The sequence below is a fragment of the Rattus norvegicus genome, chromosome 16 (assembly GCF_036323735.1).
Source record: "Rattus norvegicus strain BN/NHsdMcwi chromosome 16, GRCr8, whole genome shotgun sequence".
In the NCBI taxonomy this organism is placed as follows: Eukaryota; Metazoa; Chordata; class Mammalia; order Rodentia; family Muridae; genus Rattus; species Rattus norvegicus.
The window spans coordinates 82,369,802-82,441,250 of NC_086034.1; the positions used below are offsets into that span (position 1 = coordinate 82,369,802).

The following is a 71,449-nucleotide window of genomic DNA, read 5'->3' on the forward strand; positions in this document are numbered from 1 at the left end:
TGGTTTTAAGAAATGCTGACTTTAGTGTGCTGAGGAGGCTGGGTATCTGCACTGTGCCAGAGAGACTCGGTTGGCAATTACAAATGTTGTTCTTGGCTGTTTTGTCAGCTGAGGACAGAGGATATGACTGGAAAGTGAATTTTTTGATCTGTGTAGCCATGCAGTTATGATTTTGATGTGCTTAGGAAGTTTAAAGAGAGGATGAGTTTGGGGCTCCTGACTCCATCGAAGACAGAGTGCACAGCCATCTGCTGCTGCCACCACGGCTGGGCGGCAATGCTGAACATCCTTTTAGCAAGCATGGTTAGCTGTTCAGAAGAATTATGTAACTTTCACGTATCTTTATTTTCAAAAAGTTCTAAAGTGCACATGCATTATTTTTAAAATAAAACAGCACATTTTAAAGACGATACCATTCGGTTAGGTGTGAATTTGATGACACTGATCAGTAGATAAACATGGTTTATTACTTTACCCATGAAAGTCACGTCTACGTGTGGCGTTCAGCCTCCCTAGGTTGTTTCCGGCTCCTTGGCAGAGGCTCTGGTCTGGTTCGGAGCCCACATCCCAAGTCTGGATCTATGAAGGCCTCATGGCCGGGGTTCCCAGAAACACAGGGACAGTGCTGCTGGCTATGGATGGTACAACCAGCTTGCAGCCCCACCCAGCAGTGTGGCCCGGGCATACCACACATGTTCCTGGGTTCATCTTGTATTCAATGAGGACTCATCTGGGCACAGCCACTGGGGTCGTGAAAATACCTTTTAAGAAAAATAAATATTCTGCATGAAGTATTTACAAGGATCAAGTGTTTTGTTCTTCATCCCAGTTACGGTAAGACGGAAACGATTGCTTGACAGCCAAGAAGCTCACTCTCGGTTGTTCATGTCAGTTCAGCACGGAATACGGGGCTGAAAACCCAAAACTCCTTTTGATCCATATTTAGAAATACACAACACTGCAGATTTTATAGGCTGAGAAGAGTCTGAGAAAGAAGTAGAAATGGCGTTGGGGGTCTCCTCCCCCTCACTGACGGTGCACAACTGCCCAGGCATCTTCTGCATCCTGTCAGGTTCTCCTGGAAGCGAGCGAGGGCCACACAGGTACAGGCAGCCACCGAGCCTGTCGTCACTTGTGTCACAGAATACTCACAGCAACCACACGACACAGAAAGCACAAGGGACAGCTGAGGGCAGGGGCGCAGGGCTGAGGACAGGGGTGCAGGGCTGAGGGCAGGGGCGCAGGGCTGAGGGCACCACTAGAATTTGAAGAGGTCAATGAAGTGCTCCGGGGACACAGGTGTGAAGCAGCTGTCTGGGTCAGCCGCCGTGCAGGGGTGTCCCGAGTCCTGAGGAGAGAGCGAGGGCATGGGTTAGAGCACATTCTTAAATGGCTACAGGAACACAATCTGTAGTTTGCTGAGTGGATCCCAACCCCTCCCACTGCCAAAAAAATGCCGGCTTCTCTGGGAATCCGCTCCTGGGTAGCCCCAGGCAGGACTACTAACAGGTGACATGGAGGCTGCTCCTCCTGGCCTACCACTCCACATCCTGCCTCCTGGGCCTTTCCTCCTGCTGCAGGCTTGGGGGTGGGGTGGGTAAGTAGTCTCCCTCCACACACAGAAATGGAGGCACCCGGCAAGCGCTGTCTCAACAGCAGGTGTGCAGAGTTGGTGTTGTCGAAAACCATGCAGCTGTGCTTGGTTTTGTAGACGTAACACGAGAAAAAGCTTGCACCATCTGGAAAGGCTCAGTGTGGCTGGGGCTGCTTCTCCGGCCTCCAGCAGACCACCCTGAGGTGCGTGCATGGTTCTTCAGTCAGCTTTCTGGGAGAAGTCTAGCTGGTTGACAGCAAGAGCTGCTATCACAGCCGTCACCTGACAGGGCAAGGACAGTGCACAAGATGGGACAGCACACAGGAAGTACCTTCAACAACCAAGCAAGGTGGTAGTCCTTGGACACCGTGGAGACAGTCAGCAAGGGAGCAGCAAAGGGAGGAAAAGGAAGGAGAAGTCAGGGTTAGACGGAGCTGGGTGAGCTCAGCGTGAGCTGTGAGGCTACGTCTGTGAGAACGACTAAGGCATTATGGGTCTAGATTCTGAGCACTATAAACATTATGAAAAGAGGGAGCACCGCTGGATACCACATATCTATACCCTTAAATACGTACTCTAGCCAGCTCTGGTAGCCAGGGCCGTTGACCCAGTGCCTCATGGCACTTGGAAGGCAGAATTACGAATCAGAGCCAGCTCGGCCTACTCAGAGAGTTTCAGGCCAGCTAGAGCCACATAATTAAAAAAAAAAAAAAAAACCTGTCTCAAGAAATAAAAATAAAAAAGGAAGAAAGCCCAGGGCAAGAGAAACAGTTCCACTTCCTTTTAAGGTTCCCAAACTAACCATCTGGAAGGCCATACACTCAATTATTTGTTGAAAATATATAAAACAGTCCTCATATTTCTATGGGGGGAAACCAGATTGTTTGGGGAAAGCCTGTCATCTTTTTCATTGTCCTGGGGGGTCTGCTCTGTGAATGACAATGCAGCTAACAATAAACTACATGCACCCCGAGGTGACAGCCACTTTGGATGCCCCATTTCCTGCAGCCCAGCACCGTCTGCTGTTGCTTCTGTACGGCTGGCAGCTCCGTGCTGGCTGCTGCTGCGTGCTCTAATGAGAGAGTCTGTCTTTCCCTGCTCCGCTGTGTGCGTCTCTTCACCTGTGCTCACAGGGGGCTGCTCATGAGGATGGCAGTGAGGACGGCAGTGAGGAGGTCTGCGGTGAGGAGGTCTGCGATCTCTGCCCTGCCCCTGCTCTGGTCAGGCTCGCTTCTCCTGCCTACAGAGACCTCAGCATCACTACAAGTGTCTAGCTACTGACATACCGAGACAAGAAAGGTATGCAGAGAGGCGAAGTCTCTACCCTAGCTCCCCTACCCCTTCTTGGCCTACAGTTTCTGACAGGCTTCACCGGATCGGGAAACTGAATAGGGACAGAGAGAGGTATGCACACCCTGACTGGCCACCTTAGTGTGCTCGTAAGCTGGGTTGGAAAAACGAAGAAACATCACCCCAGTGTGGTGGAAGCAGAGCAATGAGAAGCCGGCCTGGGAGAAGGCACAGGGTCCCCATAAGGACAGGTGGTCACTGTGGAACCTGCCAGGCACAAGACAAGGTGCAGCTCAGCCACAGTGTGAATCTTGACCATATTCAGGGCCAGGTGAGGACTTGTCACCCCTCTCCCACCCCTCTTAATAGACTTCAAGCCCCCTGTGTGCCTCAGTCAACGGTGTCCCCAGGAACCTAAGGCAGACCTAACAGCAGGCACCATTCAAAGCCGCAACACAGTTCCACCGGTCAGGCCGCGCCCTGCGGCACTCTAGCTCACTGGTCACCCGAGCCCACCTGACTGTGTCCCATGCTCTCCCAAGAAGGAAGCTGCTTCTGTTTAAGAAAGGTGGTCTTCCTTACATCTCACACCTAAGCTTAGAAAACGACCCTCAAAGCAGCAGGGCCTCTGGGTGGATGGGAGGTGGGAAAGCTGTGCTAACATTGACCCCTGCAGCCTCACACAGCCTGGTAGGCCTGGTACCTCCCTCCCTCCACTTGTCGGCCAGACCAACAGAGTCTGCTCTTTTTTTTTTTTTTTTTTTTTTTTTGATTCTTTTTTTCGGAACTGGGGACTGAACCCAGGGCTTTGCGCTTCCTAGGCAAGCGCTCTACCACTGAGCTAAATCCCCAACCCCCGTTTATCAAGCATCTTAAGGTATTGTTGTTGTCTGGGGAGGAGGGAACACTAGCAGGCTGTCTTTTGTGTGTGTATGACCTCAGCAAAGAACTGCGGCCAAACTGAGCGTAAGATGACCCTGTTCTCAAGAGAAAGTGTTCTAGAGACCAGTCTGCCTGCTGCAAAGACACTTCACACACACTTTTGGTTTTCAGAAAGAAAAGAACCAAGGCGGGGGGGGGGGGGGAGGGAGAAACCACCTCAGGAAGGACTAACTCCCCTTGGTGTCCTTGCCGGACATGACAGTGGCAACATCTTCAGCTTCACTCCTCTGCTCGGCTCTGGGCCACCACAATAAAGGCTATGTGGCTATAAATGGAGTTTGAGATGAAACCATTTAAAGTTGTCCTTTGCCAACAATTAAGAGCTTGCCTTGTATCCCAAATTTAGATAAAGGTAAAGCCAAGCCATCTGAGCTCATTACAGCCGCTACCAGGGAAGGAAGGGACACACAGCCTCTTCTCTGGGTATGGGAAACGCACTACTGTAACCAGAGACAAAATGGGTGGTGAGATTTCAATATAGCATGATGGGATGAAGGGCTCCTGACTCACTTATCAAAATCACTGACAGGGACACCTAAGCTTTTCACTACAGGATCAGTCTTTGGGTGTAAAAGTTAGTCTTGTTAGGTCTGCACATTCACTCTGAGCATGTGTGTCCCACGGCCCTACCGCCTACCAAAGAACCCGGCTTTGAGACAAGAGGCTAAGGCTGGCCCTGATGCCCTGCGGGCAGTCCTGAGAGAGCATGGGCACTGTAGCTAGGACAGGGTCTCCACTCAGAAGTGCACAGCACCCAGCTTTCCACACCGCTGGCCTTACAAGTGTCTTGTATGGACGCCCCACGTCCGCTCCCAGTATCCGGTGGAATGCTTCTCAGTAACGCTCCCATCACGGGTATTATTTCCTGTCTTCTCACCTTTCTGTTTAAGACACGGATGAACAGCTGGTCCTCACATCCCAAGTCCTTACCTTCCAGAAGAGAATGCTGCAATGTCGGCAGAAGTGCAAAGTGTCTCCGTACTGCTCTTTGGTCGGGTAATACTTCTGAAGCGTAAAATACATCAGCTTCCACTCGATATGGCCTTTTTCTGAAAGGATCAAATGTCTACAAAACTAGAAAAGACAATTCTGCTCAGAATTATTTGATGACTTTTCTAAAATATACACTAGGTATGTTTTTTTTAAGCAGAACAGTGCACGAAACATTTTAAGGTTGAAATTAAACTTACATGGATGAAATCAATGAGGAACAAGTCAAGCAAATCATGGTGTTCCTACAGTGACAGCAAGCAGCCATGAGGCAGACAGAAGGCAGCGCTGAGGGAGGTCTGTGACAGCTGAGGATGCCATGTATTTAATAAGAGATGTGGATGCAGGGTAAACAAAGAACTCACTTCTTAACAACAATGGATGATGGACTTGAAAGGGCATTTTCACTGCCAGGACCCACAAATGATCAATGTCCTCAATGAAGAGATGGCAATCCCCCGAAGGGGAAGGATATGCCACCTTGTATCGACTGGGATGGCGATAATTAGAAAGTCAGGCAATCCACAACCTGAGGACCCAGCTATACCTCTCTTGGGCATATACCCAAAAGATGCTCCAATATATAACAAAGACACGTGCTCCACTATGTTCATAGCAGCCTTATTTATAATAGCCAGAAGCTGGAAAGAACCCAGATGCCCTTCAACAGAGGAATGGATACAGAAAATGTGGTACATCTACACAATGGAATACTACTCAGTTATCAAAAACAATGACTTTATGAAGTTCATAGGCAAACGGAATGAGATAGAAAATATCATCCTGAGTGAGGTAACTCAATCACAGAAAAACACACTGGGTATGCATTCATTGATAAGAGGATACTAGCCAAAAAGCTCAAATTACCCAAGATGCAATCCACAGACCACAGGAAGCTCAAAAAGAAGGATGACCAAAATGCAGATGCTCCTACTCCTTTTTAAAAGGGGGAAAAATATCCACAGAAGGGGATATGGAAGCAAAGTTTAGAGCAGCGACTCGAGGAATGGCCATTCAGAGCCTGACACACATGTGGCCCATATATATACAGCCACCAAAACTAGATAAGATTGATGAAGCTAGAAAATGCATGCTGAAAGGAACCAGATATAGATCTCTCCTGAGAGACACATCCAGAGCATGTCTAATACAGAGGTCAATGCTAGCAGCAAACCACTGAACTGAGAACCGGACCCCCTTGGGGGGAATTAGAGGAAGGATTGAAAGAGTTGAAGGAGCTTGCAACCCCATAAAAACAACAATGCCAACCAACCAGATCTTCCAGGGACTAAACCACTACCCATGGACTGACCCAGGGCTCCAACTGCATATGTAGCAGAGAATAGCCTTGTTGGGGCACCAGTGGAAGGGGAAGCCCTTGGTCCTGCCAAGGTTGGACCCCCAGTGCAGGGGAATATAGGTGGCCATTAAGGGGGATGTATAGGGGGAATACCCGTGTGGGGGAGGGGGAGGGGAGGGAATGGGGGTTTGTGGACAGGAAACTGGGAAGGGAAATAATGTTTGAAATGTAAGTAAAGAAATATATCTAATAAAAAATTTAAAAAAAAAAAGAAAGAAAGAAAGTCAGGCAATAGCAAATGTTGAGGATGATGTAGGGAATCAAAAGCCTGGTATACTCTGGTAGGAATGCTAAATGGTGTGGCCACCATAGAACACTGCAATTTCTCCAGGGATTAAACACAGCAAGTGAATTGTATCACCACTGGGAAATTACTTCAGAGAAAGGAAAAACACGTCTGCACCCAAACTCATCAACAGATAACCCCAGCAACAACCCTACTAGCTACAAGATACAAGGAAACCCATTCTCCATGACCAGATGAATGGGTGAGCAAAACATGGCACATCCAAAAAATGGACTCTTTGGTCCCCAAAGGGACGAAGTGTTGCTTCCTACTGCAGATACATCCTGAGGGGCATTTTGGGGGTGAGGTGGGACGCAAAAGCCTGACTGGTGTATATTCTACTCACACTACACAGCCAGACCCGGAAATACAGTAGATGAGGGCTTGCTTTGGGCTAGAGGGAAGCTGAGACCACAGCCAACACGTACAAGGCTCCTGAGGTAACAATGGTGTCCCAAAACCAAGCACAGTGACAGACACAACCTGGGCAGCCATCTAAATGAAGTGGTACCAAAGTGTGTGGGCAATATCACTTGGGCCATGAAGGAATGAAGCCCAGGGCTAGGTCAGGCCTTCATACACAGGCACCATGTGGCTGACAGGTGTGTCCTTGTTCGTTTGAACAGACGCCCTTGTCTAAGAGTGCTAGGCTTTGAGGGATGTTTGCTTCTTATTACTGGAAACAATCACTTGTACACCATGTAATCAGCCAGAGGGACGCTACCTCTACAGTCTGAGGAGCAGAGGGCCAATTACAGGCCTGGTGATAGCAATTTCCACGTCCTTTAAGCACCATGGAAACGTGAGTTTCTAAAGACAAAAATACCTCTGCCTTGCCTTCTCTCCCCTCCTCAGTTCCGTGCCCACAGTGCTCACAGGCGGAACGCCCACATTCCCGGGTGTTTTTCTTCTACATAAGAACCTGGGGTCTTTTTGTTACTCAAGTCCCATATCTATGCCAGCTGCTCACATCAAACCCATCTTGCCATCGGTTCCTTCTGATGTCACCACAGACAGCCAACCCAGGACCTACGCAGACTCCAGCTTCCCTGAGATGTTCCTAATCTGCACGGTTGGCCTGACCCTAACCGTAAGCTACCACTAATCCTGAGAACCCAGGGGCCTGCTGTCAGCCACTCATGGAGGACCCATAACATCTCACGGGTTCAGTTTTGTGAATCAGTCAAGAAAGTATGCACCAAAAGATACACTCGTAGGTGCCAACAGCAAACTCTAATCAGACTTCTACACAAGGTGACTATTGTTGCAGACAGACCGTTAAGCTCTACAGTGTTTCATCAAGGACCTCCCAGGACTCACAATCGAACAGCTGATATCCTGAAGGCGGGCGTGTGTGACGCCTGGATATCTGAACACCAGCCCGAGCCCTGGCTCCTTGCCTATGGTATCCTTGGAGGTAGGTAGGTCCCAGAGCAGTGTGTGATGCACAGGCCCATCCCAGACAGACATTTATTCCTCATTCTGTCCATGGCTCTAAGTCTTTCCTCCAAAAGATTATCCGGTCTCTCCTGCATTTCTGATGCCAACTCAAATCCAATCTCAAAACGGAGAATGCACAAACACGGTCGCCAGCTGAGAAAGATGTCAGGAAGAGTAGGCAGAGACGGGATGGCTAAGGATCCGGGAGCAGCAGACGTCCCATCCCGCTCAGACGGAGTAGCCCAAGCATCTTGCGAGGTAGCAGCTCTCAGCCCCAGCCACGCACACCCCAGTCCAGGGGACCACTTATGCTCATCCGTCTGCATCCTCCTGACCGTGCTGCTTCTCACCTGAGAACCCAGAGCTTCCTGAGCTCCAATCGACTTGCTCTGGGTCCCCATAGGCATTTCCTCGGGGCTCTGCTTAGGACTCTCCTAGGGTCCTGGCCGCACATGCACATCATCCCTGACCACCGCCTTTGATGCCCACACCAGTGTTTCTCTCAAGCAAGACCCAGAGGGTCATTTAAATGGTGCCCTGTGCTCTGGATGCTTCACTGGATTTCTAAGCTGGTTGGAATCTCGAATGTGGCTAAGACTGTTGACTCCTCCTTCAGACGGGACCTGCTCTCTACTCTGCCCATACTTGCCATGGTGGCACAATTTTACTCCGAGTTCACAATGCCCCGTATCTCAGTCCCGCCCACATCGACAAGACAGACAGTGTGTCACTTGCCGCTTCCTAGCCTTGTATGAAATAGGTCCTGCCTTATGCAATAAGCCAGGAAAGCCTGCAGAAGAGTAGACGTGGGGACTTCACTCTAGAGCAGGAGAATTAACTAGCAGGACACTGAGGAGCCCAAGATGGTGCCACCAAGTGGGAAGCACAGGAGCTGCAAGGATCCACTGACTCCTCCAAGGATCCACTGACTCCTCCAAGGATCCACTGACTCCTCCAAGGATCCACTGACTCCTCCAAGGATCCACTGACTCCTCCAAGGATCCACTGACTCCTCCAAGGATCCACTGACTCCTCCAAGGATCCACTGACTCCTCCAAGGATCCACTGACTCTCCTCCAAGGATCCACTGACTCTCCTCCAAGGATCCACTGACTCCTCCAAGGATCCACTGACTCTCCTCCAAGGATCCACTGACTCCTCCAAGGATCCACTGACTCCTCCAAGGATCCACTGACTCCTCCAAGGATCCACTGACTCCTCCAGGACAAGGGGCAGAGCCAGAATGACTCACTAGGTAGGAGTCACCATAACCTTTCCCAGGAGGTATGATACAGCCCAGCTAGTTAAGTTATTTGTTATTAGGCCATTTTTAGAATTGTGATTCTTTTTCAACATGAAAAATAAGCCCCGTAATTGACAGAATTCAGAAGCAACTTCAGGACACTATCAAGTCTCTGAATGGAGTCCACGTCGTCCCCAACTTCATCTGAGCACCAAGCATGTGACCAGCTGACCTGACTCAAGGGACCAACGACACACTTGTAGTTGGAATTTTGGTTTCTTTAAAGAACACAGAAATATTGTGGGAATATGGTTTTATTTTAATCCGAGTGTGGGACATGGGCTGCTTCAGACTGCCCACAGCAGCTGACTATGATTTGCGCTGTGCTCTAGCACAGGCGTGATTTTTTCCAGCTGCAGGTAGTTTCTGCGACTGTGTAAGGTCTGGAATCCTGGGGGCTTTTCAGAGGGTACAAATGCTAAGACCCCTGAGAAGCGGCGGGGATCAGGTTGGGTTATTGGTTGGAGGCTGGTGGGTGGGTGATGCTGGTTACTGTTTGTTACATAGTTGTAACAACCACCACCACCACCACCACCACCACCACCACCACCATCACCACAACCACCACCACCACCACCACCACCACCACCACCACCACCGCCATCACCACCACCACCACCACAACCACCACCGCCACCACCACCACCGCCACCACCACCACCACCACCACAACCACCACCACCACCACAACCACCACCACCACCACAACCACCACCACCACAACAACCACCACCACCACCACCACAACCACCACCACCACAACCACCACCACCACCACAACCACCACCACCACAACCACCACCACCACCACCACAACAACCACCACCACCACAACCACCACCACCACAACAACCACCACCACCACCACCACCACCACCACCACCATCACCACCACCACCACCACCACCACCACAACCACCACCACCACAACAACCACCACCACAACCACAACCACCACCAGGAGAAAGCAGATATCCTGATGGTGAAGATCGCACTTGCCCCAAGGAACCAGACACCCCTAATGAGCAGGAAGTAGTCTGACATTAACGCTGCCCCTTCCCCACCCCCGACTTTACTCAGGGATCTCTTTCCTTTCCTCGCCATCCTTTCTTCTCTCTTACGCAGTGTCAGAAGGCAGGAAGGTGGAGAGGGTGGAAGAAAGAAGAACCCACAGAGCCCCAGAAGCAGCTGCCTACACTCACCTGCTTCTCAGCAAAGTGGTACTGACACAGCCTCTTCCACAGCCGCCGGTCTTCGCTGAGCATGTACAGGGTTGGTGTTACCTGGCCCAGGGTGACAATGTCCCAGCCGTCTGAGAATCGGTACAGGATGTTGTTCAGCATGTGCAAGGGCAGGTCACTGAGTGTGAGGCCAGTGTTTACCTGCTAAAAGGAACCACGGCGGTGTCAAGTCAAGAAAACACAGTGGCTTTCTTCAACAAAAACTAATGGCCATGCCGTAGAGGCAGCCTCAGCGTGACTACAGGGAAGAGGCCATGTGCTCTGATGGCCACTTCAGTCTTCATGCAGGGTGGTCTCACAGGTCTGGCATGTGGCGATTTCCCTCATGCCTGCCCCCGCTCTATTTTACCTAGAAAATACCTAGAAAATGGTGGATGGGAGATGTGGAACTGCTGACGACATTAATCATGATTCGTGGCAGCAAGGGAAGAAAGGGGGTCTACATCCTGATTCATCGAGGGTCAGGCCCAGGTCTATACACTTTCCCCAGCTTTATTTGTATCTAGTTTTAAATCCAAACTTTCTCCTCGTTGACCACTTAGCATGTGTGTATCACAAAAATAAATTTAGGTCAGGCGTGATGGCGCTCACCTTTAACTCCAGCACTCCACAGGCAGAGGCAGGCATATCTGAGTTCAAGGCCAGCCTGGTCTACAAAGCCAGTCAGAGATACATAGCAAGATCCTGTCTCAAAAAAAAGAAAAACCCCAAACCAAACCAAGCAAAGAAACCTACCTTAGTCATCTGGAGATTCTGCAGCTTCTCCTGCCAGTTGAGAACCGTCTCTAAGCGGCAAATCCAAATATTGATGTTCCCAACTAACACTGATTTCCCCACCCCCCTGACAAGGATGCAAAGGGTCGAGCTCAAGTCTTGGAGCAGGTCTTTGATCAGGCGAGGATTCTGGTGGTCATCAAGAACTGAAATAAACAAAGCCAAACAGGGAATCCTGTTAACAGTTATCTAGGTTTATACCCCAAATGTCCGAGAGAAGAACACAGCAAAGTGTGATCCCCTCACACACGGGGATAGAACTCAAGCTGGGGGATGAAGGAAACCGTGACCTGTGTCATGAGCTCCCACAAGATGTGTGACGTGGGAGGGAGCCGATTACAGGAGGGGAACAGAGCATCATGGAACCCTGTGTACACAAGTCCCTCAGTCAGCAGGCACGATGCAATGATGGGGTGGGAGGAGGGCTGGCACATGCAAAGCCAGTGTGTGATGGGTGATGGGTGATGGGTGATGGGTGATGGGTGATGGGTGACAGGTGACGGGTGCAGTGATGGCCACCTCAATGTGCAGCTATTGAACAGTTTGCTGAAAACTGTTGGAAATAATAAATTTTATGTTGTATGTACTTTATCATATTAAAAACCATGGATCTCATTTCATGGCAATTTCATTTTTCAGATATCACAACTGTTAATAAGAGTTGTCAAAGCTCTAAAATGCTACCTGACTAAACCTTTGGTTGGGTCTACAATTTTGCCTGTAAAGTAGTCAGTGTAGGTTTTCTGTTTCACTTATGGTAAGGAGACTTAAACAGCTCATACTCAGGGTCACAAATTACTCTATGTGTACATGCTAGTGGTATAAAACAGAAAGTTCTCTTTACTTATAGTCACTAAAGGGTTAAGGTAAGTATATTAAATTAAAAGGAGGCTGGAGAGATGGCTCAGTGGTTAAGAGTACTGACTGCTCTTTGAGTTCAACTCCCAGCAACCACATGGTGGCTCACAACCATCTGTAATGGGATCTGATGCCCTCTTCTGGTGTGTCTGAGGACAGCTACAGGGTACTTATATACATATAATAAATAATTCTATGAAGATAAAAATAAAAGGAGAAGTATGACTCGCATGGTACCTAAGTCAAAAAGCTGCAATCATTACAGATTACAGAACCCAATGGTTGAATGAAATATGACTGGTTAACCATGAAAGGACAAGGATCTTTGTAGGACTGGGCCTCTCTGGGATTAGCTCTTTCCTTGGAGTACAAGGTTTAGCTGCTGGAGAGACACACCTTTTGGCCTGGTGTCAGAAAAGGCCCTCCCCCTGCACCAAGTTTCCAGTTAAGATTTATTCTTTAAAGTTCTGGTACTGCAGGTGCAATAATGGCATGGGGAAGGGGGACAACCAACTCTTCTCTGACTGGATTGGAGCGATGGTTCCATGGGGAAGAGGGGGCAACCAACTCCTCTCTGACTGGATAGGAGTGTTTGAACCATGGGGGAGAGGGGACAACCAACTCCTCTCTGACTGGATTGGAGTGTTTGCTCCTTGGGGGAGAGGGGACAACCAACTCCTCTCTGACTGGATTGGAGTGTTTGAACCATGGGGGAGAGGGGACAACCAACTCCTCTCTGACTGGATAGGAGTGTTTGAACCATGGGGGAGAGGGGACAACCAACTCCTCTCTGACTGGATTGGAGTGTTTGCTCCTTGGGGGAGAAGGGACAACCAACTCCTCTCTGACTGGATTGGAGTGTTTGCTCCATGGGGAAGGGGGGCAACCAACTCCTCTCTGACTGGATTGGAGTATTTGTTCCATGGGGGAGAGGGGGCAACCAACTCCTCTCTGACTGGATTGGAGTGTTTGCTCCTTGGGGGAGAGGGGACAACCAACTCCTCTCTGACTGGATTGGAGTGTTTGAACCATGGGGGAGAGGGGACAACCAACTCCTCTCTGACTGGATAGGAGTGTTTGAACCATGGGGGAGAGGGGACAACCAACTCCTCTCTGACTGGATTGGAGTGTTTGCTCCTTGGGGGAGAAGGGACAACCAACTCCTCTCTGACTGGATTGGAGTGTTTGCTCCATGGGGAAGGGGGGCAACCAACTCCTCTCTGACTGGATTGGAGTGTTTGCTCCTTGGGGGAGAGGGGGCAACCAACTCCTCTCTGACTGGATTGGAGTGTTTGCTCCTTGGGGGAGAGGGGACAACCAACTCCTCTCTGACTGGATTGGAGTGTTTGAACCATGGGGGAGAAGGGACAACCAACTCCTCTCTGACTGGATTGGAGTGTTTGCTCCTTGGGGGAGAAGGGACAACCAACTCCTCTCTGACTGGATTGGAGTGTTTGCTCCATGGGGAAGGGGGGCAACCAACTCCTCTCTGACTGGATTGGAGTATTTGTTCCATGGGGGAGAGGGGGCAACCAACTCCTCTCTGACTGGATTGGAGTGTTTGCTCCTTGGGGGAGAGGGGACAACCAACTCCTCTCTGACTGGATTGGAGTGTTTGAACCATGGGGGAGAGGGGACAACCAACTCCTCTCTGACTGGATAGGAGTGTTTGAACCATGGGGGAGAGGGGACAACCAACTCCTCTCTGACTGGATTGGAGTGTTTGCTCCTTGGGGGAGAAGGGACAACCAACTCCTCTCTGACTGGATTGGAGTGTTTGCTCCATGGGGAAGGGGGGCAACCAACTCCTCTCTGACTGGATTGGAGTGTTTGCTCCTTGGGGGAGAGGGGGCAACCAACTCCTCTCTGACTGGATTGGAGTGTTTGCTCCTTGGGGGAGAGGGGACAACCAACTCCTCTCTGACTGGATTGGAGTGTTTGAACCATGGGGGAGAAGGGACAACCAACTCCTCTCTGACTGGATTGGAGTGTTTGCTCCTTGGGGGAGAGGGGGCAACCAACTCCTCTCTGACTGGATTGGAGTGTTTGCTCCTTGGGGGAGAGGGGGCAACCAACTCCTCTCTGACTGGATTGGAGTGTTTGCTCCTTGGGGGAGAGGGGACAACCAACTCCTCTCTGACTGGATAGGAGTGTTTGTTCCATGGGGGAGAGGGGACAACCAACTCCTCTCTGACTGGATAGGAGCGTCTGCTCCATGGCAGGAAATGCAAGTCTGGTACTGTAAACCTGCACAAAAGCCCAAACAGGCCCGGGGGTGGGGGGGTGGCAGCAGCAGCAGGGCAGACCTATTATGCAGTTTTGCGAGATGGACATGTCAAACTGTTTGTGCCCACAGCCTAGTGCTGCTCTCACTGGGCAGAGAGGCTTATCTTTGCGTGAGTAGAGGTTAACACAGAAACTCTTCACCAGTCCAGGGGACTAGGAGACATGACCATTCAGTGCCCAAACCTAAATGAAAAGACTGTAAGACCCCAGCAGATGGGGAGGAGTGCGGTGAAATGCCGCCTTCTGGACATGTCATAGCCACTGCAGTCATGGACGCTCAGCAGCTATGGCTGCCACTGCAGTCATGGACGCCCAGCAGCTATGGCTGCCTGTCTAAGTAGGAGTGGGACCCAGGAGAAGAAGGGGCCAGCAAGTGTCTTAGTTACTTTTGCTGTGATAAAACACCATGATCAAAGCAACCTGGGGAGGAAAGGGTTTATTCAGCTTACACTTCTACATCATTGTTCACCACTGAAGGAAGCCCAGACAGGAAGCCAAACAGGGCAGAACCTGGAGGCAGGAACTGATGCAGAGGCCATGGAGGGGTGCTGTTTACGGGCTTGCTCCTCATGATTTGCTCAGCCTGCTTTCTTATAGAACCCAGGGCCATCAGCCCAGGGATGGCACCACCCACAATGGGTTGGGCCTCCTCCGTAAGTCACTAATTTTAAAAGATGCCTTAGAGGCAGCCTGCAGCCTGATCCTATGACGCATCTTCTCAAGTGAGGCTCCCTCCTCATAGATGACTTTAGCTGACATAAAACTAGCCAGCAAGAATGGGTGAGAGAGGGCGACAGAACCAAATACAACCCAACAGAGCATGTAACTGGAAATGTTCTAACGTTAACATCAGAGATGGTTTCCCAAGCCTATAAATAAGCTGCTCTAAAAACTAATGAATTGTGTAAATGGCCAGGTTGTCTACTCTGTGAACTATTAATCAATAAATACTTTATTTTAAAAAGACAACAAATGTTCCAGTAATAATCTTACCCTTTTGCACGATTTTATCCAAAATGTTGAAGTAGTTCTTCTGTGCCACTCCACTCAGAGAGGTTAACTGAGACTTCGCGATGAGCTGCAGTAGCTTGAAGAAAGAAGAGAAACGCTAAGCCGTCTGTAAATCCATTCACTACGGAAACACTGTGGTCACACGCTGGATGACAGTGTGAGGTCACACGCTGGATGACAGAGTGAGATGCACCCACGTGAGCAGTCAGGAAGGGTCTGCAATCTCTGTGTGCTGTGGGGACCTGACTCCAGCTCCTGAGGAAAGTAGGCCTGCTCTCTGTCCTACTCACAAATCTCACAGGTCTGCTGTAGCCCGAGAGATGAATAAATGCTCAGCCCCCAGCTGCAGGGGATGCTGGTCGCTAACAGAGGCTCCTCATGCTCCTTCATGCCCTGACCCACTGTCGAAAGCTGACTAGACAATCGGGAAATCGACAGGCCCTTCCTTCCAAGTTGAGACTTAAAAAGAATGTCACGGTCAAGCTCTTCCGGTATCACTTCAAACACACTGTAGAAAATTAGGGAACCGAGAAAGATCACTGTGAGTGTCTAAGCAATGCGGACAGTGGTGTAGAGACAAGGGCTCATCCTGATGCCCATGCCTCCTGCAGCCCCACGACCATCCAGTACGCACTGAGCCCTGCGGGCACTGCACAGGGGCTGTGTCCTTCCACACTTCCTGTTCCTTTCCATTTTTACTTGTCTTTCCCACACCATCTTTCCCGACTTCAGGTTCCTACATTCAGTATTTACTATGAGTAACTTGGAGCTGGGATGTACTTTTTGACCCAAACTAGAAACCATTACTTCACCAACTTGTTAGCACGCACGGATGTAACAGAGGTGCGGCTTTAATTCTGACATGTCATTACAGCTTATACAAGCTCCTCGTTCTTTCCCCATGGAAGGCTCTTTCACAACTCAGGCCAGCTTACATTCTTTTGTTCTAAGGGCACGTCTGTAATGTAACTCTACGTGACTCTCTCGCCCTCTCAGGCCTCAGAGGAGACATCCAGCTATGTCAGTTGTCTGCCGCAAACCTGCCACCTTCTGATCTCTCCTCCCTTCCACAGCTCCGTGTCAGGGAACAACATAGTTTGCTATCATCTTAGCCTGAGAATGCCTCGCAACAAAACAGAGCCTCGACAGACCTGTGATGGACAATGGACAGCAAGACCAAGGCAGCGTGACGAGGGTCAGACGGCTGTGCCGCTGCGTGCTACCACACATGTGAAGAACCAATACCACTTCTCAAAATACTCCAAGAAGGGAAGGAAGCTTTCCAAATGTACACCATGACACTTGCATATCAATACCAAAAGCAAATTAGGATACAAAACAACAAACACTACAGGACAAAGAAAACTATTTTTTAAAAAAATCAAACCAACAAATCATGCTAAAATCTGCCCCCAGCCCAATTTCAGGAAACAGAAACTAGCTGCATGTCAAGCCCTTCACCACCACTCAAGATTACTGACATGAATCGAGAGTCATATCTCATGGGAAACCAGTCAACCGAATACACATTTACAGAGTAGGAAAAAAAATCATAATCCTCTCAGTAAACACACAAAGAGCATTTGCTCAAACCCAACAACATCTTACGATAACAATGTAGAAGGAACAAAAAGACTAAGGGCACACGAGCCAGCCCAGGGCTGCCACCACTGAGGACACATGAGCCAGCCCAGGGCTGCCACCACAGTGAGCAGGACACCAAAGTTCCTTACGATCTCAAACAAGACCCTTCATCCGCCATGTTGCTTTTGTTAGAGTGTTTCATCACAGCACCAAGAAGCTAAGACACCCAGCCAGCAGGGTGGGGTAATTATATTCTGAACAGGTATAAGTACCACTCCTTTAAGAAAACTTGTTATTTAGAAAACAGCGTAAGTCAAATCTACTTTTTGGTTTTGTATTATTTTTAAGATTTATTTATTATATATGAGTACACTGTAGCTGTCTTCAGACACACCAGCAGAGGGCCTCAGAGCCCATTACAGATGGTTGTGAGCCATGTGGTTGCTGGGATTTGAACTCAGGACCTTTGGAAGAGCAGCCAGTGCTCTTAACCGCTGAGCCATCTCTCCAGGGCCCGTCACATCTACTTTGTAGAAGAAGATTATTTACACAAGTATTTTGGAGCTGGCAGCAGTAATGGTGTTGTGAGAGCTGCCTATGTCCACCCTGGAGACTTAACTCCTCCACCCTTGAACAAGTCCCATCCCCAGGACAGAAGCGCTCAGACAGATGCCCTGCAGGAGCTCAGGAGCCACTGCCCCATGTACACTGGGCGCCAAAAGGCGCCGTGACTGCCTCTCCTGCTACCCGCTAGTGCTGCCTAGGGTCCCACATTACACATCTCACTAGCTGAGGCCAAGGGCAACCCAGTCTCACAGCTCCGTCCTGCCACAACACTAAGTGCCTAGCAGGCAGTAAGTACCTCAGAGTGGCACAGGGATAGGCTATCCAGTATGAAGCCTGACTGGGCTTTACCTACAGTGCAGTGAAGTGGATGAGACACAGACAAAAGCAAACTGCAGTGGGCTAATGCAGCAAAGACCGCTCCCTTCTGAAGCTGGCCCGAGGCAGAAACTTCTCAAAAGCCAAGAGCAATGCTGGGAGACTTTCTGCAGTTCTATCGTGTGTAAAATTCTCTTGTCTATTAGCCAGTTGTTCCTCATGCTGAGGCTCATTCTGAGTGAAGGCTCATTCAAGAGAAGTAGAACACGCATGTGGACTCATCAGGGATCCTCATGAGCCCAAATGTGGGAGGGGTTAACAAGAAAGAGGCCCTGTAATATCTTAGTTCCTGTGGCCTTTGGGACTTGCAACTGTGGCCTCAGTGTTGCAAATCCCCTTCCCGTCTTCTCCTGAGCTGTCCCTCTCCTTTCTGTACATAGACAGGTGACCCTTTATGTAATATCTCATACTTGTAACCTTCAAACTAGTCATTTGAGAGTCATCAAAGCTGCTTCTGCAAGAACCACTTACTTTGACCACATAAGTGAACCGTCTGATATCCTGGATCGCACTGGAGAAGTCTAGGCGGTTGAAGGCTTCTCCCAGGGTACAGTAGCCATGCCTCTAGAAGACATCAGACAAGCAGGGACGTCAGCCAGCCAGTCAGCCAAGTAAAACGAGTGAACAGCCGATATCGGTTAGGGTATAGAAGTCTCTAACCAAAGGCATTTGTATTCATTCTAAAACCCATGTCAGCTATAAATGCGAATGGAGCAAAAGACAGCAGTGCTAATGGAAGCCAACTGTGTGTTACGAGGTCTGAGGCACAGCAGTGTTTCACACTGCTGGTACAGTAATCTTCCTGAAACACCAGTCTGCCTTCTGTGGCTGGAGACAAGGAGGCCTGGGGATGTGGTATTGTACAAGCTAAGCTCAGCAGCACGTCTCTGCGGGGAGCGCTGACTGCTCTGGTGGGGATGTGCTCAGGTGACCCAAGTCTGACAGCAGCTGGTTACAGGCTGGGATCACAAGAGCTGAGCACCCCAAGAGCCGACTGCTATAATGAGCTACAGAGGTCCGAGAATCAAAAATGAAACGGAGGTCATTTCTCTTCAGTGTCCTAAGTAATGTACTGCCATTCTGTCTGAAATGTCTTCTGTTTTCTGTACCAGTCTGTACAGATTTCACCTCGGGTCAGGACAGATCTGAAAACCTTCCTTCTGTATCTGAGATACGTAAACTACACACAAACACACAGATTTCCATTCAGAGTTATGTGGACGACTGACTGGGTTAGAAAAAAGCGCTCTGGGCTGCAGAGGAGCAGCAGAGATGGCAACAGATGTGTTGACCTCGTGGGGAAACCACAGAGCTCTAAGAGCGGCCCTAATGTGTACAACCCACCCACACATCCGCACAGAACATTGATACCCGTGTTCTCTCAGCATTTGCTACATGCCGAGCACTGCTGTGGAGTTGTGGGGAGCAAAGGACAGAGTGCGAAGTACAATCTGAAGTGCATCTCACTTTTAAGGAGAAAAACCTGTGGTGGTGAGAGCACCTCTTTGAGGTGACGACTCGCTCCCATGGAACAAGGCCAGAGTGTACTCGGCAGCCCCTGTCTGCTCAGCCGCCTGGGTCACTACCAGGTATGAAGAAGGCGGCCCAGGACCAGACACAGATAGACAGCTAGTCCTGAGCTCTTTGTGAGTCTGCCAGACCCCATCCCACAGGGCTACGGGACGCCCTGGCAGTCTCTTAACAAACTTCCCTTGTTGCTTTTCCCAGATAGAACACACACGGTCCACAAAGGAAGGGAGATGTTTAATCGAGCTGGCTTTGTACAACTAGCTCTGGCAGTCACTCAGTAGTGTGTATGTCAAGGACTGGTCTCCTGCTACAATCACTTAAGGGCATTAACCATCACCAAGTAAGCCTTCTTTGCCACAATCAAGTACCTTCTAGAAGCCGAGATAGTTTAAAGACATAATCAGGGAAGGTGCTGCCACCAAGTCTAACAACTGGAGTTCAAGCCCCAGGACCCACACCGTAGAAAGAGAAAGCTACAAGTTGTGCTACAGGCAAACCTCCACATCCTTACCATAACACGTAAGTGTAAGGCACACACACACGCACACACGCACACACACACGCACGCACGCACGCGCACACACACACGAACGCACGCACGCACGCACACACGCACACACGCACGCACGCACGCACGCACGCACACACACACACACACACACACACACACACTGAATAAATAAAAGTGGTAATTTTTTTAAAAAGATACTAACATTTCTGGAACACTTAGCTAATCCTAGCCTCATAGTTGTGTAATGTGAATTGTACCCTTAGTTTCTCTTTCTCAGCAGATGTAAAATAAAGTGAATGCAGATGTTCGTGGTCTATAAAAGGAACTGGGTTTACTTAAAACTAAGCAGAGAAACAGGAGACACGGTGTAGTCAACTGGTTTATGGAATGACTCATAAAAGGGCTCATCAGCTTAGCAATCAAATGCAGATGATAAAAGTCCACGGTGTTTGCAGAGCCAACCTCAGTGTGGCTCCCATGATCACTCTGTATTAGGGAAGGAGGAGCCCGGGGACATCTGCATTGGTTTGTATATGCTTGGCCCAGGGAGTGGCACCACTGGGAGTGTGGCCTTGTTGGAACAGGTGTGTCATGTGCGTATGGGCTTTAATACCATAGTCCTAGCTGTCTGGAAGCCAGTCTTCCACCAGCAGCCTTCTGATGAAGATGCAGAACTCTCGGTTCCTCCAGCCCCAGGCCTGCCTGGACACTGCCATGCTCCTGCCTTGATGATAATGGACCGACTCTCTGACCCTGTAAGCCAGCCCCAGTAAATGTCCTTTATAAGACTTGCCCTGGGGGCAGATGGCTCTGGAGAGCGCTGACTGCTCTTCCCGAGGTCCTGAGTTCAAATCCCAGAAACCACACGGTGGCTCACAACCATCTGTAATGGGATCCTTTGCCCTCTTCTGGTGTGTCTGAAGACAGCTACAGTGTACTCATAGACATAAAAATAAATAAATCTTACAAAAAAAATTAAACAAAAGAGTTGCCTGGGTCATGGTGTCCACATCAGTAAAACCCAAAACACGAGATAAAGGAAAATCGTCACCAGCAACAGCAGCTCCCACGGACAGAACATGGATCCAACCCAGCGGATCTACTCTTACTGACCCAGAGATGCATGAGGATCAAAAGTACACATACATCCAAACTCATGGATCACATACAGTACAACACCACTAACACACGTATGTGTGGCATACACACTATCCATGTACAAGCATATCACAAATATGAACTGTGTATCATGTCCATGTGTGCCAGACATGTTACATAAACATGCCATATACCGCACACATGCACATATCACATGTGCATTACATACCAAATACACACCACATACACCATAAATACAAATAGATCATATAGCACTCAGAGGTGCAGAGCATGCGCCGTATCTATGCACATACCTCACACAGGAACATACCACACATATCCATCACATAGCACAAACATACTACATGCTTTATGTACCATACAGATCATATAACACAAACATACTACATGCTTTATGTACCACACAGATCATAGAACACAAGCATACTACATGCTTTATGTACCTCAAATACATCTAACACCACATGCATGCCTATACCACACATCCCCAGTGCACAGCCATACACATGCCAATGAACACAAGTACATGTGCATAACAGTAATCACTATTTTAAAAAGACGTGTGTGTGTGTACATGTGTGTGTGTGTGTACATGTGTGTGTGTACGTGTGTGTGTATGTGTTCACTTTCATCTGTTAGGATGTGAGTTATAAACCTCGCATTACTAGTGAAATATATTAATTATTGTGACATTTGACAGAAACAATACATTACTCTTCTAATGGCACACTTACTTCCTTTGTGCTTTCTTTATGGACATAGATCCATTTTTCACGATAAAAACCTAGAACAAAGATGAAACGTCTTTAAAACCTGGCAAATCATTTCAACCTCAGCATTTTAGGGCCACTGTGACGACAGGACATGCTAACAACATTAACTCCCTGCCCCAGTTGAGAGATGCTTCTGCTTAGGTAAGTGTTAACACGCAGTCTGTTCCCTAATATCACGTGAGTGCTCACACCTCTACATGAAAAGGTATTATTTCTGACACTACCATACCTTATTAACTTAGAAGAAAATTGATGTTTTTATACCAAAGTATAAATGCTTAAAAAGTACTATAATATTACCTCTATATCATTGTATACCTAATAGAAGGTTCTAGTCTCTTACTGCCTGTGACAGCCACACGTGGTACATTTGAGATCATAAAGCTTCTTCACATGGTTGTGCCTTCTTCTCACTTTAACAGGTATTTGTGGCATGTGCCAAGGTGGGTAGAGCTGTGACAGAACCTCCTCAAGCTTGTCTACCTGTCCATCATCGCCCTCTACTCCAGCTCTGCCTGCTGCTGGCTCCTGTCCCCAGTCCCCATGGCCCCACGTCTAGACACTCCCTCCGAGGGGCCTTTCTGCTCAGAGAGTGGCTCAGAGCAGGACCGCGCTTCGCTACTCGGGAGCAGACATAAGCTTCAGGCTTCTCATTTCTGGTGTACAAACCTCACCAGGCAAACAGCTGAGTTGCAAGCAGTCCGGTGGCCACACAGTGTGTGCGCACCCCCACTGTGCCTCACAGAGAGCCCTGCGTGCAGTGGATCGTGGCAGCATGCATATTCCATACATCAAAGGCTACAGACTTACTATGAAAACACTCTTACTGTGAGCAGCTGTGTCGTTTCCATATTCCATACATCATATTCCATATTCCATACATGAAAGGCTACAGACTTACTATGAAAACACTCTTACTGTGAGCAGCTGTGTCGTTTCCAAAATGTTGCTTCTTCCTCTTTTTGGCTGCATATTCACAGTCATTATTGAATATTTCTTCTTCACCACTATTTAAGATACTGAAATAGAGATACTTCATTAAAGGAAGTTTGTCATGGAGAAATTCATTTAGTGTGTCTTTTCTAAGAGTGTTTGCTTGGTAATCTGGGAGATTAAATCCTGGCGAGCACTAGCTAAATTTCAAGGAAGACAAGAGCTTAAAACTTACAGGTGATATCTACATTAATGTCTTTTGCATTTTGAAGAAACTAAGATATATTCTTGTTTCTTTTAAAACATGACTCTTGAAAGTGAGTCGGGCTTTAGAATCTCCCAAACATCATACGACTTCAAGACCTGAGTATTTACAAACAAAACTATAAAAGCCTTGAAAAGAACCCTAGTAGCAATATGACCACAACATTAAACTTGCTGTGCCCCAATCACACTTAAACATTATGTTCCTGTTTATTGTCTACATTTTTCAAATATTGGCTGATGCTAACTACTGCTGAGCTGAGAGAGAATATTGCACTGACACTGACCGCTGCACTGACACTGACACTGACCGCTGCACTGACACTGACCGCTGCACTGACACTGACTGCTGCGCTGACCCTGACTGCTGCACTGACACTGACCGCTGCGCTGACCCTGACTGCTGCACTGACACTGACCGCTGCGCTGACCCTGACTGCTGCACTGACACTGACTGCTGCGCTGACACTGACCGCTGCACTGACACTGACCCTGACCACTGCGCTGACACTGACTGCTGCACTGACACTGACACTGACCGCTGCGCTGACACTGACTGCTGCACTGACACTGACCACTGCGCTGACACTGACTGCTGCGCTGACACTGACCGCTGTGCTGACCCTGACTGCTGCGCTGACCCTGACTGCTGTGCTGACACTGCCCACTGCGCTGACACTGACACTGACCACTGCGCTGACACTGACACTGACCGCTGCACTGACACTGACTACACTAACACTGACCGCTGCGCCAACACTGACCGCTGCACCAACACTGACCGCTGTGCTGACACTGACCGCTGCACTGACCCTGACTGCTGCGCTGACACTGTCCGCTGCGCTGACACTGACCGCTGCACTGACACTGACACTGACCGCTGCGCTGACAATGACCGCTGCACTGACACTGACACTGACCGCTGCACTGACACTGACCGCTGCGCTGACCCTGACTGCTGTGCTGACACTGCCCGCTGCGCTGACACTGACACTGACTGCTGCGCTGACACTGACCGCTGCACTGACACTGACCCTGACCACTGCGCTGACACTGACTGCTGCACTGACACTGACCGCTGCGCTGACACTGACTGCTGCACTGACACTGACCGCTGCGCTGACCCTGACTGCTGCGCTGACCCTGACTGCTGCGCTGACACTGCCCGCTGCGCTGACACTGACCGCTGCGCTGACACTGCCCACTGCGCTGACACTGACACTGACCGCTGCACTGACACTGACACTGACCGCTGCGCTGACACTGACTGCTGCACTGACACTGACCGCTGCACTGACACTGACCGCTGCGCTGACCCTGACTGCTGCGCTGACACTGACCGCTGCGCTGACACTGACCGCTGCGCTGACACTGCCCACTGCGCTGACACTGACACTGACCGCTGCGCTGACACTGACTGCACTGACACTGACCGCTGCACTGACACTGACAGCTGCACTGACACTGACACTGACTGCTGCGCTGACACTGACACTGACCGCTACACTGACACTGACCACTGTGCTGACACTGACACTGACCGCTGCGCTGACACTGACCGCTGCGCTGACACTGACTACTCCTGCAGTGTGCATTTTCTTTTTTTTTTTTCTTTTTTTTTTTTTTCGGTTGTTTTTTTTCCCGGAGCTGGGGACCGAACCCAGGGCCTTGCGCTTCCTACGCAAGCGCTCTACCACTGAGCTAAATCCCCAATCCCCTGCATTTTCTTAATAAGCGTCTACCAAATATACCAAAGTACTTAATAGAACCAGTCAGATCAAAGTTACATGGATGATATTTAAATGCATTAAAGTATTTTAGCATTTTTCCTTTTGTATCAAACAAGGAATTCAAGTCAAGCCATGACAACTCGAACATTTTTTATTTAAAACAGTTTCCTCTATGTAGTAAGAAAAACTGGAACAGCTTGGTCCACAGAACAAGTTCTGTAACAGCCAGGGTCACACACTGGAACCTGCCTCAACACACAAACAAACAGAAACGTGTAAACAGCAATCCACACTGTAAACACTAAGGACGCGTCTTTTTGACACACTGCAGTTACTTTTTGGTCTGTAAGCCAGGAGGAAAATGCTGTGGGTACAGGCTGTCTGGTGTCTGTCGCCTGTGAGAATGGCACTGGAAACCGCCGATCTAAAGGGACTCATTTGCCCGTCACCGCTCTTGATGTGAAGATTGCATAAAAGCCACTTTTCACCCACCACCGAGTGCACTCTTAATCAAACAGCCGAGTTTGCCACATTAAGTCTCTCCGTCCCTGACAGCAGTGAAGCAGCACAGACGATGGTGGTGAATCGCCCAGACAGCCAGAGGGCACCTCAAACACACAACTACATTCCGTCACAGCCATGACACCAACGCCAGAGAACACACGGGGCCTCGAATCTTACAATCTGATACTTACTCCCATGCTGGTCTACTAGACCGATCCCGAGACTAGATCGTTTTGAATCTGAAAACGCTTTTTAACTAAAGTCACAAACTGATCAAAGGAAAAATGAGATGTCATTGCTGTCCTGAAGAAATGTCACAGAAATGGGAGTCTACAGAAGAGGACGCCCAGCCAGCTTCCTGAGCTGGGGACCCATGTGCATGAGCGGTGGGGTATTCGACATGCCACCTGCAGGTGCAGGAAACACACTCTGCCAGCTGAGCCAGGACAGGCTGTGCCAGCCCACACCTGTGCAGCTCCCCCAGCCCCTGACTTTGCTGGCAGAACGTCCTCTGGATACTGCTGAGTGCTTCTGAAGCTGCCCGGGGTTTGATGGGAATCAGAGGACTTGGGAATGGAGCCACCACGGGAGACCCAGAGGTCATGATCAAGAACAATGGCTACGCTAGCAAATTATTAACTAGCTGCTATTTTTGTGAGGTAATTTGAGGTAGGAAGTGGTTACATTTTTGGTGACTGTTTTTACTCCCAGGTTTATGAAAATCTAAAAGTGAAAAAAAATACTTCCAGTATTAAAATTTAATGTGTATAAATGTTAATAAAGCTATTTACATTATACCAACCTCTTAGTTTTTCATGTATATAAACTATCAGTCAAATACATTTTAGAGCAAACACTTCCTATTTTTATAACCTTTGGTCATATGACCAAGATAAATGTCCCTTATCCAGCTTTAAAAAAAAAAAAGAAGAAAAAGAAGAGGGGATGGAGAGATGGCTCAGTGGTTAAGAGCACTGACTACTCTTCCAGAGGTCCTGAGTTCAATTCCCAGCAAACACATGGTGGCTCACAACCATCTGTAATGGGATCTGACGCCCTCTTCTGGTGAGTCTGAAGACAGCTACAGTGTACACATACATAAAATAAATAAATCTTAGAAAGAAAGAGAGAAAGAAAGAAAGAAAGAAAGAAAGAAAGAAAGAAAGAAAGAAAGAAAGAAAGAAAGAAGGAAGAAGGGAGAGAGGGAGGGAGAGAGGGAGGGAGAGAGGGAGGGAAGGAAGAATTTCAACAGTAAATCCCCCTAGGGCAGGTAGAGAGAACTTTACTATTTCTCCAAGGAAGAAACGCAAACGAACACATGGGCAGCAACATTAATTCTCAAGGAAACAAAAATTAAAACTACCACAATATGTGACCTCCACTAAAATGGCTACTATCCTGTCCAAAAATGCAGCACATAAATCTTGGGGAGGATACAGAAAGGGAGAACTTTTAAGCACTGGTGCAGGAAACGGTACAGTCAGGCCTCAATGCTGAGCAAATTACCATCTAAACCGAAGAATCTGAAGGCACGGTCTAGAGAGGTCCGCTCTCCTGCACTCCTAACAGCACTGGTGACGACTGTGACACGTATGGGCATTCCCCATGTCTACCAAAAACAGCACACATGAGTAAACAGAACTATCCACACAAGGAAGGAGCCCTAAGAAACAAAGGGACATTACCAGTTCATGCCAAGCACAGCTGGGTCTTGAGGACACTGCACTACAACAAAACATAGTCACAAAAGGGCAAACACAGAGGGGAGTGCTTGGAGTAGTTTTAAGGCTTGAGGGAAGGAGCTAGACATGCTTCAGATGCAAGCCTGGGATGGCTCAGCAGGTAGGTCAGCTGCTGTCTGTGCAAGCAGGAAGACTGAGTTCAAACGCTCAGCACCCATATGCAAGCCGGGTAGGGCTGGCTACTCCTTTAATCCACGACTGTCACGGATTAGGCACACCTAGACAAAACAGTGAGCAAAGCCACACATGGCAGAGCTCGGCGGTGAGCGAGTGACAAACACAGAGGCTGAGGCAGTGACTGGGCCTCACTGGGACTCACATGCTGTGGTTGACGGGGTACTGGTTATCCTCACTTCTGATCTCGTGGCTACAGGGGTCACACCTTTTCCACCCATCTTCTGTTTTGATCCAGCTCCATCCAGGGGATCTCCAGTCCTGACCCAGAAACGGCATAGTTCTATAAAAGAAAGAGAATCAGTTTTCATTAAAAGTTATATACAGGGGCTGGAGAGATGGCTCAGTGGTTAAGAGCACACTGACTGCTCTCCCAGAGGTCCTGAGTTCAATTCCCAGCAACCACATGGTGGCCTACAACCACCTGTAATGGGATCCGATGCCCTCTTCTGGTGTGTCTGAAGACAGCTATACTCATATACATAACATAAATACATCTTTTTTTAAAGTTATACACACATAACGAACATGTTTTCTCATTTGGAACTAAACTCTTAACATGTGACTGCATATGATGCAGTGCTGGCTAGCCATGGTAAGCAGGCAGTGTGAGTATATATAGTACTTTGCACTGAAGGGGTTAACGAGGTTAAGCATGGGTGGGTCGTACGCTCCATAGCGAACATGTCCTGAGCCAGCTGAGGAATACCATTCTCAACAGCAGGTCCCTCACTCCTTCCGCCTGCTCAGAAGTATGAGGCAGCCAACTGAACTGAATCCCACCTTACTCAAGAGATCTCATGGGTGAAAGCGCAGAAAGCCGACGGTCAGGAAGTCAGGGAAGGCACGAAGCCAGGAGAAGGAAGGAGCTGGGCTTCACCCGGAGAAGACCAGAGCCGGAAGCCGGAAGGCAAAGGATTGGATCAGATCCTCTCTTTACAGTGAGTAAAGGTAGTGGACTCGGGGCAACGGGAGCCACACGGGAGCAGTAAGGCAAAGTGCTGCCATGTAGGTGCTGGGACGCAGAACTAGGTCTTCTGCAAGGGTGGTGAGTGTTCCTAACCATGGAGCTCCAGGACAGGCACACGGCAGAGCAGCAGACATGGGAGGGGAAAGGGAAGGAACGCCCGGCTAGGTATTGGTCCAAGGGTGACTTGCATACACGCTGAATATGAAGAACTGCCCCAGCTAGTCATGTTTACACATTCAAGATGTTGCCTTCCTGATGAGGCCTACCTGGTCTCTTCATGCAAACAGGCCCCTTCCCACATCTCCACCCTGCTTCAGCAGTGTCCTCGCGGTCACTACCTGAAAGTGTTTACCTTCTCGGCATCTGTTTTCCTCCAAGACAATGCAACATCTTGCTTAGTGCTCTTACCCCCGTCACCAAAGCAGTGCCAGGCAGAGCCCGAGTCCGGTGAACGTTTATTTGTTCACCGGATGGATGGCTGTACAGACTGTATCTCAGAAGCACGGACAAAGATATGGACACAGCATCCTAAGAGTAAGCAGTGTGGGAAAACTGAAGATGGCCGAGGGAGGAGTTCTAAAGAACACGAGCGGGTGATGGGAAGTGGATGGAGACAAGCTGGGGAAGAACCTGGAACAGAGACTGAGGGTGTGGAGGGAAAGACAGGAGGCAACCAACGAGCACACTGTAAGAAAGGACTCAAAGGGGAAATGGTATCAAGAAGCCATACAGCACAGGAGTTCAAGGTGGACAGTTTTTAGTTTAGAGAGAGGGCGCCTGCATGTGCAGAGAATTTGAGCAGAGCAGCCTGGATATGGCACGGTATTTACATCAGAAGGGAGCACCCTTTCCCATTCCCAGGGTGCCCAGAGTGACAGGGCATTTGCCTAATAAGGAGGCTCTGGTTCAATATCCTTAGCACTGAGAAGACAAGCAAATCAAAGCAGGTGTCTCACTGCTCTGAGTACTTGTGAGATCTCAAACTCCACTGACATTAACTGGCAAAGGCCAGGTGACCAATGGGCATTTACACTGTATTATAGGAAACAAACAGAAAGGAAAATATGTAGATTTCAACACTCCCCTTGCATTATCTTCAAGAGGTCCTGGCCTATTATGTGAAATGCATGCTGAAATAATTTTTGTTTTTTTTTTTTATACCAAAAGGAGTGCAAGCCCCTTCTAAACTACTTTATACTCAGAACACATCTTTTCTGATTAAAATCCTGCATTAGGAGGTGCCTAACAAAATGTTCTTTGGATTTTAAACCTGTTATATTACAAACCTATTTCATAGCTACCGCTAATCTCGAAATGCAAAGATCACCACCACATCCCGTCAATCCGGACTTATCGGATTGTCAACAACGGTCAGAATTAGGGCAGAGAACACATTAGAGAACAGGAGGTGTAAGGGAAACTTTAAACAGAAACCTCAGCCTAAGCACACACTACAGAATCATGGCTGTCACAAGCAATTCCCATAACTGCCCGCGTATCTCTCAGTATCACAGGGAAATGGTCCAGAAAAAAAAAAAACAAATCAACCCTGAAAATCCTTTAAAATTACTAACGACTAAATGAAGGATTGTTTCGATGATAACCACTGGACACAGACTAGGTAGTGAGATGTCACACCTGCCTACGGGAAGCAGCCTAGCACAGGAACTGAAATAAAATACTCAGTAAAACGAGAAAGAACATTCAGAGTCAATTCGCATGCGTGAATTATAAAGTACATGTTTATGTGTGGTGCGTGCTGGTACACACAGAGAGTATGGATACCACAGGTGATAAAGAGAGAAACTAGAGAGAAAGGCAGCATAGCTAGGAAGGCCCTGAGAACAGAACATGGTGTATATGTATGTATATGAGAAATATATATGTGTGTATATATTATATATATATATGTATATATTATATACGTATATATATTATATTATATATGTGTGTATATATAATATGTATGTATATATAAAATAATTGAGATGTGAGAAAGCAGCGGCAGCGACGGGCACCTGGGTGAAAAGATTCAGGCTGGAATGTGTGTGCCAGCTCTGAAACAGTAAGCAGAAGTCTGGTTGAACTGACGTCCTAGAGCTGTGACAAGGACCATGAGAGACTCCAACCTCTTGAGACTTAGTTTTTGAGCAGTGTGCTAATGTTCAGCGTGTACTTAGGAAGATAATGTTCTAGGCTCTGTAGCACAAAATGAAAAGGAAGAACACCAACAAAACCAACCAACCAACCAACCAACCAACCCCTCCTGAACCAACAGTTCCCCATCTTGTCTTAGGTAAACCCATGTCCAAAGCGAACAACTTACCTTAGGCTTCATAACATGCAAACATTGTACTAATGTAGGCAGCCACTCCCTGTTAGGTATATTTACCTTTTAGCTTCAAAAAAAAATTCAATAGTATCTATAGAAAGAACCACTGTGGCGTTTCCAACTACATTTTGATTATCGTCAACTCCACGCGACGACAATTCACTGAACGACTTAGTTAGAAAACAGTTTGGTGTAACCATTTCATCAGCTAAGTGTCTCAACTTTTAAAGAACTGGCAGCTACTAAACCATAAAAATAAAGTCCTATGTCCCCCGGTTTCCCAACCTGGGGGAAAGTATTTGTTCTTTTAACAATTTACTTCATAGACTTGTCATGACACGGTCATGTGATCACAGTATCGGATCACGAGTTTAAAGTATAATCTATAGAGTTCACAAACTAAGGCAAATTCTGGAAGCACCTTGTATTAATTAAACAATAACAAAAGGCCACCCGGATCTAAGGCTATAGACTAGTACAGCACTTACTTAAGCTCATAAGGCCTTGGGTTCAAGCCTAAGCACCACTTTAAAAAAAAAAAAAAAACCACCACCATTGGGGCGAGGTATGGGTGACAGACTCCTGCACACCTGCAATCCTGGCGTTCAAGTATCTGAGGCAAGAATTCAAGGCCAACCCGGGCTCCGGAGGAAGACCCTTCCTCCTAAGACAAAAGACAAGTTGTAACTTAAAAGGTTCCTATCTCTTTTATTTTTTAATGGAACCTGGATCAGGAAATAGTGTTACTAAAGATTTTAAATGATGACAACCCACATTTTATGGGAACTTATCTCCTTGGTTAAAAGACATGAACTGCCAGAATTTTCATTAATATATTTAAATTAAAACTACCTTTTTTTGAGGATTTGCAAAGGCTCAGACAGTCTTGTTCTTTTCTGTTGATGTGATACAATCCTAACTAAAACCTTTGTTGAGGAAACGGTTTGTTTCATTTTACAGGTGACAGTCCACCCTCTGTGGAAGCTGGGCAGAAACTGTAGAAGGATACTTCTGACTGGCTGGCCAAGGCAGCTTCTTCATGTAGCTCAGCCCCACCTGTACAGGGCTGTACAACCCAAAGTGTACACTGGGCCATCATATGACCATTGCCAATCAAGAAAACAGCTAACAAATACACCTGTGGGTCTTGACCCCTTTTGGGGGACACGTATCAGATATCATGATTCATATCATGATTCGTAACATCAGCAAAATTACAGTTATGAACTAGCAACAAAAAATAATTTTACCGTTGCGGATTCACCACAACACGAATAACTGTATGAAAGGGTCACAGCACTAGAAAGGCTAAGAACCAGAGGCCAATGTCATGAAGTTAAGGTTCCCTCGTGTGTCAGGTTGGCAACCAAGACTACCCATCAAATAAAATCCAGAAACCATTTCTGAAAATGTATATGTGCGAGTAATGTCTGAGTCTACTCAGCTGTGACACAGCTTGTGTGATCCACACTTTTTAAAAATATATATTTATTTATACTTTACGAGTATGAGTGTTTCTCTTGCATGTATGTAAGTGCGCCGCACCCATGTGGTGCCCAGTAAATGACAGACAAAGGTGTCAAGTCCTCCTGGAACTGGGAGTTATATACTGTTGGAAGCCACCGTGTGGGTGCTGGGAGTTTAACTTATTCCTCTGCAAGAGCAGCAAGCGCTCTTAACCACTGAGCCACCTCTCTGGCCCTTATCTGCACTAGAATTTAAGCACAAGAATTGCTGGCTAATGCCCAAAAGCACTTGGGGTTGAAAACCTTTAAGTCTTTTCTGGGTTTCTATTTCCCATGGCAGGACACAAACGTGAGGTACTTCAGGAGAACAGGATGAATTCTTCAAATTCATGTCCTAGGAGAAACTAACACTAAAGATCCTAAACAAAACTTCCTCCTCCTCCTCCTCCTCCTCTCCCTCCTCCTCCTTCTCCTCCTCTTCGTCCTCCTACTCTTCATCCTCTCTCTTCTCTCTTTTCTCTTCTTCAACAAGCACATGTTCTCCTAACAAACACAGTTACAGCAAACACTAGAACTCAGAATGGGCTAGGTGTTAACGCTGAACGACTCACTGAATTACACCGAGTTTAGTCCTCACACTGACCTGGAAAGTAGGAAATAGCCGCATTTTACCAATTTAACTCTCTACTTGAAGGCTCGGTGGTCAAGCTCCAGCTTAGCATATCCAAGGCACTGTGTTTGCTCACCCAGCAGCATCATAACAAAACACTCTCTGTTTTATACATGAGAGTACAGAGGCAAGGAATCCCATAGGACGGGATTCAAAATTACAGAGTCGAGTTCCACAAGCCATGCTCTCGGGCACTATATTTATAGTAATCATAACAGCCTATTAAAACAGATTCCAGGAAATTATGGGATTCGGTGGTTTTGGTTTTTTTTTTTTTTTTTTTGGCTTTATATGTATGCTGCTCTCTGTGTAAATTACTTGACAAAATAATTGGACTGTACATCAGCTACCTTTACCTTCTAAACAAACGTATGCTTTGAGTGTATAGCAAGAGCATCAGAATGAAACAAATTATAACAAAAATAGCAAGGCAGGTTCAATTTTGGAGAAAAAAAAAAAGCTTCACTCTTATCTTTTCATTCTAAATTTTGAGACCGATAATCACCATTGTTCTAGAGTAAGAAAGAATGTCTGGTCTGGGGCTGGAGAGATAGATCGGCGGTTGGTTAAGAGCTCACTGTAACTGCTCTAGCAGAGGACCCCGAGTTCGGTTCCCAGCAGCCAAACCAGGCAGTTCACACTGTAACTCCAGTCCATCAGTATCCGAAGCCTCTGGTCTCCTTGGGCACTCCTGCACGTGCCCACACACAGGCGCACACATAATTAACAATAATAAAACCCTTTGAAAAACGAATTGTCTTCAACTTAACAAACATTTGATTCTTGCCACCGCTCTAGTTTTCTTGTAAGGCCTTCAAGTAAATTAAATTCAAACAACTTGGATCAAATGTGAACAGTTTGTAAATGTGGGTAGATTTGATTGTGACAGATCATGAAAAACACCACTGCAAATTTCAGGCTGAATGTCAGGAATGGGGTTTACTCCAAGGAGCCCAGAGAGAGCATCACAAGAGGCTTCGTAGTAAGGCAACATGCCCAGGAGCCGAAGGAAAACGAAATGTGAAGGAAATGGGGGACTCGGCGCTGCAGGTAGGGAGAAAAGGGCCCTTCACAGGGACAGTTCTCCAGATGCCCGAGTTCTGGGGAGTTTGAATAGGCCCAGGGATGGAGATGGAACTCCAACTGGAACAGACAGAAACCAGCTGTGAGGACAAAGATGCAAATCTCCCGTGCCTATCGGTGAGCGCACACGCAGGCCTGAAGGATGGTGCACACACAGGTGTGCTCCGGAGGCCGCACGGACCCGCAGGGGACACAGACAGGCCGGCGGCGGTGGGGGCGGACGCCTGCACCCAGGGAGGTGGACGAGCCCACAGCCCTCTCGGAGCCCCGAGGCATCACGGCGGCCATCGGAGGGCGGGCCCGGTGCGTCCTGCCCGACTGTCCCTCCCGGTCCCGAGTCCCTTCTCACCTACGGGTCCCTTCCAGACGAGACAGCCACCAACTGCACCCAGCTGCAGCGTCCAATTATTGCCGGAAGCCGTCCGCCTCCCGCCGAGGGGCACCGCTGGACGCCCCGCCTCGGTGCCCGGCTGATTGGCCCGCGCGGAGCCACGTGATTTGTGTTGCTACCCGAACTCGGAGACCTCTGTGCGCGCGTGCTCAGTGAGCACAAGCCCCACCCACCCCATCCTAGGCGCTCGAGGGCTGGTTCTGGTGCTTTTTGACCCGCCTTGTTGGCATTGCCCAGGTCCTCTGGCAGAACCCGAGTGGTTAGCCTCAATCTCTGGACGTCCTCTCCGGACCTACAGACAGCCCTAGTGCCGGGCTGGGGCTAGCAAGGATACCCGCTGGTCTACACTCACGACCCTCACCTCACTGTCCCATTTGCCTGCCTGCCTAGCTAGGCAGCTGTGAAAGCAAGCTTGGGCCGGGTTTGTGCTGCCCCAGTCTCCTACACGCCAGGGTCTTCTTGCACATAGCCCTGGGACTCAAAGACTGTCTGGCTGACCTGCCGCCTAGATTGTCTTTCAGTTCCTAGAAAGCTGGAAAAGCAGTGTCAACAGGTGAAATGTTTTCCAAATGAGTAGTATGAGGTCTGTGGGAAGAAGAGGGGAAATTGGACCACTGCAGGTTGTGGAGCTGCTAGCTAGAGCCTCTCAACCAGGAACCGCTGCCATGAGTGTTGCTGGGAAAGGTCCCCGCTGTGTTATTCCTGATAGCAAAGCATAACTAGGAATGGTCTTACCTGAGTAAACAAAAATATTTTAATGCGCCTAGTGTGCAGTGAGCAAACATACATACTCAGTTTTAGTCTTTTACATTTTTAGATGACCTAAGTATTCATATTTGGAAAAGTATTATGTAAGTCATTTCTGGCATGCTTATTCTAATAGTGTTCTTGTGTTATACATTTTAAAAATAATACACCAATTATGAAGGGTGGAAGTCCGCAATATTCCATCCACACACCTAATTTAGGCGTGTGGCTCTCTATTCTAAACCGTGCCCAGGGGCTCTGTGCTTTCGTTTATTGAACTTACTCGTAGAGGTGTATTTGCAAGCAAAGGATAACCACGATTCTATGTGAAGTTTTTGTCGCTGTTACCGAGCCAAGATAATACCAGAACAGAGGCAATAAAATATACCTGCTCAGCTTCCAATGGGGTTTGTCCTGATAAACCCATGCAAGGTGAAAACACTAAATCAAAAGTGCACCTAACACACCCAGCATAGGTTATACCCAGCCTGCCACAAACACTCTCAGAACATATATAAACCTATGGTCAGGCAAAGGTATCTGACAAGGTCTGTTTAAAACTGAGTTTAGAGCCCATGCAATGTCTCAGCTGGTAACAGTGCTTTGGAAGCCTGGTGACCTGAGCTCAATCCCTGGGAAGGAAAGCACTGGCTCCCATGGTTGTCCTTTATGCACCTTGCCTGATAAAGGGGAAATTTAAAAGCTAGTTTAAAGTATGTTAAATATACTAGGTATTTCCTCTGAATTGAAATCTTCCCTCCTGGAGACAGGAATAGGGCACCTAACACTCGGAGGCAAAGGAAACGTGAAGAGATGGGGAAGCCTCTGGAAGAAGATTCACAAAATCCCTACCCAAGATTAAATAAACAGAAGCAATCTGCAGGGAGCTCCAGAAGTAAATTGTCAGCCATGCTGATGTGAGCTTTTCCGTGATGTAGCCTTTGAGTCACCTATGATCCTGTGAGTCACCCTAGTAAATAAACCTATTGGTTCACTAAGCAAAATGTGGGTGAAATCATTTCTTTGGTCTAATGCCAATGTCATAATTAAGGTGAATAGGTATTTGGTTACATATTTCCAGGGAAAATCTTGCATCAGATGTATTTGTTGAATGATATGCTAAAACTGAAGGACATTTAGAGTTAAGAAAGTGCTATTACACTATAGAAGAGTTAAAACATCTTAGCTTGATTCCTTCTAAATAGAGAACATCTGTATTAATTTAACCTAATTTAGTAGCATCCACATAATTCCTTTAAAAGGAATTTTACCAATTGTATTAAGAAGAGTCAAGTGGGGCTGGAGAGATGGCTCAGCGGTTAAGAGCACCCGACTGCTCTTCCAGAGGTCATGAGTTCAATTCCCAGCAACCACATGGTGGCTCACAACCATCTGTAAAGAGATCTGATGCCCCCTTCTGGTGTATCTGAAGACAGCTACAGTGTACTTATATATATAATAAATAAAATAAATCTTTAAAAAAAAAAAAAAGAAGAAGAGTCAAGTGTTTACAGAAAGTCATGAAGAGGAGCCCATGAAGTAACACTGGGAATTCACAGATTAATATGAGAAACCACAAAACAGTAGTAGCGCACAGTACCACGGAGTAACGACTGAGACTCGTACTAGCAGGAACAGCAGCACCTTCATTAGAGCCCTGAGAATCCTGTGCAATGGCGATGCTTCTGGTTTCAAATCACTGACTTTATTAAGTATGTGGAAAACCAAAACAACAAGTAGAAAGTAGCAGACAGATAGAAGCGACAGGTATATAGCAAAATACCATCACATCTGGTGCCCCTAACACCCAGCAGCAATGACTGGAGTGTTGTAATTCAGGAACAAGCAAAAGCAGCATCAAGTTCGTCCTGCATCCTGCAGAAGGGGACAAAGGAAACAAACAGTCATACTAGAGTTCCAAATTGGAAACCTCCCCCATGGATTAGTGTCCCACTTCCTGTTCCCACCACAGGCATCATTAGTCAGAAATGGTTTACCATTTAACTTCCCAAGGATGCAGTGTTTTTTTTTTTTAGAGAATACTTTATTAGTTTTTGTAATCAAACCCACGTATATAAGACCTTACATATTTAATACAGTGTGTTACCCCTGTACAAATGGAAAAAACTTAAGTTCAACATTTCTAGACCAATATGGCTGTTAATTTCTGTACAGTGCCAACTCAACACAGTAAACGGGGATACTTTTTTCGAAAGTTGACAGCACAGGTAAAGTTTCAAAAAATTCAAATTATATATCTGTATATATATATATTTATATTTATATAAAAAGACCAATAATAGCAGTGTGTTATGCATCAACAGCAGCAACAGCTTTTCCAGGTTCTGCAGTCATCTGAACAAAACTGTAGAGACATCCAGCACACTCCATTAAAAAAAAAAAAAAGTAAAAGAACAAAACCCGAGAAAACAGCACAGTTCTGTTACTCTTGTGGTACCTGGCACCATTTTTTTTTAAATTAGCTTCTCAATCATCATCTGGAAAGAAAACATTCTGAGCAACATCATTAAAAACAGCTCTGATAAAGCACGGTCACTACTACGTATCATAAAGCAGGTACAAGCTATTTTAAGGATGCAGTGTTTTAACACCCTGAGTTGCTTCTGGGTTTCCCTCTCATTACAGAGACTGTTTTTCCTCTCCTATCCTCAACCAGGTTGGTTTTGAACAACACTGATATAGACTTGCTTGAGGCTAAGATATGGTTCCCAGATTCAGCTTTCAACAAGTTTAAATAGCACATGGGTATTCGTATCATATATTATACAATCCTGTGTTTCAATATTACACAGCAGTAAAACAGAGTAACAACAGATAACCACAAAGTAACAGGATCAGACAGCAGGACAAGGATGCCACAAAGTAACAACAGAAGTCCACAGAGTGACAGCTAGAGCTGGCAGTGGCAAGCAGAGAACCTCAAAGCAATGTCAGAAGACAGGAGTGACAGCGGAAGCCCAGCAACGGTTCTGGGGAATCACCAGGTAAGTATTGCTACAGTTCCTAGAGTTGGCTGCCCTTGCCAGGATGAGTTAGTTGGTGCTCTCTGCAGTTTAACCTGTGGAAGAAGGGAAGCCACTCCAAGAACTAAAAACATCCTCTGCAAGTCTGTGCCAGCCGGGAAATATGAGGTTGCCCGACTGAGGGCATAAGGTCAGAGTGAGTGCCAAGAAGGTACCTTACTGAACAGAGATTTTGGCATCCAATTCATTTAACACACTCCAGGTCAGGGGGGAAATACCATGTGTACTGGCTGGTTTTGTGTCATCTTGACACAAGCTAGAGTCATCAGAGAGGACAGAGACTCAGTTGAGGAGATGCCTCCATGAGACCCAGCTGTAAGGCATTTTCTCAATTAGTGATCAAGCGGGGAGGACCCAGCCCACTGTGGGTGGTGCCATGCCTGGGCAGGTGGTCCTGGGTTCTATAAGAAAGCAGGCTGAGCAAGCCGTGGGAAGCAAGCCAGTAAGCAGTAATCCTCCATGGTCTCTGCATTAGCTCCTGCCTCCAAGATCCTAGCCTATTTGACTTCCTGTTCTGACTTCCTTCAATAATGAACAGCAATAAGGAAGTAGAAGCCTTTTCTCCCCAGCTTGCTTTCTGGTCATGGTGTTTCAGAGCAGCAATAGAAACCCTAACTAAGGCACCGTGTAGTTTTGCTTTTTTTCACAGAAATACCAGTCTGACCGTTGTCAAGGAGTTGGGGAAGCTTAACCTGATGGTTGCTGTCCCTCCCCACATTGAGGGTTCAGGATGGCAACAAGGTTGGTATTGCTGGGCACAGGTGCCTCCCAGGGCTTGGTGGGAAACTATGAACCGTGCGTCCTGAGGGTGAGTTCGCGTCCACCTTTTTTGGCCTTTGCTTGCACAGACAGGTGTACATGCTTGCCCTTGGGTGTCATGTCCTCTGGGCTCAGGGAATAGCTCATTTGTTAGGGTTTGGAGTCTGGAGCACAGCAGATTTAATGGAGTCTTCACTTGACCTGCAAAGGCTTCTTTCCAAGTAGTATTAGTGCTGTGGTAAGAAACAAGCCACCAGCATGACCATGACACCTTAGAAGGAGACAGGGAGGCGTACATTCCACGTGGCCCATTCTGAGACTCTTAAGGGCTGCTTAGCTAATGGCACCATCTTGAAACCCCATCCAAACAACACACCTGTTCCTGTCACGCCAGATTTCAAGGTCACACACCAAACATGGCCTCTGTGTTCCCTTGTTGTATTTATGATTATTACTAGGGTGAAGAGCCTTTCTTACTCTTACCTTTCCTGTTATCTTGAGAAACAAGCAATAAAATAAACAGAAGATCCTTTGGACTGGAAGGGACGGTTGGCCCGGAGCCCAGTGCTTAGGGTGGAAAAAGCTCCTGGCTCAACTGCACAGAGTGTAGGGACAGCAGGCTCCTCAGAGCTCGGCTCTGGGCTTCAAAGATGGCTTTCTTTCCTTTGTATACCGGACAGGTTCTGTCCCTAGCTCTTTTTACCTGGCATACTTGGCGCCCTAGGTTGGGCCTTATGGCTAAAGTTATTGCCTTTATTTTTTTAATAAGGCCAGAACCTCCTTTGGTGCACATAGGCCTAAGTTCAGTTTGTAGGGCTAATGGCACCAAGGGAGGAGGGGGCGTTTCACGGTAACCAACCCTCCACCTCTAGTCCACAGAGCCCACTATCTGTTTTCATCCAACTCTTGTGTGCAGGTGATGCAAAGAACAGTGAGAAGGCAACGCTTTTGTCTCTCTCAATTTTTACTCCAAATGTAAACCCCAGTTTGAAGGCCCAGTGTGTAGGAGTGTAGAACTAGGGAAAGACAACAACAGTGTGTGTGTGTGTGTGTGTGTGTGTGTGTGTGTGCGCGCGCGAGTGTGTGATATGTACACACACACACACGCACACACACACACATATATGTGTACATACATATATACATACATACATATGTAGTGACTTATCTATTAGAATATTCTAAAACTTTTCCAGTCTGACAAACTAAAGCAATTTTGGCTAAGGGCCCCAAAATAGCTTCATGTTTCATAGATATCACAGAAAAAACTTTAAGGCAAGCCAATTTGGAGAACCTAGGTTTGGAAGCTACTTAGACGAAATTCCGCTTGGATGCAAAGGACATGGTGTCAGGCTATGCCCCTCTCCGAGTTACTCTATATTACGAAAACAAAGCAAAACAACACTGAGAGACTCCGTTTCACGAAAAGCTTTGACTCCATTCTGAGGCTGGAAACTGAGCATGCGCCTGAGTGCACGGTGAACGTCTGTCCAGGACCACAGAGGCAGCAGAGACTGACGAATCACTTACTTTTGGGGAGTAAAAAGAGTTCTAGTCTATGCATTTATCAGAGTGAGTGAAGACTGTTAGACAACATGGGCATACTAAAGGTGTATCAGGGAAGTTAGACCCAGGACCTCATCGGCCACATCAGATGGGAGCCATGTGTAACTCCCTTGCCTGGACCTCATAAAGAAGTGGACACCAGGCATTGTGACAGTGATGGCCCCAACTGGTCATCTGACTATCCAGTGTAACTCTTGACTGTCTTTAGTGTCTTTGGAGGACTCTGCTATTGACACAGCCTATTCACCGGCCGTTAGCACTTCTTCCTATTAGCCATCCATATGTCTGTCCATCTATCCATCCGTCCATTCATCCATCCATCTGTTCATCCTTTTGGTCCTTCCCTTTGATCGCAGCAGCTTTTTACCTCTATTTTCAAACCTGTAGCCTGAGGCAGCCTGACTCTACAACCACGGCTTCTTCACTGTCTCTGTGGGTTATTTTTTTTAATCAATACAGACCTCACCTAACCTAGTTCTGAAACCACTTGAAACTCTACTGCAGTCTTCTTTAATCTTTTGCAAATATTGTGTAAATATGTGCACACACACACACACACGCACATTGCTGTGTGATATGTGATAGAAGACTTACTATTAAGAATGGAATAAAGGAAAGTGTTAGTGTTGAAGACCAGGATTAAGTAGCAGATTGCTGCCACTGAAGCTACTGTACCCATTGTTAAAAGACAAAAGCGAAATGGTAATTTCTGGTTTCTTTGGAGACTCCGTTGTGTCATGTGACGTTATCCTGGGGGCTGTCTTATGAGAGGATCTTCTGCTGAGGCAGACACTCGAGAGGAAACGTGATGTTTGGGAAGAGGATAAGTAGAACCCAACAGACAGCGAACGACGCTCTCGCATTGGTTCGCCTTGCAACGCTTTGCCGGTCTTTGCCGATCTTCTTTGTTGTCGTGACTTCATAGAGAGAAACGCACTAAAGAACTTCTCACGGTTTTCAGGCCATTTCTTGCTGCTTCTGCAGACCCAGGCCGATTTGGCAGAGCCTCGGGGTTTCTTCTGGATGGACCCTCTGCTACTGATCCATGTTTGGTGTTTGCCCATCAGACTGGAATGCCGCCACTGATTCGTGTTTGACGTGTGGGACTGGACTGCTGATATCCTGTCAGTGAAGATTGGAATCACCCCAAAGAACTACTTCCAGACAGGTCCACCCACCCCTTGTCCTGTTAACCATCTTTTTCCCCTACCTCTGGACTGTGGGCTAGAGGGGAGGTTGGAGCATTTAAGAACTCTTATTAAAGTAAGGTTTGAAGGCTCTAAGCCAACACAGAAGCGTGTTTGTCAATGTTTCTGACAGCACACTCATGACAGGAGCATGAAATGACCGTTGCTCTTGCTGAGTGCCTAGTATGCCTCATGCAGCTAAAGCCACTTGCATATCCGATTAGCTACTGATTGCATTGGAAGTTCCCTCTCGCCGGGAGGAAGTAGATTTATCTGCTAACATTTAACTATGTCTTACCATTCCCTGATTTCTATTCCCACATTATTTTTGGCAAACCATATTTACTTATGTTGAGAGAACTTGTTTAAGAAGACAGAAATGTATATAACTGGGTCTGCTCAGGGCACTGATGTCAAGTAGACTTTGTTCTCCAGCCATCTAAGAGGGCACCGTGGAGAGTGATGAGGCCATAACTTGGGGGTCTCCTAATGCTCACCTTGAAGTGGGCAGACATATGAATGTGTGGATTAACTGTGAGTATACCTATGATGATTTTAAAAGACAAAGGAATGGGGGCGTGGGGGAGTCAGATTTTCACCAGCTGGACTCCAGATAGGATTTCTTGATAACAGGATTGCTTCTGTATGACCCAGTTCCACCTAAGCACCGAGAGAGGCCCTGTGCCTCCCTTAATGGGAACGCCAAAGTTCAGGACCAAGAAGGACAAGCAGAGTGCAATAAGGAACTGGACCCAGGAGCTCCCAAGTATGCGCCGAGCCTTGGTCAGCTGTGTCCCTGAGTGTTGGTTTGCTTCCTTGTGCTAACTTGCTCCTATCTAGGAAGTTTTAAGAATGAAAAATTATCCCTTTTCTGTTGCTTTTCATTTCTCTAAAAATTCTACTTTTTCTCACAGCAGTGTGCTACTCTATCTCGCAGTGGGAGCCACATCATGTGATAGGAAGCAGGGGGGCAGGGGGAAGGGAGATGAATATTCCCAGATATCATCTTGCCTTACTGAAAGAAAAATCACACAGGCAGAATGTAGGCAGCCGCTATTGTGCCTCAGAGGTGCACAGAGGAAACACATTTTTTTTAATTTTTTGGAGAAAATAGCATACTTTGTATAGTATTTCTCCTTTGACTAGAGAGCAATTGAGCCATTAGAGCCAATGCACTTTGAAAGGGCATTTGTAAGAAGGAATCGCAGCTTGCTACAGTTCTTACGATTACAAGTGGCATATCTTTCCACACTGCTGCTTTTCATCCTATCAGGGAGGAAAACCCAGCAGCAGCTGCACAGGCTGGGATGAGGAAAAGCTACACTTCACGGTAGCCGGTGTGAGGATTGGCCTTTCTTCTCTCATGCTCCTCTCTCTGCTGTTGAAGCTAAGGGAAAGTCTCCCTAGGCTGGCCCCAACTTGATGCCCCCTGCCTTGGAATCCAGAGTGCTAGGATTCCACGTGTATACCATGCCTGGCTGATGCTTGCCTCTTTAAGTCCATAAACTTTGTTCCAATGTCTAAACTTTCAACTACTGTATAAAGAAAACAAATAGTCCAAAAGGGGCTGGAGAGATTGGCATATTGGGTAAAAGTACACATTCTTGCAAAGAGATTCAGCTCCCAGCACCCACTTCAGGCAGGGCGCAGTGACATATAACTACACCACTCGGGGATCCAGAGTTCTCTGCAGGTACCTGAACTCATGTGAACACAGACATAGACACACACACACACACACACACACACACACACACACACACACACCACACACACAGAGACAGACAGACAGACACAGAGAGACAGAGAGACAGAGAGAGACAGAGAGACAGAGACAGAGAGACAGAGACAGAGATCAGAGACAGAGAGACAGACAGACAGAGACAGACAGACAGAGAGACAGACACAGATACAATATTAAAAATAAAAATCTAAGAAAGGAAAACAAGCTGCGGAAGATGGCTCATCCAGGAAAGATTTGAACCCTGTCCCTCCCCTCCTCTTAGAGGTTAGAGGGGAAGGTGTTTTCTGAGGCCGCCCACAGTTGATGGGGTCAGCATACCCTAATCCAAAGCTCAGGCTGAGCTACAGCCTTCTTGGAGCCCATCCTCCATCTAACTCTTTGCTTTGACACTCCTCACAGAGCTGGTAGAGATACTGGGAGGGTGATAGGCAACGCCAAGCACTCTCTCCAAGCGTCATCCAGCTCTAGAGCCCAGCCTGGATGGTGTCAGTGCACATCAAGGACAAAAATCTCACTGCTTTGGAGACAGTACCAACGAAATCTCTCAGTGCTGTGACAAGACATCGGACAGGAAGGGAGGGTTGTGTAGGTTCATAGTTTGAGGGAGCACATGGTTCATCATGCTGGAAGATCATGGCGGCAGGCATGTGAAGCAGGTTACATCCCATCCACAGTCAGGAAGCAGAGGGAGAGCTGCCAGTGCTCCGCTCACTTCCGCCTCGTTGTTTGGGTCAGAACCACAGCCATGAACTAGCGACACCTCCATTCAGAGTGTGTCTTCCCTCCTGAGTTAAACCTCTCTGGAGAAGCCCTTATAGACATGCTCAGAGGAGTAGGATTGGTTCTATACCATCGAGTGGACAACAGCGATCAACCTTCGCAGCCCGACTCTATGTAGGGTGAATCTGATGGGCCTCTGTCAACAATGTTGGTTTCCAGGGCAAAGAAGTGTACTTCCGCAGATGCCACACATAACCCTGCCCACTCTCTGAGGCCGCTAAACAATGTCTGTCTCTGTGTGCTGATCCACAATGAGCTTCCAAGAGGCCTTTCACTGTGGCAGCAGGAAAGCGGGCAGTGCCTTAGGTAGTGTTATTGAGAAAGACTGAAGATCTCTACCACAGAGCGATGTTGAAGCACGGCCATCAGCATTCCACCAGTCTCCCAACGCTGGCCCAGTGTTCTGTCCTATGGCTTTGGCTTTGATGCCACCAGCTTCCCCAAGAGGAGGTGAGCATGGCTCAGTGAAACTACACAAGCCTATGCCAGTGTGGTCAAGACACAGTACCAGCGGATGCATGAACGACAGGATGGCTCCTTATTCTGTCAGATGGAATGCCTAGGCCACACACTGAACTTTTCAGGAATAGCTGAGTCCTAGCAGGGAGCCAATGAACATTTAAAAAGGGTGCTTTCTAGAAGGCTTTTTCAAGGAACGCAGGTAGGGCAGTTGTGATGGGGAAGGGGCACACACCAAGGACGCTGTTGAGAGCTGGTGACATTTCCCTATTGATACTGAATTGAGGTGGGATGAACTTGCTTACAGTTTTGTGCATGCAAAGTATGAACTTTGGTTTGTTTTTTAGGGCTCTCGCCTGGGCAATGTGCAGGGTATATAACTAGCAATTTAATCTAGAGTCAGAGGGAGATCTTTGTACTCTCCACACACAGTCCATACAAGGAAGTCTGCACACAGTCCATATAAGGAAGGCAGCTGCCCTGGAGATAAAATGACATTTCTTTTTATGTATATTAGCGTCGGGACAATGTCTACCCGCCTGCAGGTACCCCAGATAAAGGCCTTCCCTGTGCTGCCAAGCTCCTCCTCCCAGTAGGGGCAGAAAGAGGAAATGGCCTAGGGTTGAGTGTTAGACTTTGGCCAAAGCAGTCTGTTGGGCTCTGCTGAACCGCTCCTGTAGAAGCCGCCTTACCTGAGAACAAAGTCTAGTGCTATTCAGGGGCGTTCCTCCCCCTTCGTGGACCATGAGGGGGCTTTTCCTTCTATTCCCCACAGAAAGGTCAAGGATCAAGAGGAGGAATCAGTGTGGAATGTGACCCATCTACAAAAATGCAAAATTACTTCGGTAATGCTCGAATTTTTTTTTCCGGAGCTGGGGACCGAACCCAGGGCCTTGCGCTTGCTAGGCAAGCGCTCTACCACTGAGCTAAATCCCCAACCCCGAATGTTTTTATTTTATTATTTATAGCACACTGTAGAACGGAAGCTTTATGTAGGTTGATGTATGTTATAGGTGAGCTCCTTCCTTACCCAGGCTAGGAAACAGGGAACACTTAGCTAGCTTGCTGGTCCGGCACTGACCCATGAAATGTCAGCACTGGGCCGACATTTGAATCGTGATGTGCGTTCAAGCACAACCAATGCCAGCACCACCTTTCCATCAAGCCTGTGGGTGGACTCATGGTGACCAAGTATTGAGTGTTGAAGGGACAGGGATGAGGCCTGCTGAGTAACACGTCTAGAGCTCTTCATCCTCCATGCACAGACCTTACAACTGCAGGAGACCAGGACGAGCAGCCAGAGCATTGCTATGGCTTTGCAGTTGCCAGCATTGGCTGCAGAGGGCCGGGCTCAAGGGCCGCACGGTGTCTCTGGCAGCTCGCAGCTCTTTCTTCATGTTGGTTTCTACGCCTCTAGGAACTGTGTCCTCAGAAACAACTGTATTTCTTAGAGAAGCTATAGTACAGAGATATCCGTAAGCTACAGTTGCTGATGATGAGAAGCCCACGCGAGCAAGCCGACAAAGTACCCTGGTAGAGGGAGGCTTGGGCCCTGCTCTCCTCATAATGACTGTGGTACCATCTCTGCTTTCTGCCTGAAGCCGAGAGGCAGCGGGTTTTGGAGCATGCCTCTGTGGGGCTAATGTAAACTAGGATTGCAATTCTTACACTTTGTCCAAACTCTTGGAGATGAATGATAATATATTTTTGTAATTAACAACTTGAGTTGAATGGCGCCATGCTGGGCATTCCTCAGAAATGTGCTTAGACTTAATCATCTGGGGAATTAGTTAGAGGTCTCTCTCCAGAGTCGAACCTGCTGCCTCATGTACAAATCAATATGATAATCTAATAATGGTAAAACCTCAGGAAGGAAAGGGAGTCCGTCAAGTGTATGTTGGTTTCCTGCGGCTGCTGGGAAAGCCCTCGTGAAATTTGTGGCTGAAAGTAAGCAACATGTAGGTTAGCTTGCTGATCTGGGACTGGAGGACCCAAGCGGTTCCTGGAGTAAAGTGAGGCCCGTCTTTGCTCCGTCCTGGGGGAGCTGACAGGAGTCTATTCAGTCTTCAGAGGTGCCTGTGCCCCTTCTCTTCAAGGCTGAGTGAGCTCTTCATCTTCCCTTCCGCTGGTTCTGTTTCTCTCTGCTGTGTCTCAAAGCCACAGGTGCCTGTCTTTCTCCTTCTGCTCCCTCGTTGTCTGATGACCTCTCCATCAGCGTCACAAGACAAACATCACCCCCTGCTTTCAGCCAGGAAGTAAAATTCCTGTGGAAAGGGGTGGGGGGCGGCAGAAGGGTGACTGTGTTTTCAAAGAGTGTGCCAATGTGGTTTCTACAAAATGCCCTCTAATGAATCCTTTAAGAAGGAATGTACAAAGCAGAAAGGGAGAAGTGGCATGGGTGAAAGGAAACCTTGCTCCTGCCCAGGCTCCAGGGCATGAACACAGCAGAGGAACACCTTCACAGTACTCTGCTACTATCCGCATGCAGACCCTGGTTATTGCTGCTAGTCTGAAGTGTGTGTCAGTGGTATTAACTCCATGCAATGACCCAACACTCTGCAGCTTCAAATCATCAGATCTCAACCTGCAGGTCGTGACCCCTTCGGATTGCATATCAGAGATTTAACCTTACAATTCTTAACAGTAGCAAAATTACAGTTGTGAGGTAGCAACAAAAAAATAACCTTGTGGTTGGGGGTCACCACACCATGAGGAGCTGTATTAAAGGGTCACAGCATTGGGAAGGTTGAGAGCCGCCCCTTTAAAGGAAGCGCTAGTGAGCTTGTTAACAGAAGGGAATGTATGGACTCGCTGTCCACGGAAGAACGAACATGCCAGAGGGTAGGATGGAGGTTATGGCTATGGTGAGAGGTTAGGGTCAGAGTAGGATTGCGGTTAGAATTAGAGAGTTGGGGTTAGAGGTTAGAGTTAGGGTTGGGTTGGGGTTAGGGTTAGGACAAGAGTTAGGGTTAGTCAGGGTAAGCTTAGGGTTAAGGTTAAGGGTTAGCGTTAAGCTTAAGTTAGGATTAGAGTAAGGGATTCGTGTTTATGTTAAGGTTAGGGTTATGATTATGGTTTGAGTTAGATTCAGAGGGTAAAGTTAGGGTTAATTTTAAATATTCACATGTATGCCCACATAAATATATATAAATAAACACACAAACACAGACATAGACACACATAAACACACAGGTACATACACAGCAATATAGAAATATATATATCAATATACACCTGTAAACATATTAACATACACATGTACACACACACAAACTTACCCATGTACACATATAAACATACACATGTATACAAATAAATATACATGTACACACAGAGAAACATATGTAAACAAAAATATACCTTGGCATACACATACATGTATACACACGTTTGTATATAAAAACACATGTATGCAAATAAATATATGTGTATACTCATATAATTACATACAGCACACACATAAATATATATGTACAAAGATAAAAATATGCAAGTACACATAAATATACACATAAATATATACATGTATGCACAATATATACATGCATACACTTAAGCATAATATGCACAGGTACATATATGCATGTGAATGTATATGCATATGTATGCATGCATATTCAAATGTACACACAAATATATGTGCATATGAATAGAAAAATAAACATGTACAAGTTCATGCACATAAATATATATATTCTAACAAACATATATATACACATGTACACCCATATACATGCATGTATAATACAAATATGCACATGTACACACATAAGCATATACACATATATATGTGTACACACATATAGATATTTATATATTTAGACACAACCATGTGTATACACATAAGTATACACATGAAGTCACATGTAAATATTTATATGCACATGCTCACACTTTAACATACAAATGTAGGCACATATATATATTCATATGTGCACACAAATAATGATTTATACACATCAATGTAAGCATGTACCCATATATAAATAAATGTGTATGAACACATGTCCACATACATACAGAAACATATGCCTGTCCACATGCATGAATATACATATATATATATATATATATATATATATATATATATATATATATATATATATATCTCACACCGTATTGCTCTGGACTGCCAGTGTTGCAGTTGAGGCTCAGGAGTTTGTTCACTCAAAGACCCTGGACACCCATGTTTTTGAGAAGACTGTACCTGAAACCACATATATGTAAGATGATCTATTTGTATTTCATTCTATTTAGGAAATGTTTTAAGACTTTAATAAAAACTCATTTGGAATATATTTGTCTTTTGAGAGAGAACCTTAGGGTGGCATTTCTTTTTCTTTTTTCTTTTTTCTTTTCTTACTTTATGTATGTGGATACCTTCAAACACACCAGAAGAGGGCATCAGATCCCTTTACAGATGGTTGTGAGCCACCATGGGGTTGCTGGGAATTGAACTCAGGACCTCTGGAAGAGCAGTCAGTGCTCTTAACCTCTGAGCCATCTCTCCGGCACCATGGCATTGGTTATTAAGGATCAAGATCTGAATGTACTTCCGTTTACTAGCCTGTTTCTAATACTTTACTAAATTGTGTCAAACCTCTAGTCTACTTAGGTTGCCTACATTTCCTAATACCATATTTTCACTTGCTTCCACAAATGATCAGAAACCTAGACTTTAAGAATAATTGTAAACCTTAAGGAGTTATTATAGATCTTTATATAGAAGAGGGAGGAAAGTATTTTGGAAGGTACGGGGGGGGGATGACATTTACTACTCATTTATACTTGCCTCTGAAACAGCAAGCATGATGCGTGAATCAGCCTGGGTTAGGGGCGTTATGGGTTGCAGACAGCCTTGACAACTGGGTGGCTGTAGGTCTGAGTGGTAGTGGGGCTTACTTGAAAGATCTATAACTGGTGAAAGTCATAGTCACTGCCTCCTCACCACCATGGATCTAACAATAGGATCAGGTGAGTGTCACTCTGTGTGACTTGGCCAGAAGGCTGCGTTCTGACCTGCCGCTCTTATGCTGACCAGACATTCTGACATTGATTATTTTGGGCAGGTTCATCTGCCCTTGAGTTTCTTCACAAAGCTTGTCTCTTTTTTCTTTTAAGACATAGGACTCACTGTTGTCAACGCAGTAACTCTGGTGGATAAATACTCAAATTTTATTTCTCAAATTGGTGGCTGTAATAAGCACCAGGGCTGACTTGGAAAAGGGACTCACATTTGAAACTGTTGTCCCCCTGTCTGTACTTGGCCCTTCAAGACCAGGTCCTATGTATCATAAAGTATCCAAGGAAGTGCTCTCAGAGACCCCCACCCCCTCCCCAAATAGTGTTTCCTTGGTGTTTCTCTTTATGAACAGTAAAGGCTATTCAGTGCTGCTGGTAGCTGTAGTCCCATCCAGAAGAAAGGTGCTATTATAGCATTTGAGATGTGTCTTGTAGAGTTGAGATTACATCACAAGCACAGTTACGCCTACTGCATTTGGGGATCAACATTTGGCTGCCCTTCCCCCATTAAGTAAGGATTCCAATAAACACTTAGGGCTGCCGCAGCTCACACCTGTAATTCCAGCACTACAGGGGCTGAGGCAGGGGGATTTTTGTGAGTTTGAGGCTAGCCTGAGCAAGATAGTTTCAGGCCAGCCTGAACTACAGAATGAACTTCCACCACAAAAATAAACCGAAAATCACTTATTGAGCATAGTGACATGGAGTCACATGGTAACGCACACCTTCAGTCTCAGATGCCAGCTACTTGGTAGATAGAGGCACCAGAATTGTTTAAATCCAGGAGTTTGGGAAAGCTGGGCTAAGATTGAGAGACCTCGTGCCTAAGACAACCACATTAACAGGCAGCTGTATGGCGTAACATGCTGTGAATGCGTGTAGCTTCTCTGTACACAGTAGGTAGAAATACTCTTTGTTCACATTGGAAACTGGCTACTTAGAATATATTCTTTGAAATGGAATTGTTGGTCTCCAAAGGACCCGGAAGTGTTACTGGATTAAGATTCTAAATCAGGGAGCTGGAGAGATGGCTCAGTGGTTAAGAGCATTGTCTGCTCTGGGCTCTGATGCCCTCTTCTGGTATGCAAGTTTACATACAGATAGAGTACTCAGCCATTAAATGAATGAATGAACGGATGGATGAATGAATGAATCTAAAGAATTCCAAAAAGCAAAAAGAGAACAGGAAGAGAAATGAGTAGACCAGAATTCAGGAGTGGCTAATGTCACTAAATGTTGATTAAGGCAGGGGAATGACCAACTGTCAGTCTCCACTTCGTGTATTGATTTGCAGCTGTGTCCTCATTAAACTGCTACAGAGGCACTGGGCTGGGTGTACCCTTATACATACAAGACGTAAAAGGCTTTCTGTCCTTGTAGAAGAAGACATTTCATCCTTTTTAGTTTACAGAAAACTATTCATCTTCAGTCTTGGTTTTTTTTTTTTTTCAGGAAAATTATGTTGTTCAAGGAGGAGCAAGGAAGCTGTGTAAGCGTGTCTTGTCTGGGAAGATAGGTCCGTGATTTCTAAATTACACCAGTGCTTGCTATTTTAAAAGCTTGTTAGAATTCGGTGCAGATCGCTCTTCCAGTCAGAGTGTGGGGGCTGCACTCGGAAAGCAGGGAGACGCTTGAGACAGACAGGAAGACCCAGATTTCTAACTGAACTTGGGCTATACAGCAAGACTCCTGTTTAAAATAAAGCTAGAAGGCACGTAAATATTTCTGATTCCTTAGTCCAACCCTTTCTCCAAGCTGCTGTAGGGATGGTAATCATGCAATGCGAAGCAAGTATCTCCTGGGAAACATGTTAGTCGTGTGTGTGTGTGTGTGTGTGTGTGTGTGTGTGTGTGTGTGTGTGTATGTGAGAGGGAAAGAGAGAGAGAGAAATGTGTGTGCATATATGTGTGTGAATGTGAGAGAAATGTGTGAATGTGTTATGTGTGGAATGTGTGTGTATACATGTGTGTGAATGTGAGAGAAATGTGTGTGTACATGTCTGTGTGAATGTGTGTGAATGTGTTGTATGAAATGTGTGTATGTGTGAAATATATGTGTGTGTATGTGTATGGATGTGTGAGGGAAGTGTGTGTGTACATGTCTGTGTGAATGTGTGTGTGTAAGTGTTGTATGAAATGTGTGTGTGGATGTGTACCTAAATCCAATCTGCTCAGTCTATACCGTGTTACTTGTATGTGTATCTGTGTTTCAGGGCAGACCATCGGGTACTGGTTAACCAAAGGTGCTCTTTCCTGGGAAGACTGCTTCTCCCACTCTCAGCATCCTTAGTTGCCTGTGTGCAGGGTGGAGCTCTGGGAGCTTTCCCCTACCCGTGTCTACTGGTCTCATCTTTGTCCAGCTCATGATCAGGCAGTTATGTTGGTGAAACTGTCTAGCTGGGACCTCTGACACTTCTAAGAGACACAATGGCACAGAAAACTGTTACTTAGGCTCCTACATTGTTTCCACTCGCTCTTCTGCAGAGATCCTGAGCCTCAGGTGTGGGAGTTGTATTGTAGATGTTTCTGTTGGTACTGGGCTCCACAGCTCTGCGTGTTGACTGGTTGTGGTTTTCTGGAATGGTCTCCATCTGTTACAAAGAGTTTCCTCGATGAGGACTGAAACTGGACTTGTCTGTGGGTCTGAGGACAGATATTTAGAGTAATTAATTATCATGTATTTAAGTATCATAGTAATTAAGTATCATGCTGGTTTCATAACATGGTGGTTGTTGCTTTTCTTCCAAGAGCCACACTTAACTGACACCGAGCAGTTGGCTGGGTTTCTGGTACTTAGTATGATTCCCCTCTTGTCGAGCAGGTTTTAGGTCCAATTAGAACGCTGTTGGTTACTGCCGAGGCATACACACCATTACTGCTCTGTGAGGATTATTGTGCCGTGCTGGTCACTGTCGTGGTCCATAGGTCTCATAGCTAGGTAGAACTATCCGTTGTTTTCCTCCGTTGGAAGCTTGCATAGCATCTTCTGGAATCATGAAAGCTGATCCCTCAGGGAGGAGGCTTTCAGCTAAGTTCCAGTCAGGGGCCTCTGGACCCTGCGTTTAAGTATATGGTGTCTTCAACCGTAGGAACTTACTTTTCACCTATGAAGGTCAGCCAAGGGCAATAGCAAGAGCCTATAATATATTGATAGTCGTCTCTTGGACAACCTTCGCCAGCAACTTAAAGGGGTGTATTCACGCCTGGTCTTGGGATTTTTGTTAGACGGTTGATGGCTCTTAAAGAAGCACTGTTAGCCCAGGTGGGAAATTTTCATCTCTAGTATTTATGTCTATGTATACGCCAACTTATATGTGTAGTAGACATGTGTTGTTGCTGGAGTTTAGGCTGTTGTGGGGGAGCGGAGGCAGTAAAGGCTGTCTCTGCAGCTGGGTTGTTCACACACACACATACACACACACACACACACACACACACACACACACACACACACACACACACACACACTGCTATCTCCAGCTAGCCGCTGACTTATGTTTTTGAGGTATTAGGGGGAAACCAGACTGTACACTGTAGGACTTTGACCACTAAAGACAGCTTTGTCAGTTTCTATCACCCAACGGTTTTGAACTGCGGGAAGGGGGTTGGGGGAGGGGGTGTTAACAACCCGTGTCCGAAGTTAGGTTAGTTACCCGTACTCAATATGCCAGTAAAAATAGCCAGATTAATCATGGAAAGACGAAAATGGAAAACGGAGAATTATAACGGAGAATTATTCAACATAGTCACATTACTGACTTGGAGCACTGGCTTTGACTCCAAATTCGATGACACACCACGTTTTGTGGTGGCACGTAGTTTGTTTTGATCCTTTATCCGGGTTCCTAGCGGATTGGCTTTAAAGACTATCCTTAAATCAAAGCAGCAATTCTCCAGGCTGCTGAGTTACTCATTAAGAGATGCTGTAGTGCAGGTGCAGAGGGCGATCTGGAAAACCGTGTGATGGGGAAGAGCGAAAGTGATGGAGCCCAGAGGCTGTGACTGTGTGACAGCCGGGTGGGCTCTATATGCTCTCGGGTCATTTCACACTGCGGTTGGGGAGTCCCGGGTGCCTAGGAACGCTCAGTGGCCAGTCTGGCCTAAGGCTCTTCTAAACCAGCGCTTGAGGTCAGATAGGGCTGGAAAGCCTGCGGTCCGGAACAACGCAGGTGGGCGTGTCGTCCGGCGCTGCCCCTGCGCCGCCCCGCCCCCTCGGTCGCAGCGCCGCGCCGATTGGCTCGCCCGCAGCCTGTCAGCCGTCACGTGTCGGAGCGTCCCGGGCGCCTGGCTGTGGGCGGCCCGGCATGGACCCTCAGGCAGCCACCGGTCCGGGGCCGGGCGAGCCGAGTGCATGGGAGGCCCCCAGCGCGGAGGTGAGCGCCACGGGGTGGGGGATGCGGGCACCCGCGACCACCCGGGCTGGAAGTCGAGGGGCTCGAGCGCTCCGGAGAGACCGCTCACCCGGGAAACGCCGGGGCCGCGCGAGTGCGCGCAGAGCCTGTCCGGTAACGGCGGTGGGCGCGGAAACGCGCGTGGACCCGAGCCCTAGGCTGTGGCTGGCGCGGGAGGGAGAGAACACCGGGGCTTCTCGGGAGCTCCTGCGGGAGTGAATGCAAAGAACGCGGAGCTGGCCGCCCCGAGCTGGTTCCAGCAGCAGGGGGCCGGGTCAGGCGGGAGCGGCGAGGAAACATCTTTTTTTTTAACCTTACCTTGAGGACCTCTGGCCATTGATAGGGATGTGCCGCTGATGTCACCCGTGCTTTTCCCCATTTGACAAAACGAAAGAGCCCGTCGTGTTACGGGGTTTCCAGAAACTTGTTTTCAAGTGCCCGCCAATGCAGCCTTTTCCCACGACCTGCCCTTATTGCGTCTACCTCTCCAGTGACTTCTTGACTGTAGGCATCCTTTTTACCAGAAGCCACGCCTGTACCTGGCACAACGTATATGCTAATTGGGTGTATGAGTGGAATGCTTACTTGGACATCAGTACTTGTACCATCAGATGGTACTTGAAGCGACAGCACCAATAGATTTGCAAAGAAAATTACTTTTGCAAAATAGAAAGTCAGGGCGGAGCTGGAAAGGATGTTTTTGGGTGAGAAGGTAGGCCCAGCAAAGGTCTGGATATGAGAAAGTACGGGGCAAATGGCCTTGGAGCTTGGGTCGGAGGGCAGGCCTTTTTCAGGAAGAGGACTGTGTTCAGCAAGTTGAGGAACGTGAGAGGCAATATGGATGCCATCGCCAGTCTGTGATGGCAGCAGAGGGCCTGTGAAGGTTTTGAGTGGAGGAGTGATTACACTTGCTAAGAGTGAGCAGGAGTAGAGAGATGGGCATAGGTTCACATAAGACGTTCAGCTCCTAGGGGGGCAACAGTGGCCCATGGTTATCACTGACTACAAGAGATGAATTGAGCTGTTAAAGCTCAGGAGTGACTAGATAATGAACGCTAATTTGGGTGAGTGCTAAGTACAGTTTACATGCAGGATGAAGGGTGCTTAAGGCCGGAGAGACAACCTTGGTGGTCTTACAGAGTTCGGCTTAGTTCTCCGCACCCACAACAGATGTCTCAGCCCTCTGCAACTCCCTCTCCAGGGATCCTCCTGGTAGATTCGCACATACAATTATATACAAATAAAGTAAATATATAAATAAATAAATAAGTGGATTAAAGTCAAAGAAATGTTACCTCCTTGAAGTCTTAACAGGTGGTTTTGTTATTGTTGTTGGCTTTATTTTATTGTAATTTTTTTTTTTTTGAGATAGGGTCTCATGTAGCCTAGGATCTGAGCTCACTTTGTGGCCAAGAATGATCTTAAATTTCTGACCCTTCTGCCCCTCCCTCCTAGATGCTGGGATTCTGAGTATGACCCACCTGTAGTATGTTATGTAGGGTTGGAAAGTCAGTGTGGAGCTTTGTGCACACAGGGCAAACACTCTCCCACTGAGCTCTGTCTCCAAGCCATAGTGGATGTTTTATGAATGTCCCTTCATCATAGGACCCCTCCCAGGACATAACAACCATTTCTGTTTCTAGAGGTCACACCCTGAATGAATGGCAGGGCTAAGACTGAATGAACTCTGCCTGACCATCCACGCTCTGGACATTACGGGTTCCACTGCAGAGAGATCTTGGGGGGAATAAAGTTTGGGGAACTTTGAAGTAACAGGGCATAACATTCCTGGTTGGCAGTGGGGATTAGGTATTCCTTCCAGTGTTTAGAACTCAGGCGGCTTCCCCCATGGACCACTGCGGGCATGGCTTTGTTAGGAGTTGTTAGACATTGAGACAAAGAACTGAAAAAGGCAAAGGTTTGCAGAGAAGTTGCAGGATCGGGAAACAGCAGTCAATCCTAGCCAAGAAGAAGAGAGATGAAGTTAGGGCAGTTGAAGTGTTCATAAACTTAGAGGAAAGAGTTTCCACAGACCTGAGGTTACAAACTGAGTCCAGGGAGCTGTCCCATCTAGCCTCAGGGTCTGTGAGCTTGGGGAAGTCCTGCTGCCCAGACTTCTGAAGAGGGCCCAGGGGTGAGAGCAAAGCCAGCATCTGTCAGTTGGCCACTGCAGGAGGGCACACCCAGTGGTCAGAGCGGAGAAGTGCTGCTGGGTGATGCCTTGCGCAGGGCAGTATGGGAGGGAGGGTTTGGGGCTTCAGAGCAGTGACACGCCCCACATACCCAGTTTCCTGGTGATTATTTCTTCTTCCACAGGCTGGTCTTGCCACAGCTGACCTCTCTGGTGGGGAGACAGAGACTGAGCTAGACGTGGACCGACTAGGCAAGTAGACGGTGGAGACTGGGGTGTCCCCTGGAAGAGATGGAGGGAAACAGCACGGTCCCTCTGTCTTGTCTGTCTTCTCGTGTTGGCCAGCCCTCTTTGCCCATTGTCTGAGTGGAACTGTTGGTTTGCAAGCTTCCAGGAGGTACTGGATGCCCGTGGATCCAAACCACCCCATTTCACTGGGAGGAACAGCTTGAGACTATGAAAAGCATCTGGTGTGTGAAGCTAGGAAAAGTCTCCGTTACACATCCAGGTTGAGTTAGAAGATCTGTAGTGATGCTACCCAGGATACTCGCCACCGTGTAGTTCCGTGATGCTCTGCTCCATCCTGGAGGAGAGTCCTAACAGGCAGTGCTGGTCTGTACAACCTGGGCACAGAATGGGTACGGCCAGAGCCGGTGCCGAGTGCACACTGTATTTCAGGCACAGATCCAGCTGTCCCCCCCCCCCCCAAATAAACTCACAACAACCTGATGACTGTTTCACCAATGAGAAACTTAAGGTGCATAGTAAAGTCTTAAAATGCAGCAAAAGACATATAACTTGTGTTTACCATTAAACTAAATTACAGCATATGATCTGGTTCATTCAGCTCCATGACAGTGTGTACAACTGTCACAACTACGGCTAGGATGTTTTCATGGCTCCAGAAAGAAGTCCTGTACCTGGAATAAACACTTTCCACTCTCTAGTTCTTGAGCCCCTATTGATAGCTTCCCCCACCCCTAATAATTTACCTATTATGCACATGCAAGTGTGAATTTACAGTAAGTGAAATTATACAATACATGGTCCCTCATGGCCCGGCTTCTCTCAACTCAGCACATTTCCAAGGTCCATTCCTGTAGCAGCCTCTGTCAGCACCCATCCCTCACGAGACTGAACACGTCCATCAGGTATCCTGCATTTTGTGGATCATTCATCCTCTGATGACATGACATTTGGTGATGGAATGGTGTCACACTGAACTTCTTTTTGTCTGGAATGTGTTTTATAGTTCTTGTGTGGGCACTGTTTCGAGTAGAGCTGCCAGGGCGTGTGGTGATTCCGTGTTTAAGTTACTGAGGAGTCAGGACCTTCAGTGTCGAACAGCTCAGGACAGAGCTGACTGAAGTGGTCTCCAGACTCCGCCCTCTCCACTTCAGTGCTTTACAGCTGTGACGACAGTCTTAACACCATGGCTTTCCAGGCCACTTACTTCCTTTCCTCAGACCCGGTATCGCCACAGCAGCCCGTGTTTTGGAGGTCCATTGGCCTTCCGTAGGCTTTGTCATGTTACCATGTGGCTTCTCTGAATTCAGGAGGAAGAACGTGCAGACTGGACAGGCCCTGTTCTGTTTTCCTTTGTGGACTTGCATCTAACAAGCTTCAAAAGGAAACGTGGGATGCGGGCTTGAATAGCAGAAGTACACTTTGCCAGAGGCCTTTGGGTTCATTGTAAATTACCTGAAGATGTCCCCTTCATAAGTCAACACCCTCTGTACTGAGTGGCCTAGTTTAAGACAAACATCTTGGAAAACGTGGTCAACTTCATTTCCAAAAATATAAACTAAATACTAAGTGCTCAAGTATCAAAAGAGCTGTGTCTAGATTTTTTCTGATTCCTTAGACAAGGGCTGTCAGAAATTTTTCAGCTATATGAGCAGACCTCCAGTTTATCAATTTTCTAAAATGTCTGTTTGTTCATAGCCAGTGGAGCTCAGAGCATCCCTACTGACGTTCCTACCCATGCCGAGGGCCCAAGTTCTGAAGAGGAAGGCTTTGCAATGGAGAAGGAAGCGGATGGGGAACTGTATGCCTGGGAGCTGTCAGAAGGTCCAGCCTGCCCACCCATGGAACAGGCTTCTGGTCTTTTTAACGAGGACTGGGACTTGGAGCTGAAAGCGGACCAAGGGAATCCTTACGGTAGGTAGGGGGCAGTAGTGGGCAGTGGGAGCAGCGGGGCTGAGCCTGAGCAGCTCAGACCCTGCACACTGGCCCTCAAGGCAGACAGCATGGAAGTCGGATGGTGTTCCACTGCTCTACTGCTCCAGGACTGGAATCCCTTCGTCTTTCCTATATTAAAAACAAATGCACCCAATCCACAACATGTTGATTTGCTTAAAAAGAAAATTCTAGTGTTTGAGCTGAGGGGCTGAGCTGAAAGTACTCTGCTGTCTGGCCCTTTGTATTCCTTAGGGATTGTTCAGAGTGACCTGTTTGCATTTCCTCAGGAAAGGAGGGGCTGGTGTGTGTGTGTGTGTGTGTGTGTGTGTGTGTGTGTGTGTGTGTGTGTGTGTGTACGTGCGTGAGTGTGCTCATGCATGCATGTGTGTATGCACACGAGTGTATGTGTATGTCTACTATTAAAATAATTGCAATATTGTTCCCTCTAGACTTTTTTCTTGTGCAATCCAGTTTGACTTTCCCTCTTGAATCTCTTTTGAAATTGTCTGCAGATGCTGATGACGTCCAAGGGAGCATTTCCCAAGAGATTAAGCCGTGGGTGTGCTGTGCACCACAAGGAGATATGATGTATGACCCCAGTTGGCACCATCCACCCCCACTGATACCACATTACTCCAAGATGGTCTTTGAAACAGGACAGTTTGATGATGCAGAAGACTAAAAGTCACTTCCTTCAGTGGAGGAGTTACTCTGTCCTCCAAAAACCAAGTTGTTTGCTGTGTTCTAAGTTCCAAGGCATCGTTCCCAGTGACCTCCCAGTGTGGGCTACAGACAGGCATTAACTGGGGCGTGTTGTCGTTGTTGTTGTTGTTGTTGTTGTTGTTGTGGACTCTGGAGTGTGTTGGAATTTGTCTGTGTCAGGGTTGTGTTCTTTATAAATAAAGTTAAGGAAATGACCTAGTGTGCTTTGTCTGCATTTCTTCCCTATAATTATGTGCTTCTGCCCAGGGCCTTGCTCCCTCACTTGAAATCCTTGAATTACATTTTAAGGATGGAAATACTTAAGGGACATAAACTACGCTCAAGAGAAAAAGCTGTAGCTTCGCTTCTGTGTACCTGGCAAGTTTTAGCAGGGATTGTAACCCAGGGGTCACTGGTGATGCCGTGGCTTATTTCTATCCCCTCTGAAGGAAAGGCTAAGTATTTACTCAGTTTACAAAGAAGGAAACGAAGTGGCATTTTTAAGCCAGCAATTATATAATCTTTTATTTTTAAGAATCATTTATTTTACAAATTATTTATTACTTATAAATAATGTAGTCTATGAGTACACTGTCTCTGTCTTCAGACACAACAGCAGAGGGCATCAGATCCCTTTACAGATGGTTGTGAGCCACCATGTGGTTGCTGGGAATTGAACTCAGGACCTCTGGAAGAGCAGTCACTGCTCTTAACCACTGAGCCATCTCTCCAGCCATATACAATCCTTAATTGGCATGGAATTCTGTCTTTAATACTCTGTTCTCTTCCTTGGCTCTATGTGTGTAAGTGTGTGTTGGGATGCGGGGGGGGGGGGGTGATCTATCAAAGCCAGTTACCTCTGCCTCTGACAGACCAAGGGGTAGATTCTTACCCCTTCATGATTGAAACTAAACCAAGAAAAAAAATGCAGGTCTGAAATACAAGCAGATATCACAGCACTCTGCTGAGCATTAACCCTTTGAATTACCTTTCAGAGCCTTCATGAGTGTGTGTGTGCACAAGGGAGCACTGTGGGAGGGAAGGCAGCAGCCATATAGTCAGGGTCCTGGGAGAGAAAAGATACTTTCCCCTGTCTCTAATTAGGGGCAGTTGAGGACCTTATCTCCACTCCACTCTTTCTTCCTCCACCTAAGGCCTGCGATGAGATCACAGAATGTCTGGCCTTAAAAGTAAAAGTAAGACATCAGGAATGGGGCTTGTGATGGAAGGCAGACCTGAGAAACAGAAGCTGTTTTGTTCCACGTGTGACTAGCTTTTTGAGGCAGCCTCAAACTGTGTATGATCACATATATGGGGCCTCAGGGAGGAAGCAGAGAGAAGCATGAAGCAAGCATAGCATGTACAGAAGCATGAAGTAAGCATGTGCAGAAGCATGAAGCAAGCATAGCATGTGCAGAAGCATGAAGCAAGCCTAGCATGTGCAGAAGCATGAAGCAAGCATAGCCTGTGCAGAAGCATGAAGCAAGCATAGCCTGTGCAGAAGCATGAAGCAAGCATAGCATGTGCAGAAGCATGAAGCAAGCATAGCATGTGCAGAAGCATGAAGCAAGCATGCACAGAAGCATGAAGTAAGCATGTACAGAAGCATGAAGTAAGCATGTACAGAAGCATGAAGTAAGCATGTGCAGAAGCATGAAGCAAGCATAGCAAGCACAACATTTGCCAACTGTGACCGGGAAAGGCGTGAACCTAAGCATCTTGCTTTTGAGTTCATCCTGTAGGGAAACCAGCAGTTTGTCTGTCCCCTCTCTGGCTGCTGTCTAGCTATACACGTAACCAGAGAATTTTGGCAAAAAGCCTGTGTTCTGACAGGCCCAACAAGCACTGAAGTTATCATCAACTATTTCACACTCAGACACCAAATGAATTGTTCATCTAAAGGTTTGAGAGTCCGCAGTAGTTCAACGAAATATCTTAAACTTTTATTTTGCTGGGCAGTAGTGGCACACGCCTTTAATCCCAGCATTCAGGAGGCAGAGGCAGGTGGGTCTCTGAGTTCAAGGCCAGCCTGGTATACAGAGCGAGTTCCAGGACAGCCAGAGCACAAAAAAGAATTTCAAGTTTGAAATGAAGCATGGGTGGCATAGCCCAGTATTCAGGGTGCAGAGTCGAAAGGGTTACTATGAGTTCAAGACTACCCTGGGCTACAGAGAGAGTACTGGCTTATCAGGGCTACCCAAAGAAACCCTGTCTCAAACCAAAAACAAACACACAAAATCTCTATTACTCAAAGCTGTGGGTCCACACTAGAAAGAGATGTGCTTGAAGTCTTCTCTTTCAGATACCTATCATTCCTCTAATCTAAAATTGTATCTCTTGACAAAGCATCCAGTTGTCTTTACATAATGACACTTTATGAAACTTATTTGATACACTCAAATACATTACCTTTTCAAGAATTGTTAAGATACTAAGAGTTGCTGACCTTAGCAAATATTTTAGTTTTTTCACAGCTCTTTTCCTTTTATAACCATTCATCAATACATTTTACATCTCACTTATATTTCCTGCAGAGTTAAGCTATCAAACAAGTCTGATTAATATCCGAAGTCCCCTCTTTGTCAAGGAGGAAGCAAACTACAGATCACTGGGCTGGAGGTGACTCGGCGTTTAAGAGCACTGATTGTTCTTGTAAAGGACCCAGGTTTGGATCCTAGCTCCCACATGGTGGCTCACAACCATTTGTAATTAGTCCCAGGGGAATCTGATGCCCTCTTCTGATCCCATGATACCAGGCACAAATGCTGTACACACACTTACATGAAGGCTTGTATACAGAAAATAATCTAGAAAAAATTCACAATATTGAGGTGTAGTATAAGACAAATATAATACAAATTTACTGTCTATAGATGGTTAAATTCACATTATATTTATGACATGCTGAAAGTATTTGGCTATATGGCTAACAAACTTTGCAAGCCTTAGATTTTTAAATGTTGTATACAAAACAGTAACTTGATTCCTTTCTTTTAATCCCAAGCAGCCTGAGCGAATCCTTTTGGCTACCAGTGAACTCCCAGGACCTTCCCCTCACCCTGTCCTCTGTCACAGCACTAAGGTATAAAGCCATTCCACGGTGGCTTTTATGTATGTGCTAGGGATCCAAGCGGCCTGAAGAGAAGACTCGTTACCAACCGAGCCGTCTCCTCAGCCTTGTAACAGGCTGTCTTCACAGAAAATACAGAGGAAGAGCCAACACCCTCCCTCCAGTCAAATATAAAACCAAGCAGGAAAACAATAATCATATATGTGTCTGAAAAGTAGTGATAAAATACAGTGTGTGCGCATGCGTGTTTCTTCCATTCCTTAAGGAGCAGTTACTGATTTTGCTTCCTAAAGTGTCAAAAGACCTACAAACTACTTTAACAAATTAAAATATTCAAGAAATTAAAAACAAAACACTAACTTAAGCACTTAGAACTAAAAAAACTCACCAGAAAGAAAACATGAGTTCAAAACAGCAGACAGGGTTGCAGACATCAGCACCCTGACCCCTCACCTCATACTTGAGCTGTGGAGTACTCACGGCAGTTCACGTTGCAAAGCCAGGAATCAGCCCAGAACGGCAGGCACGCAGACGAAGTGCAGAGAAGAGTTTTTATGGCTCTAGCACAGGTCCCTTCAACGAGCTTCAGGCAGACTAGTAGGAATTACCAGGGGTCTTGTGTTTTCTGTTTATCTGTAATTAAACCTAAGCGAACTCAAGTGCTTTTCTAAAAAACCCGAGCCCTCAATTCTCTTACACGGATAACTCTAGGGCACTCTGAAACCCAATTCGTGCCCTCTCGAGCCACAGCAGAGATCCCCAGACAGCACGGCTTTTCCTTCCCTTTTTAAACTTATTTTTATTCTGTGTGTTTCTTGCATGTGTGTAAGTGTTCTGTGTGTGTGCCTTGCCGGAAGGAGCCAGAAGTGGGCAGTGGAACCACTGGAGTTAAGATAGATGTGAGCCTTCGTGTAGGTGCTGGGAAGTGAACCCTGGTCCTCTATGAGGACACTGAGTGCTCTTAGCCACTGAACCAGTCAGCCGTCTCTCCAGCCCTAATATGGCTTTTCTTAAAGACTCTATAATGTCCTGTCAAACTGGCACCAAAAGAATCCAAACTTAGTTGTCAAACTATATGCTCCAAGAAAAACCTAACAGAACTACAGAGGCTCTCAAGAGGTCACAAGCTAGCTAAAAGCCATCACAAAGTTTCCCTGTCCAATAGTTCAAGATGAACTCCATCAGGAACGGCTAGAGGTGACAAGTGTAAGATCCACTGTATGGAACCAATGAGAGTTTGCCAGGGAGACAAACCCGAGGGCCACGGGTTTAAAACACTCATTTTCCCTTTTTAGCCCAAATGAGCCACTAGCACTGCCCAAGCGGAAAGGAAAGGAAGATGTGCCAACAGCCAAAACGAGGTTCCACATCTTCAGGACTTTTTCTTTTTCCTTTCCTGTCACACAGCTGGCAAGCCACGTGAAAACTCTGGGAGCACCCTATCCAAAGATGCCCTCAAATATTATCCCCATTTGGGCCATCACATTGTTACCAGACTCCCTGCCCTAAAGCCTGGCTCTGGGCTGAATGCTCCCTCCCTCCCTGAGAGACGGGTTCACTCAGAAGTTAAGGCTACTCACGGCTCTGGCAGAGCACCTTGGGTCCCAGCCTCTGTAGCTCAGAGCCCCCTAAAATTCTGGTTCCATGAGATCTGACACCCTGACTCCTGCAGGCACCCGTATGCACATGGCACATATAACTCATATAGGTACACATACATATTCATAAATGTAAAAGAATAAAACCTTTTTTAAAAAGCCATTTCTTCTTTCCCTCCAACAAGTACTTCTGTCAGGATGCTGGAGACCCATGGTGGTTTGAATAAGAATGTCCCCATAGGCTCCAATATCAGAAGGCTTAGTCACTAGAGAGGAGAATTCCTTAGAAGGATTAGAAAGATTAGAAGGTGTGGCCTTATTGGAGAAAGGGTGTCTCTGAGGGTGGGTTTCCAGGTTTCAAACACATACTGGACGCAGCCCTGCCCGCCCAGGGATCACAATGTAGCTCTCAGCTACTTCTCCAGTCCCTGCCTGCCATGGTGACAATGGCAGCCCCTGCCTGCCACGATGACAATGGACTACCCCTCTGAAACTGTATGCAAGTGCCCAATTAAATGCTTTCTGTATGAGTGGCCTTGGTTATGGTGTCCTTGCAATAGAACGTGGACTAAGACAAGACCCTCAACAGAAGCCAGGCAGGAGCCACCCAACCTTGGGACCTTCAGCCTCCAAACCTGGGAGTGGCAAATACTTCAGGAAGTAGAGAAAAAGGTTGTCCCTTTGTATATAGTTCACTACCCGTTCCTCATTTCCACTCGACCTCATCATAAAGACCATAGTGTATTTTTAAAAAACATTTTTACCAAAATTTTGTTCATAATTACCCGTATTCTCTAGTATTAATGTTTTCTCTACTACATTGGGGGCGGGGTTCTATCAAGAAGATAGTCCTTGGAAAGCCAGAAGGACTTTCAAGAAAGTGACTCTGCTTAAACTTTACTTCAGTCTCCAGGGCTGACAAGTGGTTGAGCCACTCAGCACACTCCAGATGCAGCAACTCCAGCAGCACGCATGTCCCAGACATCCTGCCCTTGTCCACTACTCAGCTGCTTCTGAGGGACAGTTTAAAAATGCGTTTCCTTCCTCTGCCCTCATCTTCCTCTGCCCATAGCTCTAACTGCAGCCCAGAGCTCCTGCCAAAACGACCTCCATTTTGGTTATTTAGAACGGTGCCATTTAAAATGGTGCCAAAGACTTTCAGGGACTGGGAGAAAGGGGGTTTGTGAGCTGGAGTGAGGCTGGTGAGCAGCGATGATTGACTTTGACAATTGGCACCAAAGTCACACGTTAATGGAAGGGTCACAAGCTCCTCTTGCCAGACACAGAGAGGACTCCACTCTTAGCAGGCAGGAACTTTCTTCAAGCCCAGGAGGGATGAGGTCTTTGTCTAAATGCCAGACCTGGGGCAGAGGACATTCCGGGAGTAGGGGATGACTTTTCAGGGATTTGTTAGAATCCAAGGTAGTCACAGACTCCACCCCCACAGATGTGGGTACCACTGTTTTCTCCCTGTTGTAGTCCATGAAAACACGACGTTGAAACTCATTAGAACTAGTCTTACAGAGGAAGAAAATAAAAACGCATTGAGCCAGTCATATTGTTAAGTGGCTGTTGTACAGGGAGCAAAGTCATTCCATCACATTAGTTAGTTGTTCTTAATACATCCATGGTCTAAAACCACAGTGGACCAGGCAAGAACAATGGCTTAAACCTCACACTTTAAAACAGTATTAGTCAGGGTTTCTATTCCTGCACAAACATCAGGACCAAGAAGCAAGCTGGGGAGGAAAGGGTTTATTCAGCTTACACTTCCACATTGCTGTTCATCACCAAAGGAAGTCAGGACTGGAACTCAAGCAGGGCAGGAAGCAGGAGCTGATGCAGAGGCCATGGAGGGATGTTACTTACTGGCTTGCTTCCCCTGGCTTGCTCAGCTTGCTCTCTTATAGAACCCAGGACCACCAGACCAGGGATGGCACCACCCACAAGGGCCCTCCCCACTTCATCAGTTATTGAGAAAATGCCTTACAGCCGGATCTCATGGAGGCATTTCCTCAAGGGAGGCTCCTTTCTCTGGGATAACTCCAGCTTGTGTTTAGTTGACACATGAAACCAGCCAGTACAAGGGTTTTAAGGCTTTGAACCTGAAGAGTAATCAGACAGTAAATCTTACTGTCTGAATCCTAGCTGTGCAGTGTAGTAACCACCCCCACCCCACCACCACATTTAAAATGAGGCAGGTAAGACTGGCAACTGGCTGAAATCAAACCACCTTTATCCTGACTTACAGAACTAAGGAAAACGCCTTAGAATGTACTGCTCAACACGAGCACTAGTCTTGTACTAGTGTCAAGTGTATGACATGTGGTTATAATCCACTGAAAAGTCCCATAATTAATCTTGCTGACTTGAGAGGACAGATGTGCATGTACTGGTGAAGCACACCGATGTGCCTGGGGCACTTTCAGGAGTGGGTTGTGAAGGCTCTGTTCTGACCAACGTCTCAGTCACTAGAATAAAAACTGAACACACAGGGTTGGGGATTTAGCTCAGTGGTAGAACGCTTGCCTAGGAAGCGCAAGGCCCTGGGTTCGGTCCCCAGCTCCAAAAAAAAAGAACCAAAAAAAACAAAACAAAACAAAAAAAAAACTGAACATACCACCGGGAAGTGGTGGTACACTGGGCAAGGTTGGTCACTGGTGGTGTGCCTGGGAGGGACGTATCTTGGAAATGGCCCTTCCCCCTTCCTCTTTTGTCTGGATCCCTTGAGGGGAGCAGTGATCCTCTGCCACACCTTCCTCCTTGCCACATGCCTACAAGCCACTGAGACCTACAAACCTTAGAGCCAAAATAAGCCTTCTCATTTAAAGCATCTTCCTCAGGCATCATCCGTCTGGTTGTAATGCACTTATTGAAGAAAGCGCACACGCAGATGCTAACGTGAAAGCCGTTTTAATTTGGTCGGTACACATTTAACAAAATATGTTAGAGATACAAGGTATTTACAATGGCAAAACATGTGAAACAAAATCAAACTGTTTTCAGACAGGAATGCTTTTTGAGGCAGGATGTCACTGTGCTGCCCAGGCGGGGCCCAAGTGAACCCTCTCCAACCCAGCTCCCCAGTGGCCGAGTCGGAGTCGGTGAGCAGTGCTGCCAGACCGCACTGCTCGTCAACGTCCCATGCGAATCCGGAAGACTTTCAGCTCCCACTCACTACTCGGGTCTCGAGCCCCAACACAAAGTCCACAAGGCCCAGCCTAGGAGGTACAAACACTAGCACATTTGGCAATTAAAGATCATCTGCTGATGGGAGCTGGCAGGGCAGTGAAGGGCAAGCCCCACAAGGAAGACTTCACTGGAAGGAACTAGAGGGAAGTGGTGTCCTTAATCACGTGGCCTTCTCAGCCTGCAGAAAATACCAAAACTGCTTTAAAAGCTCACGAGGCTGTCCTACCAGCAGAAAACCAGCAACCATAAGGTTCCAACTCTCTTCAGCAGCACTCTCACCCTTCCTAATGCCGTGACCCTTCAATGTGTTCTTCATACAGCGGTGACCCCAACCACAACATTATTTTCACTGCTGCTTTATAAATAATTTGCTATCATCATAATGTAAATATCTGTGCTTTCTGTGAAAGCGTCTTTCCACCCCAAGGTTGAGAACCGCTGCTCTGTAACAAACATTAATGAACATCAAGAAAATATTAAAGATTTATAAACTATTTTACATGAAAAAATAAGACATGGTTCAAAAGTACATTTAACAACATTTTCCTCAAATTTACTCTTCATGCTCAGTTCTCACACATCCCGTTTTTGTTTTTTTGTTTTTTTTTTTAAGTACTAGGGATAGAACCCTGGAACGGTTAGTATGCGAGACATGCTGGGAGAGGCTCTGCACTGAGCCTCATGTAATAATTCCTATGCTCTGAAATCAGTCACACATGCACACACACACAGACAGACACACAGACAGACAGACAGACAGACAGACACACACACACACACACACACACACACACACACACACACGCCCGCAGTGGAGGAGAAAGCCTCTGATTGGGTTTAAATTTGCTCGTTTACTAAATGGCTTGCCTACTTTCCCCTACTCCTTGTATTATGACTAAAATAAGCTTAAAGAAAATGAGTTATATCCATCTGTAATCTATAACAGAAATGTATTGACTTATAAAATAGCCAGTCACATAAACAAGAGATCATATGAAAAAATAACCAAGTACTTACTCTCTGTAACACTACTCAGACAAACAGGACACACACTACACACACTCCGACTACCGATCCGTTTAGGCTACTCAACACCTAAGAGTTTGGCAAGCAACACTGGAGGGCGGGGTCAGTGTTTGAAAATCACATCTGTGGCTCCTCCAATGGCGATTCAAGAGCTTCCACCAGCTTCTTATTTGCCTCTTCACTGTGCCGGCTCTGACAGTGGGTTAAATGTTTCTTAAAGCCTCTTGGGAAATTGGATTCAAAATTACAGCGTGGACATTTAAGTAAGCTCTGCCCATGGGCTGCTACATGATTTTTAAGGAGAGACTCCAAAAGAAATGCTTTCCCACAAATTGTGCACTTGTATGGGCTGTGGACATTGTGCTTATTAACCAAGTGGTGCAGGACAGCGCCTTTCTTCATAGCCCGACAACAACAGATTTTGCAGAAATATTTCCCTTTTCCACGTTTCATGTACTTTGCAATCTCCTCTTCAGAGATGAAGGCTTCCTTCTCCTCCGTGAACTGAAGCACATTTTTGGCCTGCTCTGCACTACCCATCTCCATTTTGTTCTCTTTGCTAAAATCGATAGATTCCACATCCACCTGTTCCTGATCACTGCTGGACTCCTGGCCCTTCATGTCCAAGGGGTCTAAATCTGCTCTGAATTCACTGCTGCTGAGCTCAGCATCCGAGCTCTCCTGGCTGTCCTTCTTGAGCTTCTTTGTAGAAGGAAATAGGGCATCGTCTAACAGTCTCTTGGGTGTGGCCAGAAGCCCCTCCTGGACCAGACTCTCACACTTTGCATCACCCACAGCTTCAAGTTGTGCTTCCTCACTGAGCTCAGTGGCCTTCTGGGCCTCTGAGAACACAGCGGATTTGGGGAGCTCAGGTAAAAGTACATGCTTCCGGGACTCTGGGAAAAGTGCTCGTTTCCGTGGCTCGGGAGAAGCAGGAAGGACTGCTTTGGTGGGCTCAGGAAACAGTGTGGACTTCCTAGGCTCAGCATCGATAGACAGGACAGGCTTCCATATGTCTGAGGCTACCTTCGGTGACTCAGACGAGCCAGAAGCAGCATGTTTCCTCGTCTCAGAGAAGATGTTAGGCTTCTGAGAGTCCATAATGAAGGAAGACTTCCAGAGATCAGGAGAACTACCACAAGAACTTTTCTGGGGCTCAGGGAAATCGAGTGAAGCAGGAGAAGTTTTCCGCTGCTCAGGAGAAAGCTTCCACAGGTCTGGTGATCCTGAAGGCTTCCTGAGCTCTGGAGAACCTGCTGGACTTCGGATCTCTGGGGAAAGTGGCGGGCCTGGTCTGCGAAGCTCAGGAGACACAGGGGGCACTGCCTTCCAATGCTCAGGCGACAAGGGAAGGGCTGTCTTTCGGAGTTCAGGTGGACCAGACTTCCAAGACTCCGGAGATGTGGGTGGTGTTTTCCAGGAACCAGATGAGACTGAAGATTTCCAGGATGCTGTGGACATCGATGGAGCAGGTTTCCAAGGCCCAGGAGATACAGAAGGTATTGGCTTCCAGGGTCCAGGAGACATAGGTGGGGCAGGCTTCGATGACTTCCACGCTCCTGATGCTGCTGAAGGGCTGGACTTCCAAGGTCTAGGAGAGCCAGGTGGTCCTGGCTTCCAGGACCCTGGTGACACTGCTGGGGTTGGTCTCCGTGGCTCTGAAGTGACGGCAGGAAATGGCTTCCAAAGTTCAGGAGACTCTGAAGGGGATGGCTTTCTTGGCTCAGGTGAGGCAGTCCTCACTGGCTTCCGAGACTCTGGAGATGCAGTGAGGGATGACCCCCAAGGTTCAGGGGAAGTGGCCAGAACTGGTGACTCTGGAGACAAGGCTGAAGGGGGAGCCCCTGTATCTGCAAAGGGAGAGTGTCTTTGGGGTTTGCAGCTGACAAGAGCAGACTTCACTGACTCAGGAGAAGGGACTGGCTCAGGCTTCTCCAGCTCAGGAAGCTCACAGGGTGGGTCTAGACACTCAGGGGAAGAAACAGGAGCAGTTTTTGAGGCCTCAGCAGGAAGACAAGGAGCTTGTGGCTCGGGAGAAATAACAGGAGCAGAGCTCTGAGGCTCCAGAACCGGAGGAACAGACGCTTGGGACTCTGGAGACAAACTCGGACTAGTTTTCTGTGTTTCTATGGGGAGGGTTGGAGCGGGCCTCACTTCTGCTGGGTCAAAGGCTGTGTTCTGTTGCTCGGGAAGGGAAGGGCTTTTCCCAGACTCTGTCTCTTTGCTCAGCTGCTCTTTTGGCGGCTCACTCCACTTGTCGGAGGCTGCGTGCTTGGCTGTGATGTGATGGTACACATTGGAGTACATCTTGCTGGTGAAGAAACACTTATGGCAGTGGAAGAGCTTTGCACTCTTCTGGTAGAAGATCAGCTTGCCCAGTCCCCCGGCATCCATATCATCACAGAACTCAGGGTGGATGGTGCCCATGTGAATCTGCACATTCTCGTAATCAGTGCCTCTGAAACTGCAGTGGCCACACTCCAAGCTTATCGCTGGTTTCCGAAGCTCCTGACACACCTCCATCTTCTGTCACACCGCAGGACTGTGCTTGAAAGACTTCGATACTGCTGCAACAGAGAAAGGAGTTATTCCACAGGCCTCTGTGCCGAAGAGCTGGCACAGGTCTAAGTCCCATGTGCTTAACTGAGAATGTCTACAAGACGTCAAAGAAAAAGGAGACTACCTTCTGACTGAACCACAGCACTCTGAGCTTTATACAGGTCATCTCGTTTAACCCTAACACTCTCACTCGAGCACACCCTCCTCATCTCTGTGTGAAGTCATGGCTGTGCTTTCAGAGACACTGACTGACTTGCTCTAGCCCAGGGTTAGGACATCAGTTTCTCAAGAATGAGCTCCTAACTTGTAGCTTTACACTTAGATCCTAAAATCCTCAAGCAACAAGCTGTCCACACACAGAGCTGATACATACCTAGGTGACTTAAATCTAGAAAACACGACCTGGAGAGATGGCTCAGAGGCTAAGAGGTCCTGAGTTCAATTCCCAGCAACCACATGGTGGCTCACAACCATCTGTAATGAGATCTGGTGCCCTCTTCTGGCCTGCAGGTATGCATGCAGGCAGAATGCTGTATATATAATAAATAAATCTTAAAAAAAAAAATCTAGGAAGGAACTTTAGATCCTTTCCAGAAAATTAATAAGTCTAGCTATGGAAGGACTGTTATGACATATTCCTGGTCTTATCTTCTATCAACTTTTGGAATATTTTAACCACCCTAAGAGTAAAGATAGAGAAGCCGTCAGAAAGTCTGAGATAGGTCCTACAGAGCTCTTCAGAGTATCCCAGCACAGGCATCAAACAGGGCACAGTCAGCATGGACGCTAGAATTTCTAGCCAGGTTTTCACTGTAACCAGAGTTACTGAGGAACTGCTCCAGCCATATATAGGCAGAGAGCATTTTACACGCATGGCTCACACTAAACCTATGCCCACGTGCTCTAAGAACCCACAGGACATTTCTATAGAGTAAGCATAGAACTCCCTTCTACTTTTTGTATAAAAAGAGTATTTCTGTAGAAAACATTTCTAGTAGATTACTACTTGGTTCAAGGCTGTTTAAATTTTAAAATACACCAAGAATACAGGTGAGAAAGAATTCTCCAACTCCTCAAAACTGAGTAAACTCAAAACTCCTTGCTACACAGGCAGGATTTCACGACTGCTGTTTAATGGTATTTCCTTTTTATTTTTCTATGGGTTTGTTTCTTTTCTTTCTTTTTTTTTTTTTTTCTTT

At 47.0% G+C, this 71,449-nt stretch overlaps 3 protein-coding genes across 8 annotated transcripts in view; 1 reads left to right on the top strand and 2 right to left on the bottom strand.

Annotated features, from left to right (window-relative positions):
- Positions 1-321: 321 nt before the first annotated feature.
- On the bottom strand, positions 322-34,201 carry Fbxo25 (F-box protein 25). 4 transcript variants are annotated; one of them, XM_039094739.2, is made up of 11 exons: positions 34,052-34,201; positions 27,327-27,464; positions 22,753-22,853; positions 21,796-21,845; positions 18,373-18,465; positions 15,358-15,451; positions 11,182-11,366; positions 10,408-10,587; positions 4,757-4,900; positions 1,926-1,952; positions 322-1,348 (listed from the first exon to the last, which is right to left on the bottom strand). In XM_039094739.2, the coding sequence occupies exons 2-11, from the start codon at positions 27,458-27,460 to the stop codon at positions 1,259-1,261; spliced, it is 1,098 nt and encodes a 365-aa protein (XP_038950667.1). In that variant the 5' UTR covers positions 27,461-27,464; positions 34,052-34,201; the 3' UTR covers positions 322-1,258. The 4 variants fall into 4 exon arrangements, with proteins under 4 accessions (XP_038950667.1, XP_038950666.1, XP_038950668.1 ...); XM_039094738.2 differs by having other exon boundaries at positions 10,408-10,590; XM_039094740.2 differs by lacking the exon at positions 1,926-1,952.
- Positions 34,202-53,624: 19,423 nt separating this feature from the next.
- On the top strand, positions 53,625-59,020 carry Coprs (coordinator of PRMT5 and differentiation stimulator). 2 transcript variants are annotated; one of them, XM_063275264.1, is made up of 4 exons: positions 53,625-53,773; positions 56,108-56,178; positions 57,871-58,082; positions 58,616-59,020. In XM_063275264.1, exons 1-4 carry the CDS (start codon positions 53,705-53,707, stop codon positions 58,783-58,785), a joined length of 522 nt encoding a protein of 173 aa, XP_063131334.1. In that variant the 5' UTR covers positions 53,625-53,704; the 3' UTR covers positions 58,786-59,020. The 2 variants fall into 2 exon arrangements, with proteins under 2 accessions (XP_063131334.1, NP_001162592.1); NM_001169121.1 differs by having other exon boundaries at positions 53,679-53,773; positions 56,108-56,174; positions 57,867-58,082; positions 58,616-58,789.
- A 7,350-nt stretch (positions 59,021-66,370) lies between these two features.
- The window catches only part of Champ1 (chromosome alignment maintaining phosphoprotein 1), a 10,973-nt gene continuing 5,894 nt past the window's right edge, over positions 66,371-71,449 (bottom strand). The window contains exon 2 of one of the 2 annotated variants that reach the window (NM_001419089.1): positions 66,371-70,255. In NM_001419089.1, coding sequence (NP_001406018.1) covers positions 67,809-70,214 — 2,406 coding nt within the window. In that variant the 5' untranslated portion in view covers positions 70,215-70,255 and the 3' untranslated portion in view covers positions 66,371-67,808. Of the gene's footprint in view, positions 70,259-71,449 lie in introns of both variants that reach the window. The other variant, NM_001107329.2, reaches the window with a different exon arrangement.

What these genes read in the sequence shown, in the direction of transcription:
- Fbxo25 (XM_039094738.2), bottom strand. Translation starts at nt 27,460, where the DNA reads ATGCCGTTTCTGGGTCAGGACTGGAGATCCCCTGGATGGAGCTGGATC. An exon ending in ATAAAGAAAGCACAAAGGAA is followed by an intron (nt 18,466 to 21,795) that starts GTAAGTGTGCCA and finishes GATGTCTTCTAG; the next exon opens with AGGCATGGCTACTGTACCCT. An exon ending in AGAATCTCCAGATGACTAAG is followed by an intron (nt 10,591 to 11,181) that starts GTAGGTTTCTTT and finishes GGTTCCTTTTAG; the next exon opens with CAGGTAAACACTGGCCTCAC.
- Coprs (XM_063275264.1), top strand. Translation starts at nt 53,705, where the DNA reads ATGGACCCTCAGGCAGCCACCGGTCCGGGGCCGGGCGAGCCGAGTGCA. An exon ending in GACGTGGACCGACTAGGCAA is followed by an intron (nt 56,179 to 57,870) that starts GTAGACGGTGGA and finishes GTTCATAGCCAG; the next exon opens with TGGAGCTCAGAGCATCCCTA. An exon ending in GGACCAAGGGAATCCTTACG is followed by an intron (nt 58,083 to 58,615) that starts GTAGGTAGGGGG and finishes AATTGTCTGCAG; the next exon opens with ATGCTGATGACGTCCAAGGG.